Source organism: Ovis aries, chromosome 8 (assembly GCF_016772045.2).
Source record: "Ovis aries strain OAR_USU_Benz2616 breed Rambouillet chromosome 8, ARS-UI_Ramb_v3.0, whole genome shotgun sequence".
NCBI lineage: Eukaryota > Metazoa > Chordata > Mammalia > Artiodactyla > Bovidae > Ovis > Ovis aries.
The window spans coordinates 22,411,136-22,483,224 of record NC_056061.1 but is presented as its reverse complement, the minus strand read 5'-3'; the positions used below and the strand labels follow the sequence as shown (position 1 = coordinate 22,483,224).

Genomic DNA, 72,089 nt, shown 5'->3' with positions numbered 1-72,089 from the left:
GGAGGGGCAGCTAGAGTTGGGGTGTCCAGCTATAAGAAAGCTCACAGCAGGCCATTTGGACTGGTTAACCCACAGACCATGGAGCAAATGCTTTCTCTCAGGCTCTGGCCCTGATCTCTGCCCAGACTCCAGTGACTGTGACTCCTGAGATTTAGGGTGGAACATTTGAGCACAATTTAACAGATTCCACTCGTAATCAAATGTCATGCTGGGTTTTTTGTCTCCATTGTACATATCTTTAAGAGATCTTCTGGGGTATGCCACAGCAATAATCCAGTATTTGTAGAGGCTCCAGAGAAAAGGCCTTAGACATTCCCAGGAAAAAATGGCATTTGACTTTTTTTGGTAACAGCTTATTAAGAATAGTCCTTTAGGGTATATTTTCACAACATTTTTGATATATGCTCTTATCTATTCATGTAATTGCCCCGATATTTTTGGAACAAGGCTTGACGCAAGCTACAATATAGTTTAAGCAATTATTTGCCAGAATTTTCTAACATAAAAGCAGTATTTTCTAACATAAAAGCAGTATTAGTACTTTACTAATTTCATAAGCTGTCGCCAAAACTGATCTTCTCTAAAAAAAAATAGTCCATAGATCCCCATCCTGATTGGTCTCTCCATCCATCCTCTGCTCTCCCATAACAATCTTTAAAAAGTCAATTGATTTGGCAATTAATTGTATGTGCCTTGTGATAGTTCTTAAATTTATGTATTAACTGTTATTTAGAAATTATCAAAGAATGTTCAAGCTATAGTATAACTGCACTCATTTCACATGCTAGCAAAATAATGCTCAAAATTCTCCATGCTAGGCTTCAACAGTATGTGAACTGAGAAATTCCAGTTGTACAAGCTGGATTGGGCTTCCTGGGTAGCTCCATGGTAAAGAATTTGCCTGCCAATGTACGAGATGCAAGAGACTTGGGTTCGATCCCTGTCTTGGGAAGACCCCCTGAAGAAGGAAAATGGCAACCTACTTGGGTATTCTTGCCTGGAAAATTCCATGGACAGACGAGCGTGGAGGGCTACAGTCCATGGGGTCATAAAAGGGTGGGACATGACTGAGAACAGCACAGCACAAGCTGGATTGAGAAAAAGCAGAAAAACCAGAGATCAAATTGCCAACATCTGTTGGATCATAGCAAAAGCTGGAAATAACATCTGCTTCTGCTTCATTGACTACACTAAAGGCTTTGACTGTGTATATCACAACAAACTGTGGAAAATTCTTCAAGAGATGGGAATACCAGACCACCTTACCTACCTCCTGTGAAAACTGTATGCAGGTCAAGAAGCAACAGTTAGAACCAGACATGGAACAACAGACTGGTTCCAAATTGGGAAAGGACTATGACAAAGCTGTATATTGTCACCCTGCATATTTAACTTATATTCAGAATACATCATATGAAATGCCAGGCTGGATGAGGCACAGCTGGAATCAAGATTGGGGAGAAATATCAATAACCTCAGATATGCATATGATAACACCCTGATGGCAGAAAGCAAAGAGGAATTAAAGAGCCTCTTGATGAAGATGAAAGAGGAGAGTGAAAAATCTGGCTTAAAACTCAACATTCAAAAAACTAAGATCATCACATCTAGTCCCATCATTTCATGGCAAATAGATGGGGAAGCAATGGAAACAGTGGAGACTTTATTTTCTTGGGCTGCAAAACCACTGTAGATGGTGACTGCAGCCATGAAATTAAAAGACACTTACTCCTTGGAAGAAAAGCTATGACCAACCTAGACAGCATATTAAAAAGCAGAGACATTACTTTGCCCACAAAGGTCAGTCTAGTCAAGCTATGGTTTTTCCACTACTCATGTATGGACGTGAGAACTGGACAATAAAAATGGCTGAGCCTGGAAGAATTGATGCCTGTAAACCATGGTGCTGAAGAACACTCTTGAGAGTCCCGTGGACAGCCAGGAGATCAAACCAACCAGTCCTAAAGAAAATCAACCCTGAATATTCATTGGAAGGACTGATGCTGAAGCTGAAGCTCCAATACTTTGGCCACCTGATGCAAAGAACTGACTCATTTGAAAAGACCCTGATGCTGGGAAAGATTGAAGGCAGAAGGGGATGACAGAGGATGAGATGGTTGGATGGTATTCGACACAATCTGATGTGATGTCTGATTCAATGGGCAACAGTTTGAGCAAACTCCAGGAGATGGTGAAGCTAAGCTGCAGTCCGTGTGTTCGCAAAGAGTCGGACACAACAGAGCGATTGAATGACTGGACAATAACAACAGGAATTGTCATTTTCCTTGTGTTTTAAAAATATATCTTAATAGATTGTGAGATTTTAGAGGGCACATATTTTTTTGGTTAATTCTATGATAGTAATGATCATGGTTTAAGTGGGTTAAGCTCTGACTGCTGCTGCTGCTGCTGCTAAGTCGCTTCTGTCGTGTCCAACTCTGTGCGACCCCAGAGATGCCATGTATTTTTCCACGTGTTCTATATATATCAGCACATGGGATTCTCACCACAAATCCATGGGGTTAGCATCATTATTATAAATTTGTTTTGGATGTGAAAGCCAAGTAATAGCCAGTAAGTGGTTGAGCTACATTTGACCTAACCTCTAATATTATGTCCAAAAAATTATTTTATATGTAAATATTTAATGTTTTTATTAAAGATAGTTGCTTTACAATGTTGTATGAGTCTCTGCTGTACAATGAACTGCCATCTATATGTATACGTGTATGCCCTCTTTCTTGGACCTCCCTGTCCCCCTTCTCAGCCCTCTAGGTCATCACAGAGCACCAAGCTGACCCCCCAGTGCTATACAGCAGGTTCCCACTAGCTCCCTAGTTCACACATGGTAGTGTGTATATGTCAATCCTAATCTCCCAATTCATTCCACCCTCCCCTTCCTCCCCCTGTGTCCACATTTGCTCTCTATGTCTGCATCTAGTTTTATACCCAGAATATGTTGAATTTAAGCCCACTGAGAGGGTGATGAGGCTGTCAACCACCCTAAATATGATGACATCTATGAGTCTGCAATCCAAAGATCTTTCACATCTCTACCTTTATATGGAAGAGAAAAACATGCTTCTGTCGAAAACAACCATGAATGTGGAACATAAGAGCCGCAATACACATTTTCTAGTCTTTGGACCCTTCTCATTTTCTCAGCTACAGTCACTGATGGGAGAGCAGGACTCCGGTCAGAGTCTTTTCAATTTAGTCTAGTCTAAGCTGGATTCCCAGGAAATATTTTTATCGTGTTAACCTACCAGGGCAGGCTGTTAGTAAATGAATTTACAAAAGAAAGTTTTGTTCACAAAGGTCTCAGTAGCAAAAATTTAACAAGATTTGCTGAGTACACCATGAGTAATGGATTTAAGAAGGTCAACAAAACCGACAATTTTATTGTGTACTATATGGTATTATATTTCATCAATTCTTTGGTCTCCATGTGGTAACCTTTCAGAAACTGTTTAGAGCTATTACTTAAAACCATTTATTGAATTTTGATATAATCTCACAGAATTCTGTAGTATTTTTTTTCTTCATGATGAAATCCAAAATATTCTTTGATTAGCATTGTTTTCTAAAGCATAACTCAAATAATGACAGGGTAAAGAGTCCTTGACATTTCAGTATAGCTTATTCTTCATTTTCCAGTTATTTATTAAAAAGTACTTTTAATTTTAATCATATATATTTGACTTGAGACCATCTGTTTGGATGAGCCTGAAAAAAGTCTCTTTTCAGGAAATTCTGGCATATATTGAAATCTTTTGCTTACCTTATTCCCTCTAACTGGTCATTAATTCATCCATTCATTCAATTGTCAGACATTCATTAAAAGAATATGTTAAACATTAAACATTGTACCAGAATCTAAAGATATTTTGCTGAGCAAAACAGACGTAGTATCTTGCCCTCAGCCCAGTTAGAAAACTAGACCTTAATAGGGAAATTATACCAATATATAAATTCTAACTGTGTTAACTTCTATGAATCAAAATATATTGGTAACTATGAGTTCTTACAGGAGATACATACTATCACTATAGAGGGGTGGGAGTAAGGTGTTGGAAGAGTCCTACCTAATGCATTAATGTTTGAAGTAGCTGCAGGTGAGAAGAGCATTTTAGGCAGAGGAAATAGCATATGTAAATGTCCTGAAGGGAGAGGCCATATAATCTGAAGAAACTGAAATATACCCAGTTATCAGAGAACTACAAAGAAAAGGTAGAGTGACATTAGAAGAGGCAAGAGAGTAATCTGAAAAGGGCCAGATTACATAAAATGTTAAAGATTAAGGATGCCAGTGTTTATTATAAAACAATGGAGCCACTAAAAATTTCAAGTTGAAAGGTGCTAACAAATCAGAATTGCATTTTGAAAAGATCATAGCAACTACATTATAGAGATTGGATTGGGAGTGGACTAAGAGTAGATATGAAAAAAACTGAATTAAGAATATTATGTGATAATCTAGGTGAAAGGCAATGGAGTCCTAGAGTCCAAGAGTGGATAAGAACATGAAGACACAATGGATTTCCTATGTCAAAGCAAGAATGATATTTCAAAGTTACTTTTGGTTTCCAGCTTCAAAAACCAGTCAGGCAAATGAAGCTACATTTTCTGATAAGGGACACAGGAAAAGAATAATAGAGATTCCCTGGAGATGCCTTTGAAACATGTAAATGAATGAGATAGAAGGTGTTTATAGGTCCTAGAGCACAGAAGAGTGATTGAGGTTAGAGACAGAATTTGAGTCATCAGTGTGTGAATAAAATTTTTAAAAAGAGGAGACAATGGCTAAGGTTAGAGGGATGCTAATTCTCCAAAGGGCTTCCCTGATAGCTCAGGTGGTAAAGAATCCACCTGCAATGCAGGAGACCCCAGTTCGATTACTGGGTCAAGAAGATCCCCTGGAGAAGGGATAGGCTGCCCGCTCCAGTATTCTGGCCTGGAGAATTCCATGGACTGTAGAGTCCTTGGGGTCGCAAATGTCAGACACGACTGAGGTGGGTAAAGGAGGATGGTTATCCAATCTCATCATTTCTTTTTTTTTTCAAATATATCTCAAATACATCTTATCTTCACCACTCTCAATTTGGCTACTCTTGTTCAGAATCTTATTACCTCTACCAAAATAATGCCTATGTCTCCTAATGGATATTGCTGCATTAGAAATGACACTTTGCATTCCAGTTTTCACACAGTGAGTGTCAGCATATTCACTTAAAATCCTTCCATTTTCTCTAACTTCTAGAGAATACAGTCTCTAAGTTAAGCTCACAAACCATTCCTTTAAAATAAGATCCTTGCCTCTATCTTACCTTTTATCTTTTCACCAGGTCTGTTTAAATTTGGGGAATACAGAAGTGAATTAGCCAAGTATCTTCACTCACGCAGCTCACAGATTAGCAAGTCTAGATCTTGCCAGATCTGTGCAGGTTCACTGAATGAAGGAAGGATTCTATAGCCATCTCCCCAAAAGTGTGGAGTTGAACACATCACTGTTACTTTTTCAAAAAGCATTCAGCCATTTCTCAGGCACTGTTGTCTGCCAATTGAGTATGAGTGAGAATGGAAGTTTTTGAACCTAAAATTCACATACAGTCAGAAATTCATTTAATATATTTCATTTTCCTGTCCAGAATTTTTATAATATGGATAAAATAACATTAGCAGAGATTTTTTCAGCATCTCTCAAGTTCTGATCTCTTAGGCTCCTAAAGGTAACCTGGAGCCAATAGTAAAGTATCACAGTTACGAAAGCAGCCACATGAAGAGATATTCCTTCATTTACCTCACTGAAAAATGACAACTGTCAATGAAGGCGTGTGAGTGCGTCTTTACTTTCTGAATGAAACAAATCCTCAAGGGTTATTTCCTTATCAAAAATATTATTCAGGAATAATATTCATGTCTTTGTAGGTGAAGTGTTTCCAAGTGAAAAATTGGCTGCAAATACAAATACAGTTAACTTTAAAACGATGCCTCTTCTAAGTTGATCAAAGTTAAATCACATGAAGATATAAGTCACTGTTGTGATCATGTTCCCTAGCAACTTAGGGCTCCAGATTTCTTTTTCAGAATGCATTCCCAGCTGTTTCAAGTTGGTTTATGATTGTTGTATCTGTTGATATTGTTGACATTCTGTTTTATATTTTATCTTCATTTTGTGTTAAAATAAAAACAATAAACTGAATTTTTGTGTGCTATTTAACTTCCTATCTTTGAGGGCAGCTGGCAGTTTCAGTGAAAAACAGTACAATCTAACTGACTTATTTCTCCTCATTTGTCCAATTGAAATGAAATCACCAGTCTAACAGAATGCACATTTTTTAAAAGTATATATTTGCATTTGCATAAAGAAAGTAGTTTATCACCTGAGAATAAGATTGTCCAAAAAAGACAATTACATTTCAAACATCTCCCCTACCATCCTCATTTCATCTTCTTCAACTATACCAAATTCTTCATTTCTAAGCAAATGCCTTTCTTTTCTGTTTAAGAAAATAGAAGTTACTTTTTATTAGTAGGTTCTACTGTTTTAACTTGTTCTTTAACTGCATATCCTGTTAATTATCAAGACTGGATGACTTCACCCTGCCCCCAACGCTTGACTAATTTCTTAGACAAATTTTGCTGCCAGGGCCTTTGATCCTTGTATGATTGGTGACCTGAGAGACTAGCATCTAATCAAGCTTTACTTCTGGCATGTATTGGAGGGCTGGAACAATAATTCCAGTTTTTTTTAACTGATATTCAATCAAAAATATTGTATTGCCAACTATAATATTAAAATTATGCTAACATTATCTATATAATATGAAACATAAATAATATCATAGCGTCAAAGAAAATGTTTTGAAGTTAAGACGTAACTTTGTTTATTTCATTATCTTCCCATAGTATATCTTAAAACAACTTCTTTAACAGAAATGTCCAAATTCCCTGTTCAAATCATAATGGGAAATCATTGCTTTAGTTGACTGCTATAACTATTGTTGGGCAAGTGTATTAGATACATGGGATATCTTATATGCACATGTAATGAAAATTCAGAAATATCCCATTAATAAAGCATTATTAATATAGATATAAAATTCACTAATTTATTGTCATTTTAGATATTTATGAAGACAAATTAATTCCACATAGCTAATAATATGTATGGTTTATCCCAGAGTTTTGCATGAACATGTAGTTATCAATATATTTTTTAGTTCAGTTCAGTCGCTCAGTCGTGTCCGACTCTTTGTGACTCTATGGACTGTAGCACACCAGGCCTCCCTGTCTATCATCAACTACTGGAGTTTACCCAAATGCATGTCCATTGAGTCAGTGATGCCATCCAACCATCTCATCCTCTGTCATCCCCTTCTTCTCCTGCCTTCAATCTTTCCCAGCATTGTGGTCTTTTCCAATGAGTCAGCTCTTCTCATCAGGTGGCCAAAGTGTGGGAGTTTCAGCTTCAACATCAGTCCTTCCAGTGAACACTTAGGACTGATTTCCTTTAGGATGGACTGGTTGGATATTCTTGCAGTCCAAGGGACTCTCAAGCTTCTTCTCCAACACGACAGTTCAAAAGCATCAATTCTTTAGTGCTCAACTTTCTTTATAATCCAACTTTCACATCCATACATGACCACTGGAAAAACCATAGCCTTGACTAGATGGACCTTTGTTGGCAAAGTAATGTCTCTGCTTTTTAATATGCTGTCTAGGTCGGTCAAACTTTGCTTCCAAGGAGTAAGCATCTTTTAATTTCATGGCTGTATTTTAAACATATATTTTCTTAAAATATTTCAACTGAATCTGTTTATACAGATGAAGCATAAAAATGCATTTGACTGCTGTTAACTTCCTAACATAGACGTGACTAATAATTTTAAATCCAGATGGCAAAGATATGTTAAAACTTAATTTCACAATGTTGTTGCAATAAATTTAAATTTACATAGTACTAAATTATATTTTGGAGAAGGAAATGGCAACCCACTCCAGTATTCTTGCCTGGAGAATCCCAGGGATGGGGGAGCCTGGTAGGCTGTCGTCTATGAGGTCACACAGAGTCGGACACGACTGAAGCGACTTAGCAGCAGCAGCAGCAGCAGCAAACTATATTTATGGAAAGAATACAGTAATTAAATATACTTTAGAACTTATTTCTAATTGATATTAAAATTACTTGAATGAGTGCTTAAAATTATATATTAATACAACAGTATCCAAAGTTTGAGAAATATCATAGTCATTTATCCAAATCAAAATTAATCAGAAATATAATTTACACATCTGATTTATGAACTTAAAAAGGTTATTTCTAACATTTAGTATTTTTCTCAGAATATTTATATGAATTAGAATAATCACCAACCAACAGGTTAATTACAACACAGTGTGAAGTATCATGTTGTTCTTAAGCAGAAGTGATGTTTAAAAAAAAATAATGTGAAGTCGGGTATTCAAAGACAAACAGTTATAGAGATATTCAAATTTTAGGAAATGTGCAATGTCGATCTGAATTAGCAAGTTGAAGTGGGTGTCTTTTTCCAAATGTCCATTAATGCTAATAAGGAGAGAACTGAAAAGTATTGGCGCTCCATTAATCAGGAGTTGTCAATGGTAGGTCAAAAGAAATAAGTGATGAAGGCAAATTTTATACACTTAGTAATAAGTAGGAGATTATTATGTATGATTTTATCTTAATTGGTTTTGAGAATTAATTGGGTGGTAACAAAAGCTGGCATAAAGCTTTTCATTTGAATAGAACAATTAAAAACGCTAAAAGGCTTGGAGTTGATGATAACCACTCTACTGGATTAACTCTTAGCTATAAAATCAGAAGAGATTTATTATTTATCTCAAAATTGAGTTAATGTTAATGATTAATGTATATTACTTAGCTGGGAGCATTTCTACTTTTCAAAGCTTGTTTTTTTGGTCAAGGTCAAGTCTGTATAAAATTGATATAATAGTAAGTGACTTCCATGACTACATTTTTCTCATTTACATCAAAACTGGAAAATATATAATGAAAGCAACAGAACTCAGTATTTATTACCCTATACCCCAAGAAGTGGACTCTTTCTTTGTCATCTAGAATAACTTCCATTCTACGAATAATAATGGGCTTAAATTAGAAATAACAATCACTTCTGTATTCACATTTTAATAAGTTTAAAATTATATGTCTCAGTCTTTCCTATGTTTAATTTCTGAAAATTTCAAATCATTTTTAAATGTAGTAGTTAAATCAGAAATATAAATTCTAACTTCGGCATTTGTTATAAATAAAATATTTTGAGATGATTCCTAATTTGTCAGTAAATGAGGGATAGAGTTCACTTTCAATTACACTAACGTTGAGGCTGATCATGTGTCTCTAGAATCTTGTTAAAAAAATATTATGGCTGTAGAATAATATTAATTCAGAAATTATATATATATATATATATATATATATATATAGTACTGATGCTATAATATATATTTTTAGATTTATGCATAATTGGTTAATATTCAACAGGAACCATTAACTCTTCTCCTAACTTCTATCAACTAATTTCTTATCTGATATTACAAACTCACTTTTGCCACATTTTATCTTAATATTGTTTAAAAAGTGGCAACATTTTTGTATGTCACCAGATAGTTAAGCAGATTATTTAGAACAAATGTGAAATGCCTTAGGTACTTACATAAGTGAAATGAAACAATTACTTTAGATTTTGTTTTATTTTGATATATAATGCAGATTCTGTTTTCAATAAAGTTATGAAATAAAAATCAAGATATTCTATAGTGCAAAATGTTTGCTTTAAATTGAGTGTAGATTTTTTCCCCTTTAAAATATATTTGCAAAAAAACATGTCATATAAGATTTATATGCCTCAATTATATTTGTAATGAATTAATTATTCAGGTAAGTAAAATTTATTTTACACTCACATTAACAAATATTGGAATCCAATGGAAATTTAAAATATATCTAAATAGACAGACATAATAAATAAAACAAGAGAATGAGTGAACATAATGAAGCAACAGAAAATGTATTATCTCGACAAGAAATGTTGAATTTTGTCTTCTGAAGCCTGTTCCAAAGTGGGAAGCTTTTTGTATTCATCAGGAGTGTTTGTTTTCACATTTTCATGTCATTCAGCAGTCTTTGACAAGTTCTTTGTGGCTAAGGAAATTTAAAACTGCTTTGAAATTCTCTGAGGAACTCACAGATCCCATCAAAATATACTGCCGTAGTATCAAGAAATGTTGAAGAATTATACCTTTAAAGCTGTGCCAAGAAACCTAGCCAGCATCTTTCTCTCTTTCATTATCAAGCAGAGTTCTATACCGCCTGCCTTTGGGCTAGGCAATCCCATAGATATTTCCCATACAACTGCATACTGCCAAAGTTTTTAGACCAGAAAACACTTTTCTCACTCTGGGGAAGAAACATGGTGTAAGCAGAGAAAGTAGTATGCAAAAGCAAAACTGTCTTTGCCATTAACCCACAAATGATGGAACTCTCCAATATTTGGTCTTTATATCCAGAAAACAGTGGGAGTGCATTGTAACATCTCTTGTGTCTCATAGAGCACTCTAAGTATGAGTCTTCCTTTCCAGTCAGAGAAATGTCCAGTTCTCACATATGACCAGAATTTGACTATATTACGCAAATCTCATAGAACCATTCTCCAAGCTAAACAGTCTGTTAAAAGCAGTAAATTTTGGGGTGGCTGAGAAGTAAGGAAGGGAAGAAGGGAGGGTTCATAGGAAGCTGCTTCTGGACAACTTGAATTGTCCAGGTCCCTCCAATGAAGCACTCCTATCTCTGACAGATCTGATCCTTTTCCGGTGCTCCCCTGTCAATGAATAACAAACACCATTATTCAAAAACTTTGAAAACCAAAATCTTGCCTTTGGTTCCCAAATTTAATCCATCACTAAATCCAGTCTGTTTTACCTGCTAAAATCATACAATTCTGTCCACTTCTTGCATCTCCCATCTATTATAACCTCTTTCTTAGAAGACTGTAATAGCTTAATTTTTTTTTTTTTAAATTTGGCTGAGCCACGTCTCATTGCAGCACACAGGATCTTTCATCTCTGATAATGCATGTGAAATCTTTAGTTGTGGCATATTGGATATAGCTCCCAGACCAGGGATTTAACAGGAGCCCTCTACAGTGGGAGCTTGAAGTCCTAGCCACGGTACCACCAGGGAAGTTCCTGTATAGCTTTTTATACTGCGTATGTGCATGCACCATCAGTCTCTTCAGTCATGTCTCTCTTTGTGACCCTATGGACTGTAGCCCGCCAGGCTCCTCGGTCCATGGGATTCTCCAGGCAAGAATACTGGAGTGGGTAGCTCTTTTTTTTTTTTTTTTTTTTAAGTCATCCTGACCCTTTTATTGTTGAAATTAAAAAAAATAAAAGATATTAAATACAATGGTGAATATATAGGACACAACAGAATCATAAAATTTAATGTTGAGTTAATGGATCTCCAAATTGGCTTTGAACCCAAAACTGCTTAAAAAATGGGTATGCTTACTGTTAATGGCAACTGGCTTATAGGTGAGAGAATGGTCAAAGCTGTTTCAGTTGAACTTCCAGGGAAATTCTCTTCTCAAGAGCATCCTTTAACTGTTGCTACAATTCACTATTCAATCTGGCCAAAACTGTGTTGGTTTCCTTATTGCATCTAATTGACACCTGAATAGCTTTCTTATCTTTCCCAACAGACCAAGGAATAGAAGGCTGTGATGCAAGAACAGCAGCTAGGACGCCTGTGTTCTGTGCATGTTCATCCGCTTCTGGCCTTAATTCATCTTCTGATTTTAATCTCCTTCGAACAGGTTTAGGTGGTGGAGCAACAGGTGTGGTGCCTTTGCTCACATTGGCAGGAGCACTAGCAGCTGTCTTTTCTTCAATTTTACCATCTGTTTTGGCAAATCAAAGAGAACTTGTGGGATCAGAAGCTTTTGCAAACAGCAAGACTTCCGGATGCTTCTCGGCTTCATCATCTGTTCTTCATTTGCGGCAAATACTTCCAACTGGCTGAAATCTGCAAAATTTGGTTGTTCTGGTATCTGCTGAGGTGAAGTACGAATGTGAGTTATTAGGCCATTGGCATCCCCTGGGTGATGCACAACAGGACAAGGAGCCTGTGAGGGCTGTGGTCTTGAAGGCACTGCAGGAGTTTGGGCAACAGCTCCAGCCTGTGGCTTTCTTGTTGTGATGGAAAAGGCCCAATTCATACTGTTATGCCCAAGTCACAAAATCTCCCAATGACCACCAGGGAGCCGGTATCCAACGCAAAAGCAAGAGAGTTTTTATTACGTAGCTCGAGCTGGGGCTCCCACCGTTACCGACGCAGCGGCTAAGGAGAGGAGCCCCAAGTTTTGGGTTACACTGCTTATATAGGGAATATTCAGGTGAAAGGGTAACAAAGGGGGTGTTCAGGCTGAAGGACTACTGATTGGTTACCCTCTTCTATAGGGTTGTGTGTGGATTTCTGATTGGTTTTTTTACTTCCACGGCAAATCATTACTTCCAAGGTAAATCACAATGGTAACTCATTACTTCCAAGGTAAATCACAAAGGTAAATCATTACTTCCAAGGTAAATCACAAATTCTTGAACTTAAAGTCAGGAGGTTTAACCTAAGGGCTGATTGGCTCACGCACAGTGGAGCAAGTTTAGGCAATATCCAAAGTCTAAGTCTGTTTGCCCAGTACCTTTGCAAAATGGAGCTCTTTTACAAGATGGAGTAGCTTAGGCTCTTCAATACCTAAAGATGATGATATAGAATGAGAGGGCTGAGGCCTTGAAGGTGGACCTGCTGGTGCAGTGTTTTCAGGAGAGGTTCCTGAATGAGACCTTGGATGAGTTACATTGTTTCTAATCTGTTCTGGACCGGAAGTAAGAGAGTCTGAAGTACTGTAAACATCTGCTACAGTATTTCCAGAAGCAAATTTCACTGATGAATTTATCTTATTTTCTTCTGAAAGGTCAGATGTTTTCACAAGCAATGGGCTTAGTGGGATTAATATGATCACTGCCAGTTCTTCTAAGTTCCATTTCCTGCATTTGGATTTTGCTTGGAGTCATACGAATGGGAACTGAATGAACAATAGCAGGATCAGGATCAGCTGGTGCGATGTTAGAATCAAATTGGGTCAGAGTTTGTGAGCTTGAAGAGCATTCACTAAATGTCTTCCACGGCTCACTGCTCTGATTCAGCTGGGGCCAAGTCTGCTTTAGTGACGGCATTGACAGAGATTTGCTTGGAGGAGCCTCTGCAGGAGAGCCTGAATAACCTACCTCACCTGGCTGATCCCCAACATCTGCTGAATCTTCCAAATCAATCAGTTTGGGCATTAAGCTTTCAGGGGGTTTTTCTCATAAATCATAGTCATTGCTCCTTGCAACTACCAGATGAAATGCAGCACAAAACTCAACCAGTGTCAAGGCTCCATCTTTATCAAAATCTGAGAGTTCCCCAATATGAGAAAGCTCAAGAATAGGAAGTTTCAGTTTTGTGTAAAAAAAAAAAAAAAAAAAAAAAAACTCTTTAGCTGTAGATCCTGCAGCTAAACAGGAATAAATCTGTTTAGATCAGGCTAAATGGTTTTAAATTGATTTACATAGTACTGTCTGTGTTTATCTGTTATTTCCCAAGGATCGTCATAACTGCTGGATTGCCTACGAATTTCATTGGCAGTTGTAGCTGAGGCTACAGTTCGAACTGTCGTCTGGTCCTAGGCAGAAGCAGGATGCATGGTTAAAAGAGTACTGGTTGGTGGAATATCTGCAAAACTGGCCCAGTTTTCTTGAGGTGGAGGTGAAGAATGTCCTAGCCACATTGCATCACCAGCAGAAGAGCCTGATTGTGCTTCACCAAAGAGAGCACAGAATGGCCCAGGTTCTGCAAGGGGCCTCTCACTGTGTCCTCCACTGGGATGACGGTTTTCTTCCTCCATGTGTGTGGAGAAGTTGGTGGAGACTGCTATGGTGAAACTACTGGGAACACAGGTTCCTGCTGATCTACAGATGTCTGAGGCTGGACAGTATCATGGCTTGTGGACCCCTTTTTCACTTGTCCCCTGCCAGGTGGTTGGGGGGGTTACACCAGAGTAAGACCCTTGATTTTCACAATCTGAAGAATATGAGGTTGCATGATGAGATTCCTCTTCATTCTTTGAAGCAACAAATCTTGGCAGAGGAAGGTCCTTTACTGTATTTATACTTTTTTCTCCAGGGGCTCTTCCTGACCCAGGGATCAAACCCACATCTCCTGCAGCCCCTTCAATGCAGGTGAATTCTTTACCTCTGAGCCACCAGGGAAGCCCTTTAAATTGTCTACTTAAATACAATTCACTTTTCCCCAGCCAAACTTGCCTCCATTCTATAGTGATCAAGTTCTTTTCAAAATGTGCCTTCTGGTCACATCACTCCACTCTTCAACTTTAAAGAAAACCTGTCTGTGACTTCCCATTGCTCTTAAGGTGAAGCTAAATCTAACACAGTGCTATCCAGTAGAACTTTCTGCCGTAATGGAAATGTTCCCTGAACTCTCCAATATTGTGTCTACTAGCCGCAAATGGGCAATTGAGCGCCTGAAATGTAGCAAGTTCAACTGAGGAACTCAATTCTTAATTCTCCTTGGTTTTAATTACTTTAAATCCAGATTTAAATAACCACATCAGCTAGTCGCATCCATGTGGAACTCAAAGATGGCCCCTGCATTGTCTACTCTCTGCCTATTCTCTAACCTTTTCCTATACCAAGCTCCCTACCTCTTGGTCTCTCTGACTCCTCTTTTAAGTTTCACACATTCGTTTTGCTTCCAGCTGACTCAAGAAAACTTTGCAAATATTATGCCTCTGTTGGGGGAACTCTTCCCACTTTTTTTTTCCTAGTTAAAACCTACTCATCTTTCAGAGGACTTCCCAGGCGGCTCAATGGTAAAGAATCCGCCTTCCAATGCAGGAAATGCAGGGGATGCAGTTTCGATTCCTGGAAAAGGAAATAGCACCCCACTCCAGTATTCTTGACTGGGAAATCTCATGGACAGAGGAGACTGGTAGGCTATAGTCCATGGGGTCACAAAGAGTCAGACATGACTTAGTGATTAAACAACATCTTTCAGAAGATTCAAGAATGAAAATTGCTGAAAATCTTCCCTAGGGAAGCCTTCTCAGCACATGAGGAGGCCAATTTCAAATGTGCTTAACTCATCATCATTGTCCTTGCCATAGTTGCAATCTGATATTTATCTTTGTTGTTGTTTCCATAAAACTAGACTGTTAGATCAACGAAGGCAAGGACCATTGTCGCCCAGTAATTACTATTAGCATAGAGTAAGTACTTTATAAATATTAATTGCATCAAAGAGTGATTATTTTTTATTACTCTGTGGCTCCCAAAATTCAATTTGATTTGGGCTTTTCTGGTGCTATCTTTGACCAGTTTTTGCGTAAACTAAGCATACAAAATAACAACTAAAGAAAGTTTATCCAATTGCCAACCTCTTTCCAGACCAACAAAGGAATGGAATGCGAGAGCTTCCTTGGTATTTACTGATGCAGAAGTAATTGAACATTGGAGCTAAAAGCTCAAACAGTGACTACAAGTATCCAATTTACCCGTAACAGTCTAAACGACATTCAGGCTGACACATTAGTGAAGAAAACTTTCATAACTTTCACCAACAATCTGAGCTGCACAAATCCCTCTGCTCTTTATATCTTAATTTAATCCTTTTTGAAGTCATTTGTTCCTGTAGCTGGCATTTTAATCTCTGATGTGCTTCTGGTTGTCCTCGTTTCTCACTTGTTATCAGCATGCTCTTCTGCAGCTTAATGCTTTCAGAGAGCCTTTTGGAGTTTTACCTGACTTAAGATTCTTAAGTTCTCTTTCCAGGATCTTTGAGTTTTAATCTTTTTCTTCATAGTGACAGGCTCAATCCTAATTCCATGAATACATCTTGAACTTTTGAGGGGGAGAGGTTTATAGGGCAATCTGTGTATTCATCTAGTCCGCCTCCCACCTTAAAGAAAAATATGTTGTCTCTCTGAATTCTTTAAAGGGCATGTAATAGAGACTCGTGTACTCTGCAGCTAAGTGATTGTCCATACAAGATGATTCCATTATAATTCCATAAAGCAAGGGTCCTCAACCTCCAGGCCACAGACTTATACCTCTTGTCAGATCAGCAGCAGCATTAATGTACACAATAAATTTAATGCACTTGAGTTATCCTATGACCAACCTAGACAGCATGTTAAAAAGCAGAGACATTACTTTGCCAACAAAGGTCTATCTGGTCAAAGCTATGGTTTTTCCAGGAGTCATGTATGGATGTGAGAGTTGGATTATAAAGAAAACTGAGCACTGATGAATTGATGCTTTTGAACTGCGGTGTTGGAGAAGGCTCTTGAGAGTCCCTTGGACTGCAAAGAGATCAAACCAGTTCATCCTAAAGGAAATCAGTCCTGAATATTCATTGGAAGGACTGATGCTGAAGCTGAAGCTCCAGTATTTTGGCCACCTGATGCAAAGAACTGACTCACTGGAAAAGACCCTGATGCCAGGAAAGATTGGAGGCAGGAGGAGAAAGGGACAACAGAGGATGAAATGGCTGGATGGCATCACTGACTTGATGAACATGAAGTTGAGCAAGCTCCAGGAGTTGGTGATGGACAGGGAAGCCTGGCATGCTGCGGTCCATGGGGTTGCAAGCATCAGACATGACTGAGTGACTGAACTGAGCTGAATCATCCAGAAACCAACCCTTACCCTAATCCATGGAAAACCTGTCTCCCATCATATCAGTCCCTTGTGACAAAAAGGTTGAGGACCGCTGCCATAACATACAAAATAGTTTCCGGTAAATTTTATACCAGATCTCTTAAGTTAAATGACATATATGTGAAAGTATGCTGAGAATGTCCACTTCTGGCCCCTTTCAATATAACATGGACCATGAATATGGACACATCATGGTATGGGACCCGAAGTATGTATTTCAAAGCCACGACATACTGAGTTGCAAATAGTACACCAATATCTAACATTCTGAATCTCATCACATCAATAATGTGAAGACAATAATACTCAGAATTTACTAATAGTCAATGAACTAATGCAGTTTAAGTGCCTACTGATAGTATATTGGGCAAATGTTAAACAATTTCCCTTCCTAATCCCTCTTACTATTAGTATTTATCAAAGCCTTCCTTCTAGGAATTCTTGAGGCCATATGCATAGGTTCAGGCTTATCATTAACATCTTTGAAAACAATGTTGACCTAGTCATTCAGTATCTTCAGCCCACCAGCTCTTATTATCTAGTATCATTTTAGTTGACTAAATCCAAGTGCTCAGGGGAGCTGGATTTCAGACAACAAGCCTGATGGGTTGACCATGTACTCTCCAAGGTCTTTGTGCTGGGTTAACTCTACTATTCTACATTTTCTTGCCTATCATTCCAATTCCCTATGGTCTTGGAATAACCAATGCCTACATGACAGCAACCACTAAATAGCTCTTTCAATTCCTTTGACCTTAGGAGGCAGATCCTATTCTCTCTATCCCCAAACACTGGTCTTTCAAAGGAAGGGTGGCCTGGAACCTCACTCCTGTTCTCCACTATAATTTCAAGTTTTGTGTATCATTTCTGCTTCTTCCACTATATTGCATCTTCATTGAAAATAACATCAGCTGACCCTCAGCTAAGGTTGCCATTGCATGCTAGATTGCCTGGCTGCCTTTACTAAGGTCAGTCGGCACAGCTGGTAAGTTCATCTGTCACTTTCATCCTTGTCTTTTTCTCCTCAACTGCAAGGATTCATGCTTCTGACATCAGTGCCTATCTCTCCAGACTAAAGGAAGTATCTTGTTAGGATGAAATCCTTTATGCAACCACTAAGAAATCAGAAGAAAACAGGCTCTATTTGAGAAAATCTGAGGAAACAATTGTTTTCCAGTAAAATACAACCATTGAGCATAACGTAGATGAAATCATGATAGGAAAACAACAATGATAAAGCAATAAGAATTGTTGAAACCTCAATTCTGAAGCTAAGGGAAACAAATTTAACTTGCAGACAGATCTTATAAAAGAAACCAAAACTGCATAGGTTTCCCACCTCCCCCTAATTCCCAGCTCAGACTCCCAACTCAAAAATCCTTATCAAAGGCAACGTTTGCATTTTCTGTACTAATCTAATGACATCTGAACAACTGACCCCAAAAATCTGGAGAACACCATTTCCTTTGTCTCATACCTTTGTTAGCTTAAGGGTCTGTTGTCTGTAGTGGCAGGCAACACAGGCTCAGCAGCGGGCATCTGCCAACCTGGCTCCCTCTAGAATGCCAAGAGTACTCTGGCAATAACGCAAAATGTAAGATGGGGGCTCCCAGCTGGTTCTGTGTCCACCTAATTTCTCCTGCTTTACATTTAAATTCTCGAAACCCTAAGCAATTTATTGTCAAACCTATTCTATCTTCTGCTTATATTCGAATCTGTTATCCTTCAGACCATCAATTTGATGAGAGCAAAGAATTCTACTACCTTCATAGACGTTCCTTAATATTATGTAACAGCCCAAATGGGAAAAGAATTTGGAAAAGAATAGATACGTGTGTGTGTGTGCATAACGGAATCACTTTGCTATACACCTGAAAGTATCACTGCATTGCTAACCAACTATACTCCAATATAAAATAAAAAGTGATAAAAAAGAATTTCCTGAGGAGCTTGACTTAAAACCAATGGAAGTTTTATAGATCCATTTTCAAGCAACTCAGGAAGAGAAGGATAGATGCTAATGATCATCTGTGTCTAGTTGGTTTGGCATTTTCTAATTAGATTCTCAAAAAAAAAAAGCATAATATACTGATGTATAGGTCAAATTTCATTACAGTGATTACAATGATAAGCAACCTAAAGATAAATACTCTTCAATATAACCAAATGTTAGAACAACCATGTTATTATCCCCATTCCTCTCCCCTACCCCTGATAACTACTATCTGATCTTGTGCTACTACTGACTAAGGTGTTCTCTCTTTAGAACATATTGGTGCCAACTCTATGCCTTACAGTAAACTGCAAAGGGTGTCTCTCTTCAGCACTTTTCATGGTTGGAATAATCTACCTATACCCATGACACATATGTACTCTCTTTCATACACATATATTTAAATCTTGATCTTCATGTAAATAATAATAATATTGAGGGTAAGCACTGGTGGTGGTTTAGCCCTAAGTCATGTCTGACTGGCTTCCTATGGACTGTAGCCTGCCAGTCTCCTTGGTTCATGGGATTTCCCAGGCTAGAGTACTGGAGTGGGTTGCCATTCTCTTCTCCAGAGAACTTTCCTGACCCAGGGATTGAATCTCCATCTCGTCCATGGCAGACAGATGCTTTACTGATGAGCCACCAGGCAAGCCCAAGTAAGCACTTACTATTCACTAAATATTGTCTAGCAAATATACACTAAGCACAGTATACATGCGCTGTGTATTTGTTTTACATAATAAGTAAACTTGTAATGTATAATGATCAAAATTCTCCAAGCCAGGCTTCAATAGTACATAAACCATGAACTTCCAGATGTTTAAGCTGGGTTTAGAAAAGGCAAAGGAAACAGAGATCAAATTGCCAGCATCCACTGGATCATTGAAAAGCAAGAGTTCCAGAAAAACATCTACTTCTACTTTATTGACTATGCCAAAGCCTTTGACTGTATGGACCACAACAAACTCTGAAAAATTCTTAAAGAGATGGGAATACCAGACCACCTGACCTGCCTCTTGAGAAATCAGTATGCAGGTTGGGAAGCAACAGTTAGAACTGGACATGGAACAACAGACTGGTTCCAAATTGAGGAAGGAGTACAGCAAGGCTGTATATTGTCACCCTACTTATTTAACTTATATGCAGAGTACATCATGAGAAATGCTGGACTGCATGAAGTGCAAGCTGGAATCAAGATTGCCAGGAGAAATTAAAATAACGTCAGATATGTAGATGACACTACCCTTATGGCAGAAAGTGAAGAGGAACTAAAAGCCTCTTGATGAAAGTGAAAGAGGAGAGTGAAAAAGTTGGCTTAAAACTCAGCATTCAGAAAACTAAGATCTTGGCATCTGGTCCCATCACTTCATGGGAAATAGATGGGGAAACAGTGAAAACAATGACAGACTTAATCTGGAGGGGCAGGGCTCCAAAATCACTGCAGATGGTGATTGCAGCCATGAAATTAAAAGATGCTTATGCCTTGGAATAAAAGTTATAGCCAACCTAGAGAGCATATTAAAAAGCACAGACATTACTTTCCCAACAAAGGTCCATCTAGTCAAAACTATGGTTTTTCCAGGAGTCATGTATGGATGTGAAAGTTGGACTATAAATAAAGCTGAGTGATGAAGAATTGATGCTTTCGAACTGTGGTGTTGGAGAAGGCTCTTGAGAGTCCCTTGGACTGCAAGGAGATCCAAGCAGTCCATCCTAAAGGAGATCAGACCTGGGTGTTCATTGGAAGGACTGATGCTGAGGCTGAAACTCCAATACTTTGGCCACCTGATGCAAAGAACTGACTCATTTGAAAAGACCCTGATGCTGGGAAAGATTGAAGGCAGGAGGAGAAGGGGGCGACAGAGGATGAGATAGCTGGATGGCTTAACCTACCGGATGGACATGAGTCTGAGCAAGTTCCAGGAGTTGGCAATGGACAGGGAGGCCTGGCATGCTGCAGTCCATGGGGTCGCAAAGAGCTGGACACAACTGAGCGACTGAACTGAATTGAACTGATGCTTGTAATGTAGATTAAATATGCACTGATTACAATTGACTTGCATGTAATAATAATCAAGCTCTCACAGCCTTATGAGGTAGGCATTATTTACAGTCTGCAATCAAAACATCTAAAATCGAGAGCAGCTGAGTAATTACTCAAGATAATATAGATGGTGAGTGGCTAAACCATGCTTCACACACAGTGTGATTCCAAACTAAGATTCTTAAACCTGATCTCATACTGCCTGTTGTCAGGGTGGAAAGGTTCTGTACCACATTTGGACCTTTCTTTATTCAAGAGCTGGTTATCTTTGTAGAAGCTATTTTTCCCATCTCAGATTATAATATTTATGAACATTAAATAATTGTTAAATGAATGAGTAAATAAATATTAAACTTACCTCTGAGAAAGATTGTTAACTTGAAATGTGAACTGTGTTTGTTCATTAAATGTATGTATCACGACAACAGGGAAAGAAGTAAGGAGAAAGGATAAATCTAAAACTAGGTTATTGAATCATTCTCCTATACTTCTGGAAACATCATTATAGGGGTGAAACTATTATTTCTGTGTCTATAGAATAGATAGATGTGAGGAAACTAGGGCTCTGAGAATTTAACTAATTTATCATATGATGGCCCTAGTAATCAGCAAAGTCAGTGTTTAAAAGTTAGGTTGCCTGGTTCCAAAACTCATGCTCTTAAACTAATTTACCATATAAATTTCACCAGGGGATTTGACATACCCTCTTGAGGTTTTAAGTCTATACATGTGTAATTAAGAGAACTTTGGCTAAGTTCTAGTTTTGCTCTTAATGAATGTTATAATTCTAAATAATCATTTTAAGTTTATGGTGAGTTACTTACTGAGAAAATGACAGTTCTAGAGGTAATTCTACTTAAAATCTATGTTTGATCTAATGGATCATTAGTCTGCAATTCACCAGCTCATTTTTGTAATCATAATTTATTCCAACCATGATATCTTCAGTTTAAAAAATGTGTATATACTAACTGGATGCAAACAATAGCTATTGTTGACACTGAAAATTTGACAAAATATGTCATTAAATGAAAGAGATGCTAAGTTATAAAGTTACTACAGTCTACCTAAGTATGACACATTTTCATGAGTTTATGCTAAAACCTTGAGAAAAATCCTAAATGTTCTAGCTGAATGACCTCATCTATAGCAGTAGTTTGCCTGATACAGAAGTTACTTTATGTTTTCAAATGGTATCACATCTTCTGTTCTTTGAATCTAATTTGTCAATGACAGTGGCCAAGAATTGATGAATGATCCAGGAGAGAATTACATGGTATTTAGCTTTTCTGGAGAGATATGACATTTCAGGTTTGGGATGATTCATCTCCTGGTTAACATGTCAAGTTTTCCTGTGAGATGTTAGTTGTTGCAAGAAATATAATGGAGCTATCACTGGTACATCTGGAGGTGGGCTAGAGTCTGACGGCTACTCTGGTGTGGCTGTGTGAAAGGATTGGCATGTGTCCAAACCATCTATTGGGCAAAATCTTCTGAATTTTAGGCAACTGCTGATTTGAAATACCCTGTCGTACTCCACATGCAGTTAGGACTCCCCTGCTGTTCTGGAAAGTCCTATGTCCTGAAAATCAGTGAAACCGTTAGAGTTTTATTGACCAACAAACCCTTGGGTGTTTCCAAAATTTGTGCTCAATCTCATCAACATTTGTCAAGGTTAAATCCCTACTGTTTAGGATTCACAGCCTACACAAGATACTTTGCTTTTCCTGTAGGCTTCCCATCTATTTAGCTCTTTAAAAGAGGTTAATAAAAAGAGAAGACTCTGTAGGGTTTACCCATCTAATTGGAGAAGACTCATCCACACAGGAGACCCTTGGCATTGCACCAAGGTAACGGGTGGTGGTCACTGCTGGGAGGAAAGATTGGGTTTGTATCCATTATTGTTAGGTGCTTACCACAGCCAACCTTAAACAGTTAAATCAAGGAACTATAAAATGGTCAAAAATGAGCACAGACTCGATTCTAAATTCTGGCTATGATTCGCGAGTGATTCTAATTTCTGAAAAGATTATCTCTGTGATTTAATTTCACATGGAAAACATCCTCCTTTTGCAAAGCTGAACTTGTGGCTTCCTGGGTTTCAGAGAAATCTTTCAATAGGAAATCATCCAGGAGGAGATAGGCTATTATTTAAATGGTCTTGACGTTCCCATAACCTTCAGTTCCCTTCTGACCTTCTCACTCCCTTTCCCAGAGCCTGTCCTATGCCAGATGCTGGATGGGTACTCATCCCCCAGGCCCAGCTTCTCTTCTCAAAGATGAAACAGGCAGGATTTTTCAAAAATGACCTCAATAAGAAAGCAGAGAAAACAAAATTGAAATAAAGACAATAAAAGCAACCCAGCTAATAAAAAAAATGTTGCTCTTTATAGTATAGTTATTTCATACCATTTATTAGCTTTGAAATCAGGTGCAGAGTTCCTTCCAATAATTCAAATTGACACTCCAATGTGAACCCAATAATGAGTTCTTCTGAGTAAAATGTATTTATCTTTATATACTATAACTTGTCCCCACCTTGGTTATAATTTATAATTTTTTATTGAAACCTGGTTATATATTTTCATCTAAAGAGTCATTCTAATGATAAGCAGAATCACTATACCTGAGAAATATGGTTAAAGAAGTGCTGCATATCATTCCAATCCCACAGAATGGCAATGCCAAAGAATGTCAAACTACCACACAACCACACTCATCTCACAAACTAGAAAAGTAATGCTGAAAATTTTCCAGGCAAGGCTTCAACAGTACGTGAACTGAGAACTTCAAGCTGGATTTAGAAAAGGAAGAGGAGCCAGAGATGAAATTGCCAACATCCTTTGGATCACCAAAAAAGCAAGAGAGTTCCAGAAAAACATCTACGTATGCTTTATTGACTAAGTCAAAGCCTTTGACTGTGTGGATCACAGAAAACTGGAAAATTCTTCAATGGGTGGGAATACCGGACCACCTTACCTGACTCCTGAGAAATCTGTATGCAGGTCAAGAAGCAACAGTTAAAACCAAACATGGAACAACATACTGGTTCCAAACTGGAAAAGGAGTATGTCAAGGCTCTATATTGTCACTCTGCTTATTTAATTTATATGCAGAGTACATCATGCAAAATGCTGGACTGGATGAAGCACAAGCTGGAATCAAGATTGCCAGAAGAAATATCAACAACCTCAAATATGCAGATGACTCCAGCCTTATGGCAGAAAGCGAAGAGAAACTGAGAAGGCTATTGATGAAAGTGAAAGAGGAGAGTGAAAAAGCTGGCTTAAAATTCAACCTTCAGAAAACTAAGATCTTGGCATCTAGTTCCATTACTTCTTGGCAAATAAATGGGGAAACAATGGAAACAGTGAGAGATTTTATGTGGGGGGGGCGGGCTCCCAAATCACTGCAGATGGTGACTGCAGCCATGAAATTAAAAGATTCTTTCTTCTTGGAAGAAAAGCTATGACCAACCTAAACAGCATATTAAAAAGCAGAGACATTACTTTGCCAACCAAAGTCTGTCTAGTTTGGTTTTTCCAGTAGTACTGTATGGATGTAAGAGTTAGACCATAAAGAAAGGTGAGTGCCAAAGAATTAATGCTTTTGAACTGTGGTGTTGGAGAAGACTCTTGAGGGTCCCTTGGACAGCAAGGAGACCCAACTAGTCCATGCTAAAGGAAATCAGTCCTGAATATTCATTGGAAGGACTGATGCTGAAGCTGAAGCTCCAATACTTTGGCCACCTGATGCAAAGAGCTGACTCATTTGAAAAGACCCTGATGCTGGGCAAGAGCTAAGGCAGGAGGAGAAGGAGACAACAGAGGATGAGATGGCTGGATGGCATCACCTACTGAATGGACATGAGTTTGAGCAAGCTCTGGGAGTTGGTGATGGACAGCGAAGCCTGGCATGCTGCAGTCCATGGGGTCGCAAAGAGTCAGACATGACTGAGTGACTGATCTGAACAAAATCCATCCCCATCACTGGCTACGTATATTGCCTTAAATTTCCCAATTTTCTATTCAGCATAAGGTACTGAAAGTTCTTGATAAATAAAATACATCATTTGCTCTTGTTCACTGAGCCCTTCCTGAGAATACATAATAAATATGAACAACAACTGCAATCCACTGGAAAATGATCTGTTAGATGTCAGATAAAAAGCCTGTCATTTCAGTTTGTGCCATAAACTTAGGACATGGAACCAAGTTTTTAAAAATCTGGACATATTGGTAGAATTAATGAAGTATTTGGTAGAAATTAATATTTCAAAACTGATTGTACAATAGCAAAAAGAAGTCATAAATTGTTTGTAATCTCAGGAGAGCAAACTCTAAGTTAATTATAAGTTCAGCATGGGTTAACAGTGTGAAAGGAGGCTTAGGAAGGGATTGTGGCCTTGAAGTGACTAAATGATGTCATATCAGTTTGGACAGGGTAGAGGATCACCTCACTAAATTCTGCACTGAACAGGCCATGCCTAAGTGTTTGATTTTGTAAGCCTTGCCATTAGAAAATAAGCATGGTAAATATCACCTAGGAAATGGTGATAGTTTGTTACCATGAATGAAGGTTCCAGAAACTCTTCATTGTTATGAAGAGAATAGAGCTGTAAAAAGTGGTCAGAAAGATGAAGTTTGAACTCCTATTGTTTTATGTGAGAGTTGAGTAGTTTGGGGCAAGTAATTTTACCCCTTTAATGCTCAGTTTCCTCAGCTATAAAACTGGCATAATGATATCATCTTCTTTATAAGGTCATTGTGCAGGTCAAATGAGGTCATTTAAGTTAACGCATTATCTAAGTTGTACATGCTACACAACACATGAGAAATAATTAATCTTGTTCTGAACACAAAATAACATACTGTGTAAGAGGGAGAAGCTCATTATTTATGATTTTCATAGGGTTAGAGGCAGGAGCAGAAGTGAAAATGAAGCAGATTTGGCTTAATGGATGAAAGAGGCTAATCATAATTGATAATGTGTCAACAGCATCATGGGCTGCCTCAAGAAAGTAGTAAGCCTCCTCTCTTAGGAATTCAGGGAGAAACTGGATGAAACCGGGATGGGGAGGTTGTGAAATAATTTACTGAAAGGTTTATAAAAACTTTTCCTGGTGAAAGAGTTGACCAATCTGTTGAGGTTTTGCTACAACCCCAACATGCATTTCCAGATCACTCAGTTAAGGACAGTTATTTGACAATAATCACAATGTCAGCTGGAGGCCCTAGCACACACTAAGTACCAACCATATTCCAGTGAGCCTAGAACATTTATATACATACCTTTCATGTTAAACTGTGGATTGCAAAGGAGGGAACAATTCTACCTTAAGACCTGTCTCCTCTACCCCCAATAAAATATAGCTGTTAATAGGACAAGAAGTAGAAAGATTGCTGTCCGAAATGCTGCTTCTCATTTCTTGTGCCAACACTTTCTAATCTAGCCCCCAGGACAGTGCTGAGAAAAGCAAGATTATATGGACCAATAGTGTAGATTGCAACATATATGCAACAGCAAGCAAAAAAATTCTATGCCACCCTGCAATTTATTACCTTGCAGAATTCATAGTTTTAAAAAATCTTGCCTGGCTCTTTCAACAAAAAAGAGCTCAACTCCTTTTCTGACAAATGGTATCAGTGATTCTACTTGGAGAAATGACTAATCAAATCTCACACTTCAGAAAATAAGCTCAACGCTGTAAGGATCAGGAACATATATATTCCCTTCACAGCCCTATAGTGTTTGACAAACTGGCTCAGAGCAAAGGCAACAGCAATTGGGGCATCTTTGCTTTATTTCAATACATCAGCATCAGTTTGGCTAAGGGCCTTGAAGGTGAAGGCCCAAAACGGGAAGGAGAAATGCTAGCTTCCTTAATCTGAAGGTATCATGCAAAACACAAAGACTTTATTCTTCTTGCTGGTTGGGGCTCTTTCATTTATGGAATATGTGAGAATAGATAAATACATTCTCTGCATTCTCTAAACAATAAATGGATTGCCACTGGGGGCAAAGAATGATATGTGCACACAACATAATATTTTACTGACCCAGGTTTCTCTTTCTGTGGACTTATTTCTAAGTTCAGTCGAAGAAATGAGGAAAATGCTACCAAGGATAAATCTTTATTCATCTCTGGGTCTATTTGGAAGTCAACTTGTGAGTCCACTAACAGCAGGTTGAAAAATGTTGAGGAAAGCACCTGTCCTACCTTCAGTGATGACTTGCAGGGGATGAATGTGCCAAATGGGACATCCGTGCATCCCTGTGAGTTACAGCCTCATTTTTAATGGCACAGGACAAAGAAATAGCAACAGACGGTCATTGTAAATCCTTCTAGTTTTCAGAGTCAGCTTTCAAAGGGTGAAAATTATTAGATAATTTAAAGCTCTTCGAGTTCAAATGAAAGAAGTGGCAAGATGAGTGCTTTTACGACTCTTAGAGCCTTCTCTTGTGAAAGAAAAGGTGACTTGCAAGAATCCTCTGGTGAGCAGGCACAAGTAAATATGACTGTTAGAGGTGAAGGGAAGAATTTTTCAAAGTTGCTGGTATAGATCTACAAGGTTATGTATGCTACTGTATATTTGAAAGAAAGTAAGGCTTGGTACATAGGCATCCATCCATAAATACATTAAGGAGATAGATAGGGAATGAATGACTGGAAGGCTTAAAAGCATCTTTCTTGATAGCTGTTACATGGCCCTAGGACTAGCAAGACCCACATGGGCAGAGATGGAACTGTTTCTGAAAACTATAGGATGTACTGTATTTAATCAAACCTCCTCCTATTTAAGGCTATTTCCTATTCCAAATATTATAGAAGGAGGCTGATCTCTTGACTAGGAAAAAAGGGAAAGCATTTATAAAACATCCCTCTCCTCTGATTTATTAAAAAAAGACAAAAAATTCTTAAACCAGAAGGAAGAAATATACTCCAGGAAGATGGGTGAGGAGAAAGAGTGTCTAAGGAGGGGAGGAAGAGTTAAAAATGTCATTGAGAATTTGACAGATCAAAGAGGATATGGGAAGAGTAGATAAATAAAAAAGAGTAGGCAGCATTTCCAAGACACGCATATGAAGGTTTTCTCCTAGAGAAAATCAGGGCACTCTACAAAACAGCAATAAACAATAATAAAATCCCAATACTAAAATCCATGAGCAATAACAGATGTATGCACACTGTTGAAATTCTGGGAAGAAATGATGGTGTATTTGTGTCTGGTGACTTTCTGCTGAGGCGTATGGTGACAGCCATATGCAGAGATGACATGGCTAATTGGCTCTTAGGCTGTCTTTCTGGAGTGTGAATCCAAGACATGACAGAAAGCCTGCCCAGAGTCATCAACCTCACTCCCCTCCACTTCCACGGGTCCACAATGGGATGGAGAATCGAGTCACAAAAAGACACATTTATCCTTTCAACATATGTTTACTGAGAGGCACTGAGAAAGAGGAGACAAGAAGAAACACAGCATGACTTTATTCTCCTGGGGTCCCAAAGTTTGTGTTAAGACAAGCATTTATAAAATAACTACCAAGTGTGATTATTGCTATGATAGAGAAGTAAAGGATGCTATAAGGTGAGTCTTTCTCTGAAGAAAGAACCGCAGGTGCCAAGCCCTGGAAACAAGAAGGAAATAAAAATCGTCAACTGAGATGTAATAATCCTGACAATCTTGATTTCAAAATCACTCGTAAATTTCAAGGAAAATAAGAAACAAAATCACTAACTTCCATAAAATGGGGAAATGTTTGTAAATCCAAATCACGGTATGATGAGGAAAAAAGATTAAATTATTGTGATGGACTCATCAGAAATAAAAGGGAAGTCAAACTTTAGTTTCCCTAGAGGAAGGATCAAATGAGCTGTCAGACAGTCTACCCTGGATAAACTACCCAAACCTACAGGAATCTATGAATGTGAGGTAAAGTAGAGTAAAAATGGGACTCATGTAGGTATATCTGTATGAGAATCATTTAAACCCCCAGGTAACCTCCAAGACACTAAGCAGTCAAGTGACGTGTGTGTGTGTGTGTGTGTGTGTGTGTGTGCGTGTGCATATGTGTTACTTGCTCAGTCTTGTCTGACTCTTTGCAGCCCCATGGACTGTAGCCTGCCAGGTTCCTCTGACCATGGAATTCTCCAGGCAAGAATACCGGAGTTTCCATGCCATTTTCCAGGTGATCTTCCTGACCCAGGGACTGAACCCCAATCTCCTGCATTGCAGGCAGATTCTTTACCATTTGAGCTACCCGGGAAGCCCCAAATGACCTCTCCTCCAGTGTATATCTCAAAAAAAAAAAAAAAAAACATAAACCATAGTTTCCCACATCCCAGTACATATACTAAAGGTGAGAGAAAGAAATAACAGAAGGTTATTTACTCGGGATAACAACATTTGACTAACAGGAATTTCAAAAAGGGAGAGCAAAAGAGATTGGGGTAATGACAGTGTTGCTGAGAAAGGAAATTTTCCCTCGCCAAAAGGAAAGAAGTTCCTGATTGAACAGACTCGCTGAAAGCTCTGTACAATGAACAAAATATAACCCGCAGCAAGTCACATCTTGATATACCTGAGATGGAAGACTTTAAAAGCTTCCAGAATGAAATATAAGACATAGTTCTGGATATTGGCAAATGTTTATCTCAAATTAGATTTCAAAGTATAGAAATAATCCTGTAACAACTGTCACTATAAAGGAAACATGGCTTACCATGGTAGAAAGCACTGAATTTTTTATTATATAATTCATTGTGAAGAGAGAAGGAAAATAAAATTTTAAAAACCGATGTGAATGCCCAATAATTATACAAATATGCTTGAGTTATAAAGGGAAATAAGTCATACAAAAAGGAAAATAACACAATTAGAAAAAAAGTAAATACAAGGACTGTTGCAAGATACTAAGAATATCGGAAATGGCCACAAATTAAGTAAAATGTTAAAAAATGCTAAGAAAAATGAAAAGTGCAGTGTAACCCATGATTGATTAGAATAAGCAGAAAGGATATTCACATACTAAGGTGATTTTGGAAACACTTGGCTCTCTTAAAATGGAGAAGTTTCAACAAATCAAAGAGAGAAGCCTAGTTTTAAAAGGAGAAATTTACTCCATGCATCAATTAATTTCCTCGTTTGAAAAATAAGGATAGTTCATGTTCTTGTTTGTGAGAATTAAATGAATTAATACACGCAAAACATTTCAAAAAATACCCAACGTGTAGTAAACATTCGGCGGGATTAATCATTTGTTTTTAATATTTTATTATTTTCTTATATATTATATATTTTTTATGTGAATCCCCAGGTCTACTCACACGTGACATGGACTCACCACAAGATACTCAGTGGTTCAGTAGTGACCTAACAAGAAAGGGAAAAATGTGTAAAATGGGGATTAGGAAAAAGTTAGTTTTCAGAGAATGGAAGAGACTGGATGATAGTATTTCAATGTACTATACCCAGTGTAATTTGGCAGATTCAGGTTCGACTGATACTGGGAAAGATTGAAGGCAGGAGGAGAAGGGGACAGCAGAGGACGAGATGGTTGGATGGCATCACCGACTCAATGGACATGAGTTTGAGCAAGCTCCGGGAGATGGTGAAGGACAGGGAAGCCTGGTGTGCATCTGTCCATGGGGTGGCCAAGAGTCGGACACAACTGAGTGACTAAACAACAAGTTCAACTTATACCATGACTATTTATAGGGGAATATTAGTAGTGAGGATGCACAGGGCCAAGCACGGATGGCAGATGTGTTCTTTTGTATTTAGAGTTAGACGTCAGGCATATAGCTGCTGGAAAGCAGGATGGACCCACGGCATGGTTTAGGTTGAAGCAGTCAGGTAAGATTTGCACATCTAGCAGAAACAGGGAAAAAGGACACCAGGGCAGAAGTCCTGCGTTTTCACACAGAACACAGTTCTTGTTCCTAACGTTAATTATCATTGTATAGAAAACATAGACCATATGTTTATCAGTGCAATGAATAACATAAAACCTGGAGTGATACACAGCATATTAGTTGGGTACCAATGGAAAGAATTTCTATTGCCAAATTCAGTTCAGTTCAGTTCAGTCCCTCAGTTGTGTCTGGCTCTTTGCAACTCCATTGCCAAATTATGGAGGTCCCTTGGACTGCAAGGAGATCCAACCAGTCCATTCTAAAGGAGATCAGTCCTGGGTGTTCCTTGGAAGCAATGATATTAAAGCTGAAACTCCAGTACTTTGGCCACCTCATGTGAAGAGTTGACTCACTGGAAAAGACTCTGATGCTGGGAGAGATTGAGGGCAGGAGGAGAAGGGGAAGATAGAGGATGAGATGGCTGGATGGCATCACCAACTCGATGGACATGAGTTTGAGTGAACTCTGGGAGTTGGTGATGGACCGGGAGGCCTGGCGTGCTGTGATTCATGGGGTCGCAAAGAGTCAGACACAACTGAGTGACTGAACTGAACTGAACTGAATGGTTACATATAAAGCACCAGGTATAGATTTATAGAATCAAATTCATATGTCTAAAGGAGAAGAAATTTAATGTAAACGCAGTTACTAAGAGAAAAAAATAAACTCAAATTGATAATTTGAATAAATTAACTTTCAAAGTCTGAAGCTAGACAGCATGTAAAACATACCATGGTTAAATGTGACTTTCTTGGAAAGTCATCCAATAAAAACAGTGTTGACTGAAGAGGAAATTTCAAGTTGTACCACTTGTCCAATTCTTCCATTCTTGAACAACTCTTGTTTAGATTATCTAACTCTTAGCTTAGATTATCCATATTCAAATTTGTTATCTTTTTTTAAATTCAAATTTAGTGGCTCTTCATTTCTGGTTTAATAGTCCTGCATTATCTTGTTTCCCTGTCTACCCAGATCCTGAATATCCTGACCAGGTACCAAGCCTGGAATACTCTATGTAGGAAGCTCAGAAACACAAATGGGAGCAAAATATTTGCTCACTGGTGTCAGTGAAAGCAGTAGTTCCAGAAGAATCACTGATGAGATTATACTTGGAATATTATTTTTCCATTCCGAGAACTACGCTAGAGTAAATACATAATAAAAATAGGTAAACAGAAAGATACAATATCTGGGAACCAAATCATTTAAGAAATGATAGAAAGAATCAAAGAGTGAAATTTTATAAGAAAATCACCCCAAAAATTGTGTCCTACAATCAGAAGAATTCAAACATCTTTTTGGGTAACCATTCCACAAAATATAGTATGAAATGTTACTGTTCTGTATAGGTTATACTCTGTTCCAGTCTAATTTTTTTTTTCTGTTTTCTCTTTGTTACAACAATCAAGGATAAAAATTAACGTTTACTTATCATTTTCACAGTGTTCTTAACAGTGTATTGAATGGAGCAATGACAACTCATCAGCAATGTCTTTCTGAGCTTAAGTCAGGTTGCTGTATGGCCGACTGAGTTCTCCGATTACAGAGGCTTTCGTTATAAAAGACATGTTATCAGGCATCCATTGTGAATCCTAAAAATGTATTAGTATACCACCCACTACACTGCCTAACACATAGCAAGTAACAGAATCCCAATTCAAACTTGCTTAAGAGGGAAAGAGGGAGAATTATGCTCATTTTATCATTTTTTCATTGAAAGTGGTATAACAGTGACATTTCATTTTGGAATTCCTTCTTTGTTAACATGCAATTTTTACATACAAAAAGAATTCTTATGAGCTTTTGACTCTCTTGAGGTATATTTATACTGAAAAGGTGGAATAAATCCTTACTCTTTATTTACAAATTTTGTGGTTTTCTACATAGATCTTGTACATACTTTGTTATAACTAAGTATTTCATGTTTTGGGTTGCTAATGTAAATGATACTGTTTTTAATTTCAAATTCCACTTGTTTACTAGTAGAGAAGTAAATGATTGACACATATTAACTTTGCATCCTGCAACTTTGTTATAAATACTTTCTAGGTTCAGGAGAGCTGTATGTGTCTCTTTCAGAGGTTCTTATAGAAGATCATGGCTTCTGCCAACAAACACAGTTTACTTCTTACATCATAATCCGTATATCTTTTTTCCCTCTCTTGGTGTCTTATTGCATTAGCTAGGATTTCCGGTATGATAATAAAAGGCAGTGGTGAGAAGGGACATCTTTGCCTTGTTCCCCATCTTAATAGAAGAACTGGCAGGGTTTCAATTCACTGTGTAGGTGTAGATTTTTTTTTTTCACTGATGTTCATTATGAAATTGAGGAAGTTCCCTTCTATTCCAGGTTTACTGGTAATTTCTATCATAGATGGGTGTTCTATTTGTCAAGTAAATATGTAATAAAATAGGTAAACAGAAAGTATATATGTAATAAAAATAGGTAAACACAGAGATATAATATCTGGGAACCGAATCATTTAAGGAATGAGAGAAAGAATCTAAGAATGAAATTATATAAGAAAATCACCAAAAAAATTGGTAAGTGTCCTATGATCAAAAGAATTCAACATCTTTTTGGGTAAGCATTCCACAAAATATAGTATGAAATGTCACTGTTCTGTGTAGGTTTGTATCTGTGTTTTGTATCTTTCTGTTTACCTATTTCTGTTACATATTTATTCTATCAATCTATTGATATTCTCATGTGATTTTTCTTCTGTAGTTTATAGTTTCTTGGAAGACAACTTTTCCACTGACTTGTTGGGGGTGGGCAGAATTTAGGATGACGCAACTGTATTATACTTTGTGTACTCTATTCCTAATATTTATATCAGCTCCACCTCAGATCATCAGGCATTAGATCCCAGAGGCTGGGGACTCCTGATCTAGGTTATTAATATCTGTATATGGAGTATTCCCTTTTTACCCTTTTATGTCCATGGGATCTAAAGTGGAGGTTAAACTCAACAAAAGTCTAGTGACATCCCCAAACAGGGGGACTCTCTTAGAGATTTTCTCTCCCAGGCTTGACTACACTGAGATTTCAGTGATCCACTGATTATAGTTCAGGTTTTCCCAGCCCAGCAGTGGTTCTTACAGAGGTGGGTTTCTGCCCCAAGAAGTTGTGATCCGCTGTATCTGCCTGTCAGACTTTGACACAGAGGTTTGTCCTATTATCTCACTTCCCTGATGGATCTAAAATTCTTAACTTTTTAGTTTGTTCAACTTGTTAGGATGGAGTGCCAACGTCTATGTTTATTGAATGACCAGAAATCAGAAGTGCCAGTTACCTTTTAAAATCTTAAATCTTATTCACGAAATAAGGAGAAGTTACTTTCAGTTCAGTTCAGCCGCTCTGCTGTGTCTGACTCTTTACGACCCCATGAACTGCAGTACGCCAGGCCTCCCTGTCCATCACCAGCTCTTGGAGTTCACCCAAATCCATTTCCATTGAGTCGGTGATGCCATCCAACCATCTCATCCTCTGTCATCCCCTTCTCCTGCCCTCATTCTTTCCCAGCATCAGAGTCTTTTCAAATGAGTCAGCTCCTTGCATCAGGTGGCCTAAGTATTGGAGTTTCAGCTTCAAAATCAGTCCTACCGATGAATACCCAGGGCTGATCTCCTTCAGAATGGCCTGGTTGGATCTCCTTGCAGTCCAAGGGACTCTCAGGAGTCTTCTCCAACACCACAGTTCAAAAGCATCAATTCTTCTGTGCTCAGCTTTCTTCACAGTTCAACTCTCACATCCATACCTGACCACTGGAAAAACCATAGCCTTGACTAGACTTTAGTCCTACTTATATACTTTATATATTTGCATAATATTTCTCTGCATAGATTCAAATTTTATCTGTTGTCATTTTTCTTTTTTCTGAAATATTTCCTTTTATATTTCTTGTAGTTCTGGTTTGGTGTTATCAATTCTTTTATCTTTTGTATGCCTTTGTGCATGCATGATCAGTCGCTTCATTCATATCTGACTCTTACAACACCATGGACTGTAGCCCACCAGGCTCCTCTGTCCACAGGATTCTCCAGGCAAGAATACTGGAGTGGGTTGCCATGCCTTCCTCCAGGGGATCTTCCCCACCCAGGGATCAAATTCACATCTCTTATGTCTCCTGCATTGTTAGGTGAGTTTCTTATCACTAGAACCATCTGGGCCTTTAACTGTCTTTATTTTACCTTCATTTCTGAAAGGTATTTTCACTATCTTTTGAATTGTAGGTTGACATTTCTTTGAGTGTTTTAAAGATGTTCCTCTGCCATCTTTTACCTTGCATTAAAAAATTCAGCAAATGATCTTGATCCATCAAACAGTGGTATAAATCTGAATTGATCATATCCTCAGATGATAATAATTTATTCATTTCTTAGGCTGAAGAATAACCTGAGGAACGGTGCTGGTATTTAAAACAGAAACCACATGAGCAAAGTACTATGCCTAATAAGAGAAATATTTAGACAGAACTAGTCCCTTGGACTGCAAGGAGATCCAACCAGTCCATTCTGAAGGAGATCAACCCTGGGATTTCTTTGGAAGGAATGATGCTAAATCTGAAGCTCCAGTACTTTGGCCATCTCATGCAAAGAGTCGACTCATTGGGAAAGACTCTGATGCTGGGAGTGATTGGGGGCAGGAGGAGAAGGGGACGACTGAGGATGAGATGGCTGGATGGCATCACTGACTCGATGGCCGTGAGTCTGAGTGAACTCCGGGAGTTGGTGATGGACAGGGAGGCCTGATGTGCTGCGATTCATGGGGTCACAAAGAGTCGGACACAACTGAGCGACTGAACTGAACTGAACTGATGTCTAATAACAGAAATATTTAAGAAACTCAACCATGAAGTACTGATACATAACAGATTAGCTAAACTCAAATAGTTGTAGTCTTAATTCATTCAGTCTTAGTTCTGTGACTAAGATCATACCTAAATTGATCCCACAGTAACTTCCCATAATCATAATATGCCAGCAACCTACTTAGTTTACCAATTATCGACAATTCCTTAGGCTGCCCAAACTTTTATGTATCTTTCTGTAACTTCTCCCATTCTATATTTATACCTCTGAAGTGCATTTCATGTAGCAAGTTCAATAAACCTATCTTTATTCATTTAAATATATAATACTAAAATTCTTAGTCCCTAATTGTGCTAGACTGAATAGTATCCACCCCCAACAATATCTATATCCTACTCTCTAGAATCTGTGAGCACATTATCATATAGAGCAGAAAGGACCTTGCATACATGACTAAGTTAAGGATTTCTGAGATGGAAAAATTATTCAGGCAAGCCCTTTATAACCACAAGGATTCTTGTAAGAAAGAGGCAAGAGAGTCTCACATACAGAGAAGGCAATGTGATGCTGGAAGCAGAGGAATAGAAAGAGGAAGAAACCTTGGAAACTGATGTGCGGTTGGCTTTGAATATAGATGATGTGGCCATGAGCCCAAGACTGTTGGCGGCTTATAGAGCTAGAAGAGGCAAGAAAAGAGATCCTTCCCCAGAACCTCAAGAAGGAAGCAGCTTTGTGGGCTGCTGTAGACTTCTGACCTCCAGAACTATAAGGTAATAAATTTGTGTGGTTTAAAACCTCTAAATTTAGTGGTGATTTGTTGCAACAGCAATAAGAAACTAATACACCAAAAGACATTAAGATGATTTCATACCTGTGTGTGTGTTTGTGTGGATATACATGCTTTCAGAATCAACATGCCAGTGTGACATTATTAATAACAACACAATTACAAAGTCAGTTTAAGGGGTTACTTTGCAGTTTGTTTGATCTTAGGGTATAAATCTCATGATGGATGTACAAGTCAATTCCTTATTTTAAATTTCTATTTAAATTTAAGCCACTAACATCCTACAGAGTTAGTCCTTTGTTTTGCCTATAATTTTTTAGGTGTTGACTTCTTTGTCTCATTTTGCTTTGATGTTGTTTCCTAACTATTGAAATATTTTCATATTTTCAGAGTCAAATTGTTAAAATAAGTTATGTTTGAAGATGCCTATATTCAATTCCTCTCCCTTCCACTCTGGAATTTTCCCTCTGCAAGAAGGAATCTCGTTTATGTTACTGGCCTGACAAGATGACATTTCTTTTCTGCTTTCCTATCTCACAGCATGATCTCTCTTCTCAATTAAAAAAAAAAAAAGGAAATAACTGTTTCCTCTTTTTCAAGGTAATTGCTCCAGGATGGTATTCCTTATTCTACCTGTTATCTTCCTATATATATATATGCACACACACACACATACACATATATTTACAATTAGCATGTCCACTGATGACTTCTTTTATCCCTCTCCTTCTTTTTAAGTCATCTACAGAACATTAACACCTATCAGTATAGTAAGTACAAGTGCATGAAAGCCAGTTACATGGTTTGACATGTCATTCAGCCTAACAGATGATCTCTAGAATGGGACATATGCTGGCCTCAACACAGTTCGCCCATCCTTAAGAACAGAGAAACTAGACGTCATCTACTCACAGAGAATGCTGTTTTCTTATTTTTCGCTTTATAAGATTTATTCTTTTTACCTCTCCCAATGTCAATGACTTTGCCAACACAGGTCCACGTGGTCAAAGCAATGGTTTCTAGTTGTCATGTATGGATGTGAGAGTTGGACCATAAAGCAGGCTGAGTGACAAAGAACTGATGCTTTTGAACTGTGGTGTTGGAGAAGACTCTTGAGAGTCCCTTGGACTGCAAGGAGATCCAACCAGTCCATGCTGAAGGAAATAAGTCCTGAATATTCACTGGAAGGACTGATACTGAAGCTGAAGCTCCAATACTTTGGCCACCTTATGCGAAAAGCTGACTCATTTGAAAAGACTGCAATGCTGAGCAAGATCGAAGGCAGGAGGAGAAGGGGACGGCAGAGGATGAGATGGCTGGATGGCGTCACTGACTCAATGGACATGAGTTTGAGCAAGTTTTGGGAGATGGTGAAGAACAGGGAAGCCTGGCATGCTGCAGGCCATGGTGTTGTAAACAGTCAGACACAACTGAGTGACAGAACAACATCAGTGAAGTTTCCCTGTTTTATAATACTTCCCATCCCCACCAGGTGCTCATTTCTTAAGCATAAATGAGGGAGTAGAATGTACTTTGCAATGATTATTTGGATTCTACTCTAATTTCTCTCTTTGTAAAAATTTATTTTCTTTCCTCTTTCTTTCTTACACATAGGTGTTTTCTCACAATTAAATAATGATTTATTATTCAATGAAAGTCTCAGTAGCTTCTTCTCAAATACATTTTCATTCCTGATTTTGTATATTCTACAATATCATAATTCACTGTGCTATCCAGGCTTAGAATTGTGAATCAATGGCATCACCTACCATATAAATGTATACTATGGGCTATTATTGTACATAAACATACACATATTTAATCTCTACAAAACAGGTATTTTCTTTCAGATTTTTCAGATGATATAACTGAGAATCAGAGAAAGTAAAAAAATTAATAGTTTGGACACGGCTGTTGAGATATCAGTAGTAGAGTCAGAATTCAGATAAATGTCTCAGGCTCTTAAGGAAATAATTTTGCCACTTCACTAAGCTTTTTCAGTTCAAATGTGTAATCATAAAATTCAGTTTATTTTTCTTTTACAATACCTCCATTAAAAAAGAATACACCTTTCAATTCATTTTATGTTTAGAGACAGTTTAATAGTTAATAGTACATGCTCTGGAAGCAAACAGTTGAAGTTCAAATTTCAGTTCTGCTGAAACTTTCACCAAACTATTTCTAATTCACTCAGGATATCCTATGGTTTTTCCAGTAGTCATGTATGGATATAAGAGCTGGACTATAAAGAAAGCCAAGCACCAAAGTATTGATGCTTTTGAACTGTGATGTTGGAGAAGACTCTTGAGAGTCCCTTTGACAGCAAGGAGATCCAACCAGTCCATCCTAAAGGAAATCAGAACTGAATATTCATTGGAAGGACTGATGCTGAAGCTGAAACTCCAATACTTTGCCCACCTGATGCAAAGAATGGACTCGGAAAAGAGCCTGATGCTGGGAAAGATTGAAGGCGGGAGGAGAAGGGGATGACAGAGGATGAGATGGTTGGATGGCATCACTGACTCAATGGACATGAGTTTGAGTGAACTCTGGGAGTTGGTGATGGACAGGGAGGCCTAGCATGCTACAGTCCATGGGGTCACAAAGAGTAGGACCCGACTGAGTGACTGAACTCAACTCAACTCAGGATATCCCTGGATATTATATTGTGGTTTTAACACATGTTAAATTTTTTATTCAAGCAACCATCTATGTATCTTACATTCCTGTTATTTTTCCCATGAATTCTGTAAAAACTCTATCACTATCTTTGCTCCTGGTCTCAACTTGACACTCTTTGACAAAATAATCTTCTATAACAGTGTCAGTGTTTGAATTTTTATTTGAGTGATTTCTAATCTCTATTAGTAGAGAATCTGAAAATTATATCTGATCATTAATTCCAAACCCAGGGCTAGGATAGAGGGATAAGTAACAGTTAAATTTTAGTGAAAAATAGTTGATAACAACTCAATTTCTGCATTTCAAATTTTTTCAAAGAAATAACCTAGCAAACCGCATCCCCTTTCCAAACAGAAGATTCATTATCTTGGGAACATTCTTATACATATTTTTGTTTTCTTACAGAAAATAAAGGATAAACACTCTTCATGGCCTGTGGCTTTTAATTACCATTTTTATTTATTCCTTAAACAAGTATCCTAATATTCTTAATACTTCTGGTATTTAAAGAAAACTGCTCCCAGAAGTAGGAAACATTTTAGGTAGATAATTTGTCCGGTTATCAAACTTTTGAAAACTTTTTTAATGAAAAAATATTGTATCTTTTCATGTAACACTAAGGAAGGTTCATTTTTTCAAGAAAAAATTAAAACTTACTATAACCTCTCTTTCAAGACCCTGTGTAATCTTGCCCTATATGAACAGTTAATATAATCTTCCAGTGCTCTCTCTTCTCAGCTCTTCATTTTAACCTAAGCAATTCCATTCACTTTACCTTACATGGCCTTTGCTTTACTGATTCATTTGAGCCTAAACCTGTGATTTAACAACTCTCATATATATCATATTGCTGGGCCATATCCCAGAGCTCTGAAAGAGAGTCATGAGAGTGAGAGCCCAAAACTTAAACTCCGTTTGCTTTCTCTGGCAGTCCAGTAGTTAGGACTTTGCCTTCCAATGCAGGGAGTGTGGGTTCGATCCCTGGTCTCAGAGCTCAGATACCACATACCTTGTGGCCAAAAAACCAAAACATTACATGGAAACCATACTGTAACAAATTCAATAAAGACTTTAAAAATGATCTACACCAAAAAAAAAAATCTTAAAAAGGAAAAAAATCTCCATTTGCTTTAATATACTTTGCCTCTAGTTCTGGAGGTCACGTGGAAGATCCTGAGTGGAGACACAGATGCGGGGGTTGTAACATACAAAGCATATGCATAACCATGAACTGAGACGATATAATAAAGGCGCCCATGTGAATCCGGGTAGAGAAGTAACGAGGAGCAAGAACTGAGCCCAGGGGGAGGGGAGAGAACTCCAAAATCGAGATGTAAGAGGAAGAAGAGGAGAAAGGGGTCAAACGAAGTGAGGGGAAAATACTGTGTGGAAAACAACCTGTTCAGTGAAGTGGTTGAGACTAGAATCTGCTTGGAGCTTGTTGAAGAGACAACTGGGGGAGAAGAATCAGAGTGAATGAGAGTAAAGGCAGGCAATTCTTTCAAGGACTGTTGCTGCAAAGGGAAGAAATTAGGCCACAACTGGCTGATAGAGTGCTTCAAGAAAAGGTTTTGTTTCTAAAAGGAGGAGTAGAGAAATATCAGCATGTTTCTATGCTTCCAAGAATGACTCAGTAAACAGGAGAAAATGGTAATGTAGAAAAAGAGAGGGTAGCTACTAGAATAATGCCCTCTTTGATCTGAGAAGTGATGTGGTCTAAGGCCCCATAGAGGACGGGCTGTGCACATGATCATGTTCATTCATGAAGGCAGACAGCACGGCAGAGCACGTAGAAGCAGACGCTGGCAGGTGACCTGATGCAGTGATGGTGGCCTCGGGCATTGCCTTTGTTTCAGGGTCATGAAAGATCAAGCTGAGCAGCTGACAGAGAAGGTGGGTTAGCAGTGTTAGGAACCTGAGGAGAGAAGGTGGTGATGGCTGTCTAAGAGAGTGGGGATGTCAGGAGACGAGGGACATCGAGATTCTTGTCTCTGTGCTTCATAGAAGTTTACACTTACCCTTATTTTAGCAGTTTTTACTGTGTTTTGCAAGTGGGTTTTGTTTGTCTTCATCATCAGTGTGAATTTCTCCGGGGAAAGAATAATCCTTGTTAGTTTTCTGTCTGCTATAGTATATCTGAGCCATTTTGGCCCAGAAAAGCAAAATAGCATGTATGCATTTACTCACGTGTTTTGTTTTGTTCAGTTCAGTCGCTCAGTCGTGTCCGACTCTTTGTGACCCCATGAATCACAGCACGCCAGGCCTCCCTGTCTATCACCAACTCCCAGAGTTTACCCAAACTCATGTCCATCGAGTCGGTGATGCCATCTAGCATCTCATCCTCTGTTGTCTCCTTCTCCTCCGGCCCCCAATCCCTCCCAGCATCAGGGTCTTTTCCAATGAGTCAACTTTTCTCATGAGGTGGCCAAAGTATTGGAGCTTCAGCTTTAGCATCAGTCCTTCCAATGAACACCCAGGACTGATCTCCTTTAGGATGGACTGGTTGGATGTTTTGTTAAATATCTCAGAATCCATCAATGTGTGTTGAGCTACCCTTGACTAGGTACCCCAGTTATTATTACCCCCATTTATACCCCATAGGTGCACAAAAGTGTTGGTTAATCATGGAATGCAAATCAGAGGAGTGATACAGGCTTATAAGTTGACAGAGGTATTTAGTGGCAGATACAAGTTCTTAATTAGGCTTTAGACAAAAATTGTTCTTTCAGGTAATTTGAACTAGAGATAAAGACATTTGTTATCCCAGAACTCCATTGTAGGAAATGCCATTATTTAGTAACAACTTTAAAGGAGTATAATCTAAAAAATGCTGACTCACATGTTGTACACCTGAAACTAATATAATATTATAAACCAACTGTACTGTAAAAAAAGAAAAGAACTCCATTGTAACACTACCTTCTGTAGACTCCAATATAAGGAAAAGCTAGCCTGAATTCTAACAGCAAAGAATAGAATGTCTTTGTTCTAACCACTGTTTCGTCTATAATAGAAACTGTTAAATGCTTAAAATTGAAATGCAATGTTAGATAGAAAGCAGTAAAATGTTCCGCTATCTTATAAAACCACTCTTGGAGAGTGGTTTCACCTACTAATTTCCTTCTCTTTTAAACACCAATGGCAAAATATATATATATATCATTTCTGCTAAAACTCAACAGTAGGACTCAATTTTTACTGTTAAAAAAAGATAAGGCAGAAAAAGTCACAACCTCAACCCTCAAATCTACTAGGCAGTACAAAATTAGGAAGAAAAAACTTTTGATTATGTTCTCATAAGAGGGAAATGTTCCGTATAACTAGAAATTGGATGAGAAGCAGGTAGGGTATGACTGAGAGCAGATGAGGAGGCAGACTTCCTGAGTTTGAATGCTAGTTCTGCCACTAAGCGGCAGTCCAAGTTCTCAGGATTGAAAAATAAAAAATAAAAAATAAAACTATGTCAGAGGATTAATAAATGAATTTGCTTATTTAATTTAATGAATTATTTAAGTGAATAAATATATGTAAAATGCTTGAAACAGTGCTAGGTGTTTGGTAAGCATGATATAAAAACAATGCAAACTATTGTGTAATTATAAAAAACTTAAAGATTATACCAATAATTCAAAGTAAAAACTCTCATTTCTTCAAATCGTCAGAATGCACGTGCTCTGGGGAAAACATCCTTTTGAAAACATCTGCAAATAATCATCCTCTCAGTTAGCTACACAGCTGTTCTATTTGGAATTCCCTTCACTATCCTCCTTGGAATTCCGTTTACCTCTCTCTCCTGTTGAAATCTCCCTTATGCTGAATTCCCTGTTTTGTGGATACCTGTCTTCCTCATGCCTGGTTTACACCTTAATAAGGATGGAACATTTTCTCATCAGCTTTCTAAGAAAGCACATATAGGAAGTTTTAACGTTTTAAATTCATGTATGCTTTCAAATATCTTTATTCTTTGTTTACTCTTGAGTAGAAATCTGGCTAGGTGTAGAGATGGCCTTCCCTGGTGGCTCAGACACTAAAGCATCTGCCTACAATGCAGGAGACCTGGTTTCAATCCCTGGCTGGGAAAGATCCCTTGGAGAAGGAAATGGCAACCCCCTCCAGTATTCTTTCCTGGAAAATCCCATGGACTGAGGAGCCTGGTAGGCTACAGTCCCTGTGGTCGCAAAGAGTCGGACATGACTGAGCAACTTCACTTTCACTTTCAGAGATGGGTTGAAAATTATTTTCCACCAGAATTCTGTTAGCATTGCTCCATGACCTTTTACCTTCCAGATTTCCTGTAATAATAGAAGCATGACTGTGGCCTGTGACTGGTCTGTTATAAATAATTTATCTATTCTGGAAAAACTGAGATCCACCAATGTTCCAACATTTCCAGTGCTCTGAGATTTCAAAATGAGCTTTCTTCATTGCACTGAGTCATTCTTTTTAATCTAAGAATTGATATGATTGATTTCTAGGCATTTTCTTTTATAATTTCTTTGTTGGATCATAAAGAAAGCTGAGCATGGAAGAACTGATGTTTTCAAATTGTGGTGCTGGAGAAGACACTTGAGAGTTCCTTGGACTGCAAGGAGATCAAACCAGTCAATCCTAAAGGAAATCAACTCTGAATATTCAGTGGAAGGATGGACGTTGATGCTGAAGCTCCAATATTTTGGCCATCTGATGCGAAGAGCCAACTCACTGGAAAAGCCCCTGATGCTGGGAAAGATTGAGGACAGGAGGAGAAGGGGGCAACAAAGGATGAGATGATTGGATGGCATCACCGAGTCAATGGACATGAGTTTGAGCAAACTTTGGGAGACAGCGAGGGTCAGAGAAGCCTGGCCTGCTGCAGTCCCTGCCGTGCTTAGTTGCTTCAGTCGTGGCCAACTCTCTGGGCCCCTGTGGACTGTAGCCTGCCAGGCTCCTCTGTCCATGGGGATTCTCCAGGCAAGACTACTGCAGTGAGTTGCCAATCCTCCTCCAGGGGATCTTCTAGATACAGGGATCGAACCTGTGTCTCTTAAGTCTCCTGCATGGGGAGGTGGGTTCTTTACCACTAGCACCACATGGGAAGCCCATGCTGCAGTCCATAGGGTCACAAAGAATTGAACATGACTATGCGACTGAACAGCAACAATTTTTACATTTATTGTAGAACTCATTAGTATCATTTGGACCTGACAGATCCTCTAATTGTCTTATACTTTTAAACTTATTCTCCATTTATTTGTCTTTTATTCCACTTCTTCAACTCAGCAATGTACCATTTTTAATTTCTATGTTGTTTTTAATTCCAAGAGCTTTAAAAATGTTTCCTAATTATTCATTTTGATATATAATTCTTACATATATATAAAATAAAATTTTATCTCTCTGAAAATATTAATTACAGATTTATTGATATTTTCTTCTCTTTCTAGTATCACCTGTTTTCCCTGAGGTATATATATTTTTTCCCTATGAAGGAGGTTAAATCCTGCATTTTATATTAGAGGATTTCCTCAAATGTCTGCTGGTCCTTGGTGTCCATTCATATTTAATACTAAAACACTGTTAAAATTAAATACTTGAAAATTCTCTGAGCAGATAAAACCATTTAAGCCCCATAATCTTATTTCATAAATATAAGGAAAACTGAACTTTTTTCTTATGAATGCTTATGATAATCATAAAGGAAACTTTGAATCATCTTCATAAAAGCGGTATAAGATAATCACTTTTAACCAATCCCCTGCCATCTGGGAACCCTCATTGTAATAGCCAATCATTTGTAAAGGTTAAACAATTTCCTCATTTTCATAAATGCTGGACTTCACCATAGGACATGAAGTGAGCACCAGATTATCTTATTCAGGTACCCAGTAAATACTGATATCTGGAAGCTAAAATGTTTCTCCAGGTGGAAATCTTCTACCTTTCCTATTGGGATATAGAAATCTGGCTGTAAGCATTATGATAGACACCCAGAGGATGGATCTGGAGGTTTCCAACTGTGTAGGTTTACTATGCCTGTGCCTGCATTCTAAGATGCTACAGTCTGTCCAACTCTGTGTAACCTTATAGACTACAGCCTGTCAGGCTCTTCTGTCCATGGGATTCTCCAGGCAAAAATACTAGAGTGGGTTGCCATGCTCTCCTCCAGGGGATTCTCCCAACCCAGGGATTGAAACTGTATCTCCTGCAGCTTCTTTATTGCAGGTGGATTCTTTACCAGTGAGCCACCAGGAAAGCCCCACTATGCATGCATTTAGTGTAATAGACCATTCTCTCTACTTTGGTATTAGAGAAAATGTACCCCATTTCTTGGTAAAGTGGAGGAACAAAGTGGCCTGATTAAGTTGGCATGGGGAGCAGAGTGCATTCACATTTTCTCAGTTAATTCCTATCAGTCCCTATCAACCAGAACTTCTTCAGGAAAGACTTCTTTGATTTACTTCCTCAGTCTACAGAGCATGCTATGTCTCTCTCTTATGGGCTTTCAGAGTAATAGGGATCTTTACGGTATAGGGATTCTTTACGGTATTACATATTTTATGTGTAATACATGAAGATATAGATACAGGTATAGATATTTTCCAATCCAGAATTCCTTTAGTTTAACCTGAAACAAGATCAATGAGTCAGTGCCAACATATACCAAAGAGTATTTTCACTTTCAGTTTTTTTCTGACAGTGTATGCAAATCTATTTTCTCAAGATGGGGGCAGGTTTCATAACAACACTGTTTTTCACAGTTGCTCTAAGGCCAATGGTGGTATGAACTATAATGGAAAAGAAAAATATTAAGAAGAGTTGAAAAAGAGATAAAAGCCATTACTGTGTCCAAGGGCATCTAGTTTTTCTCCTAGATTATCTTCTAGTGGTTTTATAGTTTTGTGCTTTCCATTTACCACTATGAACTATTTGAGCTAACATTAGTGAAGAGCGTCAATGTCTTGTACCTAGATTCATTTGTGTGTGGGTGTGCATGTGTACACAAGAATGTCCAGTATTGTTCTAGCATCATTTGTTGAAAAGGCCATTTTTTATTAATTGTGTTGCCTTTGCTCCTATGTCAAAATCAGTTGACTATATTTATATAGGTCTGTTTCTGGACTTTTTGTTCCATTTTATTGATCTGTCTATTCTTTGCCAATACTACACTGTCTTGACTCATTGGAAAAGAGCTGACTCATTGGAAAATACCCTGATGCTGGGAAAGATTGAAAGCAGGAGGAGAAGGGGACAACAGAGGATTAGATGGTTGGATGGCATCACTGACTCAATGGACATGAGTTTGAGCAAGCTCTGGGAGTTGGTGATGGACAGGGAAGCCTGGTGTGCTGTAGTCCATGGGGTCTCAAAGAGTTGGACATGACTGAGTGACTGAACTGACACTGTCTTGATGTGGGGGACTTTATAATAATGTCTTATGATGTCTTTTTGCATTAGCTAGGACTTCCAGAATGCTGGGTGAAAATCTGTGATTAAGAGAGACATCCTTCCTTTAATCCTGATCTTAGTGGGAAGCTTCTATTAATAGTTAACATACATTAATTAAGTATGGCATTTGATGTAGGTTTTTTGTAGGTGTTTGTTATCAAGTTGAGGAAGTTCCCATCTGTTCTTCGTTTGCTTAGAGTTTTTGTCATGGATCGTTGTTGTGTTTTGTCAGATTCCTTTTCTGTATCTATTGCTCAGATCATGTGATTTTTCTTTCCTGGCTTGTTGATGCAGTGGATTATGATCAATTAATTTTCAATTACTGAACAATCCTTGAATATCTGGGATAAATCCTACTTTCCATTGTATATAAGTATATCTAAACATTGTTAGATTCCATTTGCTTCTATTTTTGAGGGTTATTGAATATATTCACGAGAGATATGTCTGAAGTTTTCATTTCCTATAATGTCTTTGTCTGGTTTCAGTATTAAGGTAATGCTGGCCTCATGAATGCATCAAACAGTATTCACTTTGCTTCTACCTTCTGAAAGAGATTATAGTAGAATTTACCAGTGAACCCATCTGACCTGAGGCTTTCTCTTATGGAATGTTATTATTTATTGATTTAGTACCCAAACCATAATAAGACCTCTGCAAAACATTGGCTAAATCTGTTTAATCATTGTGAATCACCTTGTGAAATTTGTTGCTGGGGTAACTTAGCCTAGAGCATGTTGATCAAATACTTAATTATACTAAGCAAGTTAGTGTCTATAAATTAGTTAATATACATCAGTGGCATTCAAAGCATAAGATGCAGTGAGTAAACAGGTTGCTGTGACTGTGTGTATGAAGTTCTAGCCTGGGGAGTTATACTACAACAGCTTTGTTGGAAGTATTCTTCAATATGAAGCTTATAGAAACAGAGATTCTAGTTATGTCATATTGTTTTTTCCTTAAAAAAATGTAAAAAAAAATAATTGACTACAAAGCAAAAAATACATAATACAAAAAGATGCTTATATTAGTAAGTTCAGGTCTTATTTTCAGTTTAATATAAAAAATAGCTGAATAAGAGTTATTTGCTTGGAATAATGTTAGACATCCTGTCTAGTAACAGAAAAGTTCCGGTAGATAAATGGAGTAAGACAGCAGAGATGGAAGAATGGCAATTTTCATCAAGTTACAAGATAACCTGGAAAATGGAGGTAGTTATCTCCATAGAGAATTACTCTATAAATAATGGAGTTAAAAGTGTAAAACAAAGGACAAACCATTTCCCTTAGAAAAGTTGGAATTCAAAGAACCAATATGAACATGAGTCCAAACATCTGAAATGCATAGAAAATATTTGTAAAGAAGTATAATATTAATTATTCTCCATTGGAAAAGTTGTACATTTAAAGATGGTTTTACAAAAGCCTAAATGCCATTCTCATATTTTGACCCAGAAAATTATTTCTAATAAAGAAATACAATTAGGCATGGAAATTTATATGTAAGGATGTTCATCAGAGTGTTAAATTAGTAAAATGGTGAAAAAACTTTAAGTATCCAACAATATTAAACCGGATTATACATTCTTAGCAATTTAATCCCATAATACAGCACAAACATTAAATATCATGCTGGAGAATAATACGACAACAGAAAATGTTCATGATGTTAAAAGGAAAAACGTAAAAGCAGGTACAGTGTACATATAAATGCAATCTCACACACACATAAACACACACGTGCACACACAAAGAAAGAAGACAGGATGCAGGTGCACAGATGTACTAGTGATTTTAATTTTAGTAATATGACATTTTGTAACTTTAAGTTTTCACAGTGAGTAGATGCTTTTGTAACTAGGAAAAGAAAGTAATATGACCTAAACACTAACATTGTTCCGTAGTACTTGGAAAGGAATTTAAACCTTACATCTGCCGCACAATGAGTCAGTTCCACAAACTGGAATAACATTGACAGAAATGATAAACCTGAGTAAGAGGCCTCCAAGGCAGAGAGGCGTTATCCACCTAACTTAAGTAGGCTGGATCAATTTTATCACAAAATTCCAAGGGAGATTCAATTTCAGATCAAAGTTATATTGCTTCTACCGAAAGATTTCTGCTTATCAACTTAAGAATAATTAGGGATTTGAATCCAAAACTCCACAAAGAAAGGAAAAGAGAATATGTAAGCAAACACAGAACAGGTCATCTTGTCATCACCCTACACAACCAGAATATCACAATTTTAAAAATAAAGTTACAAAAACAAAGCCACAGTTGATTATTTTACCATACAACTTTTCACAAGTTATCAAAATAGGGAAGGTCATCTGTTATTCAACTCAGTTGTGATTTTATATTTAAAAGCATAGAATGAACAACAGGGACATGGGCATGCATGCGTGCTAAGTCGCTTCAGTTGTGTCTGACTCTTTGCGACCCCATGGACTGTAGCCCGCCAGGTTCCTCTGTCCGTGGGGAGTCTCCAGACAAGAATACTGGAGTGGGTTGACTGGTCCCCCTTCACAGGATCTTCCTAACCCAGGGATCAAATTTACATCTCTCTCTTACATCTTCTGGTCTCCTGCTTTGGCAGGCAGGTTCTTTATCACTAGCCCCACCCGGGAAGCCCAACAAGGACATGTATTATTTTATTCTCATCCTAGGAACGTAAGCTTCTAATGTAGTCGATAAAAGAAGTTATTTAGAAAAGATAAACTATTTTCCAGAAACTTTCTAAATGTGAGTTCTCCCACACATCAATGTATTCATTCATGTATTCCCAAACTTTAACTAACAATAATATTCCAGGTGCTACATGAAGTGGAAAGAGTGATAATAGTACTTAGTTTATAGGACTTCTGTGACTATTACATGAGATCCCGTATGTAAATTTTTTACTACTAGGTGGGACTAATAATAAAACCTCAATATATGTCAGCTATTACATTCTACTACTATTAAAACTCATTTCCCAAAAGTATTATTCTTGTAAAGGATGAAAAGTTACAGTAAGGCATCTTTTCTCCTCAAGTCACTTGCAGTATTATGCTATCAGTGAGTTTTTCTTAAAACAATCCAGAATATCACCATATGATTCAAGAGTGGAAACAGCCTGATGGTGTAATGATTATATGAACAAAATAGCCCTCCAGATATGTCGCGTGAAGTGACAGTCGCTCAGTCGTGTCCAACTCTCTGCGACCCTGTGGACTGTAGCCTGCCAGGTTCCTCGGTCCATGGGATTCTCCAGGCAAGAACAGTGGAGTCGGTTGCCATTTCCTTCTCCAGGGGATATTCCCAACCCAGGGACCGAACCCACGTCTCCCACATTACAGGCGGATTCATTACCTTCTGAGACACCAGGGAAGCGCAAATGATGTCAAAATGTTAAATAATTACATTACAAACTAAAAATGCCCCAAGGCAATCAATAACATCATTTCATTGTCTTTAAAATTAAATTATGAAATTTTACATACTTAAGGCATTAACAATCCCCCAAAATACAGAGCTGATAAGGAAAATAAAGGAAAGAGAGTGTTTCCTAAGTCACAAAACTCAAACATGATTAATGAACCACTTCGATCGATCGTTTGGTGCCTCAGCAAGGTGTTCATTTCCACAATTCGTAGACTGTTTCCATGAGTCTTCTTGCTGAGAAGCAAACCTTCTGGCATTTCAATGTAGTGATGTGAGAACAAAGGACAATTTTCTAAGCTTCAAGAAGCATAATAAAATCATGGAAGTTTAGTGCTAGATAATACCCTTTTCAGAATACACCACTTTGCCCATGGTGATTTCTTCACATTTTATTTCAAATGTTTCAGATGGCCTCATTTAAAATGATTCAGGAAAAGATGATAAAGGGACCTTCCTTGGTTTCCTCAGCCTAGTAAGCATTCCTGAAAGAAAATGTTCCTAAAACTGCCTTTCTTATCTATTTTAGTATATTTAACAAATAATCTATAAATAAACACTTCAAAATGATTCTAAGATTATCTAGATCATTTTTAAATTCCTATGAGGCAATTTAAAGTATTAGGAAAATATCTAAATATACAAATAAAGCATTAGATTTGAGTATTAATTGTAACTTTTTTGGTATGTTTTAAATCTTTCATAGGATCATTTTATAAAAGTGGGTAGAAACTAAAGCATGTTAGGCAAAATGATAGTTTTTTAAGCTAGATGAAAGGTGTATTTTCCCATACTTTATCCTCCATTCATATTTTTAAAATATTTTCAAAATTGTTTTACTGGAGTATTTCAAAGCAAAATGTCTATACCATGTCAACTCAGCCATAAATAATCCTGTAATGCATCTCAAAACCATAGATAATTTTTCTTAAATAACCCAATATCTTTATCACACTTAACAAAATTTAAAATGTGCCTTAAAATTATCTAATACCTAATCTACTTTCAAGTTACTGTTGACCCTTAAACAAAGCAGAGTTTAGGGAGACCCACCCCTTGCAGTGGACAATCTCAATATAATTTCATAGTCAGTCCTTCATATCCACAGTTCTGCATTCACAGATTCAACCTACTGCAAACAGTGCTGATATGTTTAATGAAAAAAATTAATGTATAAGTGAACCTGAGCAGTTCAAACCTATGCTGTTCAAGGGGCAAATGTAGTTGATTTTTCTTCTTTACTTTTTAATTTCGGTTGTTTTTTTTTTTTTCAAGAAAATAACTACTTTATTATGAGTAGTTTGCATTTTTCTAAGTTGTATTTTGATGCTAATAGCCTCATATAAACTCCAAAATCAACTCTTCTTAAAAAAAAATAGTTAATAGTTAAATAGTTAAACTTCTTGGCTGCACAGTGTCTTCGATGCTGCCTGTGAGCTTCCTCAGGCTGCGGAGAGCTGGGGCTCCTCTCTAGTTACGTGCATGGGCTTCTCATTGCGGTGGCCTCTCTTGTTGTGGAGCACAGGCTCTAGGCTCCTGGGTTTCAGTATTTGCAGCATGTGAGCTCAGTAGTCGTGGCACACAGGCTTAGCTGCTCGATGGCATGTGGAATCCTCCTGGACTGGGGATCGAACCCATGTCCCCCGCATTGGCAGCTGGATTCTTATCCACTGTGCCACCAGGGAAGTCCATCCACCCTTCTTTAGATGGTATATATTGCAATCTTCCTGTAAGTAGCATTTCTTCTCCCCACCCCCCACCTCCATCTTCTCTTCCACTCTCCAATTTTATTTACCAGAAATATCTCCGTTATTTTAGTCTATTTTTAAAGAAAAGATAACACATTCTAGTTTCTATTTTTCATTCTTATAGTTTAGTTTTAGTTCATGAATACGGGCTTCTCAGGTAGCTGCTGCTGCTGCTGCTAAGTCGCTTCAGTTGTGTCTGACACTGTGCGACTCCATAGATGGCAGCCTGCTGTCCCAGTGGTAAAAAGAACCTGCCTTCCAATGCAGCAGATTGTAAGAGATGAGGGCTTGATCCCTGGATTGGAAAGATCCCCTGGAAGAAGACCTGGCAACCCACTCCAATATTCTTGTCTGGAACCCTATGGACAGAGGCTGGCAGGCTTTGGAACATAGGGTCGCAAAGAGTCGGACATGACTGAAGCGATTTATTATGGCATAGCACACAGCATAAATATACCCAATGCTCATCTCAAGTTTTATTAAGGTTACCAGAAATTTGTTTTCTACTAGATTTCTCCAGAGAGAATCACTTGAACAACACTTCTCCAGTTTTTAAAAATTCATAAATATTTTCTTCATTCTTGAAGAACAGTTTGTCAGCGTATAAAATACTTGACTCATAATTTTCTTTCCTTGCATATCTTAAAAATATTGTCCTATGGTCTCAAGTTCACATTTTAGTGTAATAAAGGATTACAATCAAGTCTGATGCTGTTTTTATTTTCCCTTTTAAGTGATGCTTCTTCCAAGTTCCCAAATAATTACTTTTTCTAATATTTAAAGTGCAATAGTTATTTTAGGAAGGGTCTCAGTTTTGAACTCTGAATAGAATTACCAAGGTAGAGGGTATACCTTAGTGACATGCAATTCAAACTTTCTTCTTTTAAGAGAGTTTCTGGAATTATAGTTTTAACTCTTTATTACATTTTATTGCTTTGCATTACCTTTTCAGAAACTCCACTAGGTATACATTGCGTCTCTTTGCATATTTTTTATATATGTTACTTTTTTTCCCAAACCATCCTTAATGGTATTTTATCTCCTCCCCTATGATTTATTTGATGAATATTTGCTTTAGGTTACCATTTAGTGTTAGTTTTTGAAGTTTGTTCTATTTCATTAATTTTTTTCCCTTAAGTCCCCTATTTCTTGATTTGTATTCTTCTACATCTATCCAAATCATTTCTGAGCTTTCATATGTGTGACTTCTGAAATTCATATAGCTAATTTTAAAATATTAGGTTGAATTTATGACCTTCCTCATAAACAATTTTTTTCTGGAGTGTTTTATTTAGCTATTGAGATATTGTTCATTTTATTTTCATCTTTTTAGTCCAATGTCTTAGTTTAGAGTTCAGTGACGATTGTTTTTCCCTTTGTTTAAATAAGGTAGGTTTCCCTAAGCTATTATGAAGGTATTTCTGCAAAAAAGGAGATAGGTCAGGGTGGTCATCTTGTTTGACAGCTGGTCTCCCTTCTCCGTTAGAACCATGAATTATTTAAAAATATGATCTCTTTCTGTTACCACTTCTCAGGCACCCAGAGATAAGTCTATCTCAAGAAGGCTCTTGCCTCCACCTTGCTTTTTTTTTTTTTTTTTACTTTTATTTTTTATTTATTTTTATTTTTTTTTTAATTTTAAAATCTTTAATTCTTACATGCGTTCCCAAAGCTTTGTGGGCTGCATCCTGCATTACTGGATTTTGTGGGGTTTGAAGCCTACTGTAAACTTAACAAAGCAACTTGGATCTTTAACTTACTCCTAGAGTTAATTCTTGTTTTACCTGTTGATCTTTGTATCTTACTACTTCTAGATCTGGGGTTAAAATCTAGAGGTGACTACTTCCAAGACCTTGTCTTCTAGGTTTTATTAATAACTCTCTTACAGGGAACATTATTAAGATCTCAGAGTCCAACAATGTGCAGGCATTAAATACCCTTCTACTTTTGCAGCATCAAAGGCAAATTAAATACAAATCATTTTAAAAAATAAATGGAAGGAAACAGCAGCAGAACTAATGTGATGACCATTAGCGTGGACCTGTGTCTGCACGAGTTTTTGAATGTGTCCTCAAACATGGCAAAGTTTAATAAATGCTGATACTTTCAGCTACACTTCAGCATATCTTACTGACCTTGCCTTTTTCCCCACCAAACACTAACAAAAACAGGACCTGGTTTTTGGGTTTTGCAAGTATCAGCATTTTTGTTTGAGTACAAGAGCAAGATGTTGGAGAATCTGCTTGATTTAAAAAAAAAAAAACAAAAAACTTTCTTGACAAATCTAGAGTTGTGTGACTAATAAGGTGTTCATTCATTCATCTCTCCAGTTGCTTCACATCTGGTGTTCTTGTTATTCCACTTCAACAAGATTCTTCCTCATCTAATTTTATTACAGCTCATATGGGGACTCTATGATTTATAAGTAGGTCTGATGAGATGCAGAAGGTGCCACTTCGTTGAGAAATAAAAAGTAGAATTTCCTATCCTTTCTAATTTGTTGAGCTCTGTTGAACTCAGTCTGGTCTGTTCATCATATATATGATGAAAGTGCTATATTGTGATTTTGTCTGGTTATTCACTGCACTCTGAAGAGCAAGTGTTTTGAAGGGGCAATGTCAAAATTTGAATTCCAGCTCTAGAAATAATAAGTGGCATGGCCTGGGATCTTTGTTAATTTCTCTAATTCTATTTACTTTTCAGAAAGTGCAGACCTCTTTTAGGAACAGTTAACTTCAGGAATAAGAGGATGATGTATGGATAGGAAAGTACACTTTAAAAAAAAATCAATTGATGGTTTAAAAGGCAATTATAACAAAATTGTATTAGGTAGATAAGTTATGAACATTTTAAAGAGTTCAGAAATATTTTTTTTCCATCCTTAAGAAAGCTCATGTTCAAGTGTTCACAACTTCAAGAATTGGAGGCCAAATGCCAGGCAGTAAAATTCCATCTGACTCAATACAGACTCTGATATTAAATCCAAGGTAGTCTATGACCAGGTTTAAAAGACAGGAAAGAGACTGTCTACATTTCTAATCACTAGCATAAATTACACATGGCATTTGAGTTTTGCAGAAATAGCAGAGTATCATCTCATACCATTTCTTAGAAAATGAAAGACAGTGTATTGCCAAGTACAATCCAACTGTCTCTTTTATCACCACATATTTTGTCAATTGTGACCCTGGCAAGCTTCAGTCTATTTTTTGAAGGACATTTAAAAATGTGCTTCAATCATTTTCAGCTAATTATAACACTAACATGATAAATAATGGCTTTAAACCTCATGCCAAATTATAGATGGGAAGGGGGAATATGGTAGCACGTGTTGAAATACTGAGTGCTAACAAGTACAGCCATCCTGAGGATAGCATCTTGATATGGAAAGACAGCTATAAGTAAGAGTGTGAGCTTGAATGGGGAGAGTAGTTTGGCAGTAATTTTCTAAATTTGGAAGTTTTCTTGGAGACATATTGTTTAAACCATTGGAAAAAAGAAATTGAAGCACATCAGTCAGAAGCTAAAGGTTTGACAAGTCATACATTTTAGAAACTTCCTAGACTCAGGGCCTTTGCCTAAGGTGTTCTTTCTCCTTGAAACATTTACTTCTCACCCCTGCTTGCTACCTCCCCTTTATCATAAAGGTAATAAGTGGGATGTCCATTCTCTCACAAGCACAGCACCTGCTATGGCCTTTATCCCATTATAATTGTATTATCTATTTACATTTATTTATATGCCTTCCTCAATATCCTATACCCTAATCAGTAGTCCTACATTAGTTGTTATACTATCTCGATACCTACTCCAATGCCTGGTAGCACTGAAGAATCACTTGCTCAACGGACGAATGGAAATAATGAAAATCAAAGGCAGTTAAATATATGTTAAAGTTTACACAGCTAAATTCAAGTTCTCCCCAATCCCATATCCTCATAATCCTTTCCTGAGAAAGACTATACCAGATTGAAATGTTATTTGATAATCACTGCTCCTTTTCACAAAAGATGCATTTGAGAAAAGTTTTCCAAGCTTTGCACATTTCTCCTATCTCACCAAAGATTCAAACTGTTTTCTTTCAGTCACCATTTTCTTTGCCCTCACGGGAGAATCCTGACTATTTTTCCCATAGGCTATCAGTTCAGGATTTTGATGTATCAGATAGCCTGGAGAATTTGCAAATAGAAATTCTGGTTTGCTGGTTTTCCATTTTTTGAAGCAAAATTATGGGTGGTACAGGGAAGATTTTGTTCAGACTTGGAGAATGTGGTCATCTGCAGCATAACTTTAAAGGATATGATAATTAGGAGTGGTAAATAAAAGCACCTTTATAAGAAAGATCACATACAGTCTTAAAGGTGGAAGAAAGTAAGAGAACAAACACTTGTATTTGATTCTGAGCTGTATATCCTAGACATTGTGTTGGACACTTTATTACAGTGTAGTCAGTAAGAATATATAGACTCTGGACTCAGACTGCCAAGGTTTAAATTTATCTTCAATACTTAGTAGATATGCGACTTTGAAAAAATTCCTTAATCACCATTGTATTTACAGATCTGAGCCTTGCTGTCTTTCCTCGTCTGTAAAATGGACAGAGATAAAGCTTATATATTGTATGATTTTGGGAGAGCAGTAACGATACATGCGTGATTTAAGGACACTCTTAGAAGAATGTCTGGCACAGAGTACGTGCTGTATGTGTGTTTGTTTTAATAATTATCATTATAATTTGGATTCTTATCATTTCGTTTTCTAAAATTTCTACAATGGGAGGTTTGGACTTTCTGTCAGTGAAATGGCAAATACATATTTTACTTTTAAGAAAGCAGGAAAATCCAAAAGTCTCATGATTGACTGAAGAAAGAAATCAAAGGTTTTATTACTGTTTCTAAAGCCAGGCTATTTGTGTCAGTGCTCATTACTGACAAAAAACATGTGGGCACTTTTCGTTTCTTAGGTGATACTCATGCGTATAAACTGAATAGCACCAACAATTTTTTGAGTGAGATTTCTCATCCAAATTGAGTTTTGAAAAATATTGGGTAGAAAATGAAGGAGAATACGATTGAGAAGTTGGAATATAATCAAGTAAGAGGACACACATCAGAGATGCCTTTTGTGAAAACTGTAATCAAGGAAACATTCTTCTGCCATCTAAATGCATCCATCGAAGTGGAGAACACATTTGACAGTGATGAAAATAAGGATTACTCTGTGAATAAATCTATTTAAGAAGCTACGAAGAATATCAAAACAAGGAAGGCAGTTTCTGATGCAATCAAAACAAAGTTACCATTGAAGACTGGCAAGAGTAATTGAAAAGGCTGCTCCTTTCCTGATATTTTGAACTAAACAAGTTTTATGTCTATATATCCTAATCCTTCTTTAAAAAAAAAAAGGCAATAAATCAGAACAGTCCACTTTGTCACTCTCTGTGCATAATTTTACAAGACATGCTGTAGAATGAAGGAAAATATTCAAACACTTAGTGTTTCCCAGACCGTAAAATTTTCAAAATTAAATCAACAATACCTTAGTCTGGTGGTTTTAAAAGGATCTTCCAGCCACTGAAAAGAAAGCCTATGATACCAAATAAGAAAATAAATAAATCTTTACAGACTTCATAGCAATTAGTAGATTAGGTTTTCAAAGGGAGGTTTTGCTGATGTAAATGGTCAGATTGCAGCCAAATGGAACAAAACTTCTATTGACAGGGAGGTGTCAATAATCTTTGGCTCTTTTTGAAAATTCAAAGAAAGCTGTGGTACATATACACAATGAAGTATTACTCAGCCATTAAAAAGAATACATTTGAATCAGTTCTAATGAGATGGATGAAACTGGAGCCGATTATACAGAGTGAAGTAAGCCAGAAAGAAAAACACCAATACAGTATACTAACACATATATATGGAATTTAGAAAGATGGTAACGATAACCCTGTATGCGAGACAGCAAAAGAGACACAGATGTATAGAACTGTCTTTTGGACTCTGTGGGAGAGGGAGAGGGTGGGATGACTTGGGAGAATGGCACTGAAACATGTATAATATCATATAAGAAACGAATCACCAGTCTAGGTTCGATGCAGGATACAGGATGCCTGAGGCTAGTGCACTGGAATGACCCAGAGAGATGGTATGGGGAGGGAGGTGGCAGGGGTGTTCAGGATTGGGAACACGTGTACTCCCGTGGCAGATTCATGTTGATGTATGGCAAAACCAATACAATATTGTAAAGTAAAAAATAATAATAATAATAACAAAATAAAATTTAAAAAAAATCATTCTTGTAAAAAGAAATTTAGTTTACTTTTGTGAATAAATGAGTGAATTGACAGTCGGACTTCATAAAACTAGTTGGATTCAATTTCAAGACATAAAACAGCACTAGAAAAAAAGATTCATATTAGAAGTTATTAAAACTTTGAAAACTGTATAAAGTTTAACACTCCCCAGAAGACTAGTCCTGGACTTAGTTCTAATGGTAAATAACATAAATCCTTTCATTTTTGCTCTAGTTTCTATCAGCATTACAGATAGAATGAGATAATGTATCTTAAAGTATGTGGTATAGAGCCTGGCACTTAAAACGTAATAATGATTTTTTGTTTCTGAATGCATTATATCTACATAATCATATCCACTGAGAAGATATATATAAAATTTGCCCTGTAGTCATGATCTAATTCATACTTATATCTCTTTGACTAAATATGTGACAATTATTTAGGTCTTTAATTTATAGAGGTGAACCTCTGTTTATACACTGATGCCAGAATTCTTTATTCTTGTGTTTATAGATGAGGGTAAAATGTTTACTGTGACACAATTATTTATTCCTTCTCTGATCTACTGAAGGCTAAGAGCCTTATTTCCTTTCTTTTCACTTAACTATGTTCTAATAGCATCTTTAATTCAATAAAAAGTCAATATACTACTATGGTTGTACACAATTGAATTTACAGTGAAAACAAATTTGCCTGGAGTTAATGTTAAAAATCACTTTGCTCTATCATCTATGCCTATATTAGGATTGTGGATATGGAATATCTGCCATTTCTGGAGAGAACCCAGTTTTTTTGCATCATTGAGTGAGTGAGTGAAGTCGCTGAGTCGTGTCCGACTCTTTGCGACCCCATGGACTGTAGCCTACCAGGCTCCTCTCTCCAAGGGATTCTCCAGGCAATAGTACTGGAGTGGATTGCCATTCCCTTCTCCAGGGGGATCTTCCCGACCCAGGGATCGAACCTGGGTCTTCCGCATTGTAGACAGGCGCTTTACCCTCTGAGCCACTAGGGAAGTCCACTAGATACAAAAAATGACAGCAGATAGGATAAGTATAAAAATTATAAGTAGCAAAAAATCAGACAACAGTTATATAAAAATTGTGCTCTTTAAAAGGTAAAAAGATTTTTTCCACTTAGCAAAGTCACAAAGAACTACATTCTCCAAAATTTCTTACAAAATTGTTAATCTTAGAAATTCTCTGGAAGAACATTTGTTTCTCTTTGGGAATCATGATGCCTACTGATACAGCAAAGGAGCATACATTTTTAACTTTTCTAACACAAAATAGCCAAAACTTTTTTAGTAAATCACAGAATTATTTCTTATTCAACAGGTAGCATCATATTCAATGCAAAGAAGCTGAAAGCTTTTCCTCTAAGATCAGGAATATAGAGAGTAATTGTCTTGACATTGTTTTTTGTGTGTTTTTTTTCTTTTTTTAATTTTACAAAAGCAAAGGCAGCAAAAGAAAAAAAAAAGTCAACAAGTGAGTCTACACCAAATGAAATAGCTTCTGCACAGCAAAGGAAACAGTCAACAAAATGAAATGGCAACCTACTGAATGTGAGAAAGCATTTACAAACCATCTATCTGATAAGATGTTACTATCCAAAATATTTGAACAACTCTTACAACTCAGTGGGAAAAAAAAAAAATCCAACGGATCCAATTTAAAATGGGCAGAGGCTCTAAGTAGACATCTTTCCAAAGAAGGCAAACGAATTGACAACAGGTACATGAAATGGGCTCAAATTCATGAATCATCAGGGAAATACACATCAAAATTGCAATGAGATATCACCTAATGTCTGCAGACTGATTGTCATCAAAAAAACAAGAGATGACAAGTGTTTCCAAGGATATGGTGTAAAGGAACTCTTCAGTTCAGTTCAGTTCAGTCGCTCAGTCATGTCCGACTCTTAGCGACCCCATGAATCGCAGCATGCCAGGCCTCCCTGTCCATCACCAACTCCTGGAGTTCACTCAGACTCACGTCCATCGAGTCCGTGATGCCATCCAGCCATCTCATCCTCTGTTGTCCCCTTCTCCTCCTACCCCCAATCCCTCTCAGCATCAGAGTCTTTTCCAATGAGTCAACTCTTCACATGAGGTGTCCGAAGTACTGGAGCTTCAGCTTTAGTATCATTCCTTCCAAAGAAATCCCAGGGCTGATCTCCTTTAGAATGGACTGGTTGGATCTCCTTGCAGTCCAAGGGACTCTCAAGAGTCTTCTCCAACACCACAGTTCAAAAGCATCAATTCTTCAGCGCTCAGCCTTCTTCACAGTCCAACTCTCACATCCACACATGACTACTGGAAAAACCATAGCCTTGACTAGATGGACCTTAGTCGGCAAAGTAATGTCTCTGCTTTTGAATATACTATCTAGGTTGGTCATAACTTTTCTTCTAAGGAGTAAGCGTCTTTTAATTTCATGGCTGCAGTCACCATCTGCAGGGATTTTGGAGCCCCAAAAATAAAGTCTGACACTGTTTCCACTGTTTCTCCATCTATGTCCCATGGCGTGATGGGACCAGATGACATGATCTTCATTTTCTGAATGTTGAGCTTTAAGCCAACTTTTTCACTCTCCTCTTTCACTTTCATCAAGAGGCTTTTTAGCTCCTCTTCACTTTCTGCCATAAGGGTGGTATCATCTGCATATCTGAGGTTATTGATATTTCTCCCCGAAATCTTGATTCCAGCTTGTGTTTCTTCCAGTCCAGCGTTTCTCATGATGTACTCTGCGTATTAGTTAAATAAGCAGGGTGACAATATACAGCCTTGACGTACTCCTTTTCCTATTTGGAACCAGTCTGTTGTTCCATGTCCAGTTCTAACTGTTGCTTCCTGACCTACATACAGATTTCTCAAGAGGCAGGTCAGGTGGTCTGGTATTTCCATCTCTTTCAGAATTTCCCACAGTTTATTGTGATCCACACAGTCAAAGGCTTTGGCATAGTCAATAAAGCAGAAATAGATGTTTTTCTGGAACTCTCTTGCTTTTTTCAAATGGGAATATAAATTGGCACAGTCACTATGGAAAACAATATGGAGGTTCCTTAAGAAATGAAAACTAGAACTACCATTTGATCTAGCAAATTCTAATTTTGGTATATACCAAAAAAAAAAAAAACAAAACCATGAAATTACTATCTCAAAAAGATGGCTGCATCCCTGTATTCATTAGAGTATTCCTTACAATAGCCAAGACATGGAAATAATCTAAGCGTCCATTGATGGAAGAATGGTTAAAGAAAATGTGGCATAAGGAGGTCCCTGGTTTTCAGGTGGTTAACGCTTCACCTTCCAATGCAAGAAGTGCAGGCTTGATCCTTCCTTAGGGAGCTATGATCCCACATGCCATGCAGCGAAAACACCAAACCATAAAACAGCAACAATATTGTTACAAATTCAATAAAGACCAAAAAAAAAAAAAAAGGTCTACATCAAAAATATCTTACCAAAAAAATTTTAAAAAGAAAGAAAGAAATGGTGCCATGCATAACAAAGAAATGTCATTCAGTGGTAAGAAAGAAGGAAATCCTGCACCTGGGATGGTAGAGGACCTTGAGGGCATTATGCTAAATGAAATGTCAGACAGGAATTTAGAAAGATGGTAACAATAACCCTGTATGCGAGATAGCAAAAGAGACACAGATGTATACAACAGTCTTTTGGACTCTGTGGGAGAGGGTGAGGGTGGGATGATTTGGGAGAATGGCATTGAAACATGTATAATATCATATATGAAGTGAATCGCCAGTCCAGGTTCGATTCAGGATACTGGATGCTTGGGGCTGGTACACTGAGATGACCCAGAGAGATGGTACGGGGAGGGAGGAGGGAGGGGGGTTCAGGATGGGGAACACATGTATACCCGTGGCAGATTCATGTTGATGTATGCCAAAACCAGTACAATATTGTAAAATAATTAACCTCCAATTAAAATAAATTAATTTATATTAAAAAAAAGAAAGACAAGTAACACATGATCTCACTTATGTATACAACCTGAAAACCTGAACTCAGAGAAACAGAGAACAGATCAGAAGCTGCCAGAGGTGGGAACTGAGAAGAGAAGACATGAATGAAGGGGGTCAAAAGGTACAAACTACCAGTTATAAGATTAGCAAGTTCTAGTATTGGTGTGTACAGCATACTGACTATAGTTAACAACAAAGTATTGCATATCTGAAAGTGGCTGAGTAGATCATAAAATATTCTCATCAAAACAAAAAGAATGTAAATAAATGATATGAAGGATACGCTTTGGTATGCATTGATAAATGTTATATAATATAATGTAATTATAATAAAATAAAACAATTAACTCCCTGCATAGGTTATTATAATCACAGCCAGTGAACCCTGAGATTTAATTCAAAAGACACCTCATGGGTTCTCAAGCCTCTGTAGATTATGGGGAGCATGGTATGAGGATATATGGATGCACTTCAACTCAGCAATAACTCAAGATTTTCTTGAAAATAACTTAATTCATTAAAAAGTTTGAGTTAATAATTTACCTAGGAGCTACAATTCAATATCACAGTAATCCAAGTCTATACCCCGACCAGTAATGCTGAAGAAGCTGAAGTTGAACCACTCTATGAAGACCTACAAGACCTTCTAGAAATAATACCCAAAAAAGATGTCCTTTTCATTATAGGGGACTGGATGCAAAAGAAGGAAGTTAAGAGCTACCCGGAGTAACAGGAAAATTTGGCCTCAGAGTACAAAATGAAGCAGGTAAAAGGCTAACAGAGTTTTGCCAAGAGAAGACACTGGTCATAGCAAACACTCTCTTCTGACAACACAAGATAAGACTCTACACATGGACATCACCAGATGGTCAATACCAAAATCAGATTGATTGTATTTTTTGCAGCCAAGGATGGAGAAACTCTACAGAGTCAGCAAAAACAAGACTGGGAGCTGACTGTGGCACAGACCATGAACTCCTTATTGCCAAATTCAGACTTAAATTGAGGAAAGTAGGGAAAACCTCTACACCATTGAAGTACCACCTAAATCAAATCCCTTACTATTATACAGTGGAATTGACAAATAGATTGAAGGGATTAGATCTGATAGACAGAGTGCCTGAAGAACTATGAGCGGAGGTTCATGACATTGTACAGAAGGCAGTGATTAAGATCATCCCCAAGAAAAAGAAATACAAAAGGGCAAAATGGTTGTCTGAGGAGGCCTTACATAGCTGAGAAAGAAGAGATGCTAAAGGCAAAGGAGAAAAGGAAAGATATACCCATTTGAATGCAGACTTCCAAAGAATAGCAAGGAGAGTTAAGAAAGTCTTCCTGAGTGATCAATGCAAAGAATTAGAGGAAAACAATAGAATGGGAAAGACTAGAGATCTCTTCAAGAAAATTAGAGATACCAAGGGAACATTTCATGCAAAGATGAGCACAATAAAGGACAGAAACGGTATGCACCTAACAGAAGCAGAAGATATTAAGAAGAGGTGGCAAGAATACACACAAGAACTATAGAAAAAAGATCTTCATGACCCAGATAATCACGATGGTGTGATCACTCACCTAGAGCAGACATCCTGGAATGCAAAGTCAAGCGGGCCTTAGGAAGCATCAGTGCAAACAAAGCTATTAGAGGTGATGGAATTCTAGTTGAGCTATTTCAAATCCTGAAAGATGATGCTATGAAAGTGTGGCACTCAATATGCCAGCAAATCTGGAAAACTCAGCAGTGGCCATTGGATTGGAAAAGGTCAATTTTCATTCCAATCCCAAAGAAAGGCAATGCCAAAGAATGTTCAAACTACCACACAATTGCACTCATCTCACACGCTAGCAAAATAATGCTCAAAATTCTCCAAGCCAGGCTTCAACAGTACATGAACAGTGAGCTTCCAGATGTTCAAGCTGGATTTAGAAAAGGAACAGGAACAAGAGATTAAATTGCCAACATATGTTGGATTACTAAAAAAACAAGAGAGTACCAGGAAAACATCTACTTTTGCTTTATTGACTATGCCAAAGCCTTTGATTATGTGGATCACAACAAACTTGAAAATTCTGAAAGAGATGGGAATACCAGACCACCTGACTTGCCTCTTGAGAAATCTGTATGCAGGTCAAGGAGCAACAGTCAGAACTAGACATGGAACAACAGACTGGTTCCAAATAGGGAAAGGAATAGGTCAAGGATATACATTGTCAACCTAACCTGCCTATTTAATATATATGCAGAGTAGATCATGTGAAATGCCGGGCTGGATGAACCACAAGCTGGAATCAGGATTGCCGGGAGAAAGATCAAGAGCGTCATATATGCAGATGACACCACCCTTATGGCAGAAAGAGAAGAGGAACTAAAGAGCCTCTTGATGAAAGTGAAAGAGGAGAGTGAAAAAGTTGGCTTAAAGCTCAACATTCAGAAAACGAAGATCATGGCATCCGCCCCATCACTTCATGGCAAATAGATGGAGAAACAATGGAAACAGTGGCAGACTTTATTTTCTTGGGCTCCAGAGTCATTGCGGATGATGACTGCAGCCATGAAATTAAAAGACGCTTGCTCTTTGGAAGAAAAATTATATCCAACCTAGACAGCATATTAAGAAGCAGAGACATTACTTGACCAACAAAGCTCCATCTAGTCAAAGCTATGGTTTTTCCAGTAGCCATGTATGGATGTGAGAGTTAGACTATAAGGAAAACTGAGTGCTGAAGAATTGGTCCTTTTGCACTGTGGTGCTGGAGAAGACTCTTGAGAGTCCCTTGGACTGCAAGGAGATCCAACCAGTCCATCCTAAAGGAAATTCCTGAATATTCACTGGAAGGACTGATGCTGAAGCTGAAACTCCAATACTTAGGCCACCTGATGCGAAGAACTGACTCATTTGAAAAGACCCTTAAGCTGAGAAAGATTGAAAGCAGGAGGAGAAAGGGATGACAGAGAATGAGATGGTTGGACAGCATCACCAATGTGATGGACGTGAATTTGAAAAGGCTCTGGGAGTTGGTGATGGACAGGAAAGCCTGTTGTGCTGAAGTCCATGGGGTTGCAAGTCAGACATGACTGAGTGACAGAAATGAACTGAGGAACTTTTTTTAATTTTTACTTTTTTCACTAAAATAGTCTTCCTAACATGGTAGCATTGGCAGAGATTTTTTTTTTTTTTAGTCCCCCACAACCACACTCCTTAGCTATAAATCCTTGTTTTTTCTTATACACCAAATTAGTTCAGTTCTACAATGAGGTCTCTTTTCCTCTACAGTAATGTTCCTGAATCAAATCTACTTTTACCACCTTATCTATCATTCATGTCTGGTTTTTCTTTGACACTCACCTGTAGTGATATTGTATTCTAGTCACAATGAAAGATTTTCCACTTCTCAAAGTAGTTGCTGCTTCTGCACACATCCCTGATTCTATACCTACGTAGGAAAGTCCTTCTTTGACATCTCTGCCTTGTTGACTCCTAGTTCGTCTAGTAAATAGTATTACAGAATTTTCCTCAACAACAGCATCACACACAAAGACACACACACCTATATACACATACTATATACAAATGTAGTATCCATTTGTTACCAAAAAGATTTTCTTCAGGAAAAAAAAAGTGTTTTTTATGACTGCTTTCACTTTCAATTCAAACTGAAAAAAAAGTAATATAGATGAGTTCAACAAGGAATGGAACATATTTTACAATATTGGGATACTTACATGGCTTTATTCAGAGAAAATAGAAGCTAGTCAACAACATGATTTGGAACTTTAATTAAATATTAAATAATACAGTAAATACTAGCAGTTTAATCAAACTGTGGTCACCAAGGACACACTGTTGCCTTGTGCAATACAGACAAATGGCATCAAGCACAGAGTTTACTTCCTCTGAGGGTACAGCACAAGCTGTCAGGGAAAGATACTTGCATGAGCTTTTGAAATAAGGAATAGACTTTAAAATATTTATGTATGACCTCAATAATGTCAAGAAAATAGTTTATAAAATTTTAAGTTACTTTTTTCTAAGTAATATCTCAGTATCTCTAAAAGTATGAAAGAAAATTATGATTTTTGATTTTTAAAGTTGAGAATAGGAAAAGAGTATCTTTAAAGACCCAATTATAGTGCAAATTGCTGAGACATCAAGTTTTCTCCCCTATATTTGGTGAAATTTTCACTGTCAGAGAAATTAATGAATGATATTCTACTCTTCAGAATATTCAACACCACATACAAGTGATACATTAGAAAGAAAAGTTTACACAGCTAAGTGAATCGAGACTGACTCCTCTCACCTAAGTCAAATATGAAAACTTACAGTTTTTACCTTTGAGATTCTTACCCACTTAGTTTCCACTGGTTTTCCACGTTAAAAATCTCTTCTTGGTTTCTGAGCTTATTGTCAATCTCAATACATAGAACTATCTGACGGACCTATGAAACTCATCATCACTATTATCAGCTAGTGATCATGTGCCATAAGTTTCTAATTTTCTTATTTTAGAAAGATAACCTTGACTGGACAGGACACCTGAGCTACATTTCAACCTGGATATCATAAACTTAGTACAGATAACTTTACTGTAAGGTTCTAAATAATATCTCACCTCTGTGTGTTATAAGTCACTTCACTCACGTCTGACTCTTTGAGAACCTATGGACTGTGGCCCACCAGACTCCTCTGTCCATGTAATTCTCTAGGGATGAATACTGGAGTGGGTTGCCATTTCCTTCTCCAGGGCATCTTCCCAACCCAGGGATCAAACCAGGGTCTCTTACATCTCCTGCATCGGCAGGCAGGTTCTTTACCACTAGTGCCACCAGGGAAGTTTCTCGGCCCTCTGATTGATATTAAATAATCATTACTCTTACTATCATTTAACTTTAAACATACTTCTAATGTTTAAGATTATAAGCATTTTTATTTACCAAAGAAGTTTGAGAAATTCTACCTTAAATGGGAAAATATAGGCATAAAATAATAAAATGCAAAATAGGACATGCCAAAATGTTATAAATGAGAATGTGCAAAAACTTTTACATCTAATTGTCAGAGTCCCCCAAGCTAATGAGATAATCTGAGTTACAGAAAAACAGAATAAACATTTTAATCTTACATTGTTTATATATCTATATACATATATATATATATCAATCATTGAGTTAAAAAAAAGCATCAGGGATCTATCAGATGGAAAATTAATTTGCCTCATTAAAATCTATTTCTACAGAGTGATCATGGGAAATCTTCAGTGTTCTTCCGTACTCAGACTTGATTTTCCCCCTGTTAAGTCTGTAGTCAATTTGGTGTCTTGAAAACAGGTAAAATAACTTTGTCAGCACTGCTTCAATCAAGCCACATTTGTTCCTGCTTTCTAGAACTGGTTTTTCCCTCAGATATCTTGGAATGTTATCACTTCAAGTCCTGGTATCTTGAAATACAGCAATTGCTAGTCTTGTAGAAACTCCTTCAGAAGTAAAATTCTAGCCTCCATCATCAATGTAAACATTACGTCACACCCAGTTTCTTTCTATTTTCCTAACACCTTGTAAGTTTCAGAGGCACTTTTCTGCTTCTGTATTTTTCACTGAGGTTGCTCCTGTATATGGAAATCTGATTTTTACCCTTTAATCCTTAGTTCAGTTCAGTTCAGTTCAGTTGCTCAGTCTTCTCCGACTCTTTGTGACCCCATGAATCGCAGCACGCCAGGCCTCCCTGTCCATCACAAATTCCCGGAGTTCACTCAAACTCATGTCCATCGAGTCCGTGATACCATCCAGCCATCTCATCCTCTGTCGTCCCCTTCTCCTCCTGCCCCCAGTCCCTCCCAGCATCAGGGTCTTTTCCAGTGAGTCAACTCTTCGCATGAGGTGCCCAAAGTACTGGAGTTTCACCTTCAGCATCAGTTCTTCCAAAGAACATCCAGGACTGATCTCCTTGCAGTCCAAGGGACTCTCAAGGAGTCTTCTCCAACACCACAGTTCAAAAGCATCAATTCTTCAGTGCTCAGCCTTCTTCACAGTCCAACTCTCACACCCATACATGACCACTGGAAAAACCATAGCCTTGACTAGATGGACCTTTGTTGGCAAAGTAATGTCTCTGCTTTTGAATATGCTATCTAGGTTGGTCATAACTTTTCTTCCAAGGAGTAAGCGTCTTTTAATTTCATGGCTGCAGTCACCATCTGCAGTGATTTTGGAGCCCCCCAAAATAAAGTCTGAAGTAGAATATTATTATTTTCATCAAATTATATTGAACATAATTGAGTTTCATTGATTACATTTTGGTGCCTTAGCACATGCATTCAAATCTCAAACGTATTTTGTTGTTTTTTTTTTTCCATTCCATATTTTCTTGATATATTTCTTTCAATTTAAGGAGAACAAGAAAATAAAACTTAGTTAAACTAAAGTTATTGTCATAGATTATGAGAAATTAGGAAGTTTTTTTAAAAATACCTTGGAGGGATATAAATCCTAATCAGTCAAAGAAAAAAAGTAAGAGTGGGAGAAATAAACATTCCAGGTTGGCAAAGAACAATACAAAAGATTATTGAGTAATATGGTAAAGTAATTATATAGGGTTGAAGACTGGCCTGTTGCGATCAGGGCCTCTTTTGCCATTCAGCTGCAAAAAAAAGTATGCTCTATATCTAAGTCCATGATGGCTACTCCATTTCTTCTGAGGGATTCCTGCCCGCAGTAGTAGATATAATGGTCATCTGAGTTAAATTCAGCCATTCCAGTCCATTTTAGTTCGCTGATTCCTAGAATGTTGATGTTCACTCTTGCCATCTCTTGTTTGACCTCTTCCAATTTGCCTTGATTCATGGACCTGACATTCCAGGTTCCTATGCAATATTGCTCTTTACAGCATCAGACCTCGCTTCTATCACCAGTCACATCCACAGCTGGGTATTGTTTTTGCTTTGGCTCCATCCCTTCATTCTTTCTGGAGTTGTTTCTCCACTGATCTCCAGTAGCATATTGGGAACCTACTGACCTGGGGAGTTCTCTTTCAGTATCCTATTATTTTGCCTTTTCATACTGTTCATGGGATTCTCAAGGCAAGAATACTGAAGTGGTTTGCCATTCCCTTCTCCAGTGGACCACATTCTGTCATGACATCCGGTCCCATCACTCCATGGGAAATAGATGGGGAAACAGTGGAAACAGTGTCAGACTTTATTTTTGGGGGCTCCAAAATCCCTGCAGATGGTGATTGCAGCCCTGAGATTAAAAGATGCTTACTACTTGGAAGAAAAGTTATGACCAACCTAGATAGCATATTGAAAAGCAGAGACATTACTTTGCCAACTAAGGTCCCTCTAGTCAAGGCTATGGTTTTTCCTGTGGTCATGTATGGATGTGAGAGTTGGACTGTGAAGAAGGCTGAGCACCAAAGAATTGATGCTTTTGAACTGTGGTGTTGGAGATGTCTCTTGAGAGTCCCTTGGACTGCAAGGAGATCCAACCAGTGCATTCTGAAGGAGATCAGCCCTGGGATTTCTTTGGAAGGAATGATGCTAAAGCTGAAACTCCAGTACTTTGGCCACCTCATGAGAAGAGTTGACTCACTGGAAAAGACCCTGATGCTGGGGAGGGATTGGGGGCAGGAGGAGAAGGGGATGACAGAGAATGAGATGGCTGGATGGCATCACGGACTCAATGGACATGAGTCTGGGTGAACTCTGGGACTTGGTGATGGACAAGGAGGCCTGGTGTGCTGCAATTCATGGGGGCATAAACAGTCGGACACAACTGAGCGACTAAACTGAACTGAACTGCAACACCTACCATCTTACTTGGGTTTCTCTTACCTTGGGCATGGAGTAACTCTTACCTTGGGCATGGAGTAACTCTTCACGGCTGCTCCAGCAAAGCACAGCTGCTGCTCCTTACCTTGGAGGAAGTGTATCTCCCTACTGCCACCCTTCCTGACCTTCAACGTGGGATAGCTCCTCTAGGCCCTCCTGTGACCATGCACCCACCACTCCTTTTACTTGGGGTTGCTCCTCTTTGCCGCCACCCCTGGCCTCAGACACAGGATAGCTCCTCTCGGCTGTTCCTCTGCCGTCGCAGCCTGGCACTCTAGCTGCTGCCCCGGACCTCGGCCGTGGGGTAACTCCTCTTGGCCGCTGCCCTTCGGGCATGGAGTCCTCCTGACTTCTGCCCCTGACCTTGGGTGTGGGTAGCTCCTCTCGGCCGCAATTAGCGCACTGGTCACAGCCGCCCATGCTTAGCATGCCGGTTGCAGCTGCCCACGCTTAGCGCAGCAAACCATTCAATAAAACTGTAATCCAGTCTATGCCCCAACCAGTAACCCTGAAGAAGCTGAAGTTGAACAGTTCTATGAAGACCTACAAGACCTTTTAGACGTAACACCCCAAAAAGATGTCCTTTTCATTATAGGGGACTGGAATGCAAAAGTAGAAAGTCAAGAAACACCTGGAGTAACAGGCAAATTGGCCTTGGAATGTGGAATGAAGCAGGGCAAAGACTAATAGAGTTTTGCCAAGAAAATGCACTGGTCATAGCAAACACCCTCTTCCAACAACACAAGAGAAGACTCTACACATGGACATCACGAGATGGTCAACACTGAAATCAGACTGATTATATTCTTTGCAGCCAAAGATAGAGAAGCTCTATACAGTCAACCAAAACAAAACCAGGAGCTGACTGTGGCTCAGATCATAAACTCTTTATTACCAAATTCAGACTTAAATTGAAGAAAGTAGGAAAACCACTAGACCATTCAGGTATGACCTAAATCAAATCCCTTATGATTATACAGTGGAAGTGAGAAATAGACTTAAGGGCCTAGATCTGATAGATAGAGTGCCTGATGAACTATGGAATGAGGTTTGTGACATTGTACAGGAGACAGAGATCAACACCATCCCCATGGAAAAGAAATGCAAAAAGCAAAATGGCTGTCTGGGGAGGCCTTACAAATAGCTGTGAAAAGAAGAGAAGTGAAAAGCAAAGGAGAAAAGGAAAGATATAAGCATCTGAATGCAGAGATCCAAAGAATAGCCAGGAGAGATAAGAAAGCCTTCTTCAGTGATCAATGCAAAGAAATAGAGGAAAAACAACAGAATGGGAAAGACTAGAGATCTCTTCAAGAAAATTAGAGATACCAAGGAAACATTTCATGCAAAGATGGGCTCGATAAAGGACAGAAATCGTATGGACCTAACAGAAGCAGAGACATTAAGAAGAGGTGGCAAGAATACACAGAAGAACTATACAAAAAAAGATCTTCACGACCTGGATAATCACGATGGTGTGATCACTCACCTAGAGCCAGACATCCTGGAATATGAAGTCAAGTGGGCCTTAGGAAGCATCACTACGAACAAAGCTAGTGGAGGTGATGGAATTCCAGTTGAGCTGTTTCAAATCCTGAAAGATGATGCTGTGAAAGTGCTGCACTCAATATGCCAGCAAATTTGGAAAACTCAGCAGTGGCCACAGGACTGAAAAGGTCAGTTTTCATTCCAATCCCAAAGAAAGGCAATGTCAAAGAATATCCAAACCACTGCACAATTGCATTCATCTCACACTCTAGTAAAGCAATGCTCAAAAATTCTCCAAGCCAGGCTTCAGCAATACATGAACCATGAACTTCGTGATGTTTAAGCTGGTTTTGGAAAAGGCAGAGGAACAAGAGATCAAATTGCCAACATCTGCTAGATCATGGAAAAAGCAAGAGATTTCCAGATAAACATCTATTTCTGCTTTATTGACTATGCCAAAGCCTTTGACTGTGTGGATCACAATAAGCTGTGGAAAATTCTGAAAGAGATGGGAATAGACCACCTGACCTGCCTCTTGAGAAATTTGTATGCAGGTCAGGAAGCAACAGTGAGAACTGGACATGAACAACAGACTGGTTCCAAATAGGAAAAAGGAGTACGTCAAGGCTGTATATTGTCACCCTGCTTATTTAACTTATATGCAGAATACATCATGAGAAATGTTGGACTGGAAGAAACACAAGCTGGAATCAAGATTGCCGGGAGAAATATCAATAACCTCAGATATGCAGATGACACACCTTTATGGCAGAAAGTGAAGAGAACTAAAAGCCTCTTGATGAAAGTGAAAGAGGAGAGTGAAAAACTTGGCTTAAAGCTCAACA

General features: G+C 37.9%; 1 pseudogene; it reads right to left on the bottom strand.

Moving 5' to 3' along the window:
* Nucleotides 1-11,574: 11,574 nt before the first annotated feature.
* Nucleotides 11,575-70,188, bottom strand: LOC101105827 (ralBP1-associated Eps domain-containing protein 1-like; annotated as a pseudogene).
* Between the last annotated feature and the right edge of the window lie 1,901 nt (nucleotides 70,189-72,089).